The sequence below is a fragment of the Ursus maritimus genome, unplaced genomic scaffold (genome assembly GCF_017311325.1).
Source record: "Ursus maritimus isolate PB19 unplaced genomic scaffold, ASM1731132v1 scaffold_2, whole genome shotgun sequence".
NCBI classification, from domain to species: Eukaryota; Metazoa; Chordata; class Mammalia; order Carnivora; family Ursidae; genus Ursus; species Ursus maritimus.
Window position 1 is genome coordinate 10,246,025 of NW_024424452.1, and position 68,545 is coordinate 10,314,569.

The 68,545-nt window shown below is 54.2% G+C and overlaps 3 protein-coding genes and 1 long non-coding RNA gene across 10 annotated transcripts in view; 3 read left to right on the plus strand and 1 right to left on the minus strand.

Annotated features, from left to right (window-relative positions):
* EIF4H (eukaryotic translation initiation factor 4H) overlaps positions 1 to 955 on the plus strand; it is a gene marked incomplete in the record, with an annotated part of 24,016 nt that extends 23,061 nt beyond the window's left edge. Inside the window, 1 exon segment of the mRNA XM_040634953.1 lies at positions 1 to 955. This exon segment is cut by the window's left edge and continues 419 nt beyond it.
* Positions 956 to 5,531: 4,576 nt separating this feature from the next.
* Positions 5,532 to 20,961, plus strand: LAT2 (linker for activation of T cells family member 2). 7 transcript variants are annotated; one of them, XM_040634958.1, is made up of 13 exons: positions 5,533 to 6,824; positions 10,642 to 10,764; positions 11,164 to 11,203; positions 13,638 to 13,681; positions 13,832 to 13,892; positions 14,130 to 14,167; positions 14,411 to 14,446; positions 14,527 to 14,569; positions 15,077 to 15,132; positions 16,254 to 16,322; positions 16,529 to 16,687; positions 17,089 to 17,210; positions 18,642 to 18,802. In XM_040634958.1, the coding sequence occupies exons 2-12, from the start codon at positions 10,671 to 10,673 to the stop codon at positions 17,190 to 17,192; spliced, it is 744 nt and encodes a 247-aa protein (XP_040490892.1). In that variant the 5' UTR covers positions 5,533 to 6,824; positions 10,642 to 10,670; the 3' UTR covers positions 17,193 to 17,210; positions 18,642 to 18,802. The 7 variants fall into 7 exon arrangements, with proteins under 7 accessions (XP_040490893.1, XP_040490892.1, XP_040490888.1 ...); XM_040634954.1 differs by lacking the exon at positions 18,642 to 18,802 and adding an exon at positions 20,135 to 20,961 and having other exon boundaries at positions 5,534 to 6,824; XM_040634956.1 differs by lacking the exon at positions 18,642 to 18,802 and adding an exon at positions 20,135 to 20,961 and having other exon boundaries at positions 5,534 to 6,824; positions 17,089 to 17,206.
* Positions 20,962 to 22,064: 1,103 nt separating this feature from the next.
* On the minus strand, positions 22,065 to 40,519 carry RFC2 (replication factor C subunit 2). Its single transcript, XM_008698652.2, has 11 exons — positions 40,350 to 40,519; positions 37,743 to 37,812; positions 35,522 to 35,563; positions 35,138 to 35,244; positions 31,508 to 31,609; positions 30,878 to 30,978; positions 28,103 to 28,260; positions 27,813 to 27,878; positions 25,895 to 25,975; positions 24,237 to 24,350; positions 22,065 to 22,428 (listed from the first exon to the last, which is right to left on the minus strand). Exons 1-11 carry the CDS (start codon positions 40,502 to 40,504, stop codon positions 22,318 to 22,320), a joined length of 1,107 nt encoding a protein of 368 aa, XP_008696874.2. The 5' UTR covers positions 40,505 to 40,519; the 3' UTR covers positions 22,065 to 22,317.
* Positions 40,520 to 44,524: 4,005 nt separating this feature from the next.
* Positions 44,525 to 49,874, plus strand: LOC103670163. Its single transcript, XR_570507.2, has 3 exons — positions 44,525 to 44,636; positions 45,359 to 45,407; positions 49,817 to 49,874. It is a non-coding gene; the product is annotated as an uncharacterized LOC103670163 (long non-coding RNA).
* Positions 49,875 to 68,545: the final 18,671 nt, after the last annotated feature.

The window sequence follows — 68,545 nt, forward strand, 5'->3', positions numbered from 1 at the left end:
TCTGGGGAGACTGAAGGGCGGCGGGGGCAGAGCCGCGCCCGGGCTGCCCTGACTGCATGGGCGTGGCCGCTCCGGTCCCTGCTGCGTGTGGATCCCGCATCTCTCCCTTGCGTTTATCTGTCTGTTCCTCCGTGTGAGTAACAGTGCGCTGCTGTGCTTCCTACCTTCCCTGGATTTTATAATGAAAATGGGCCTACAATCTGGCACTTTACTGTTTCGCTTGATGAATTGAGGATTTTACTATGCAGAGCTGTCGAGGACCTTGCGATAGTGGCAGGTGGCTGTCGGTCACTGGGTCTCCTCTTTGGGGCAGAGTGCTTGTTGTCACACACCGTGATCTGTGCTTCCCAGGGGAGTGGGGGGTGGCTGGGCTGTTGCTTCTGAGCTGGAACACCTGTGTGTGAACAAGTTGGTTCTGCAGCACCAAGTCCCGCTCCGGGTCGCTGGGAGCAGCTCAGGGATGGCTAGCACCTAGAGCCTGGGGAGGAGAGCCTCACTCGGGGGTGGCGGGGGGCTGCGGGGTGTGGCCCAGCCTGGGTAGCACCGCATGCTGGGCCAGTGCTCGTCCCTGGCCAGCCTCCCCGGCTTCTCCCACTGTGTGTCTGTCCCAGGGTCTCAGCAATTACAGAACTCTCTCTCCTCTCCTTCCTTCCCCTGCCATCTCTGCTTCTGAAATAAGAACCATTTGTGTGACACCAATACTTAACTTAAGAAAGACATGCATTATGTGGTTGTAATCAAACTTGATGCTTTCAGATGACCTACTTACATCTTCAATGGGGAAAAGATTAAGAACAAAACAAATTCATCAAAACTTCTGGGCCATCCAGTTGACTTTTAAACGTAAGAACAGAATTCCAAACACTTCACACATTCAGCTATATGACAGAAAGGAAATCTATGGATATGGTATTTTGTGAATGATCTTTTAAATAAAAGAAAACCTTACGTAATATTTAATGCTCGTCCTTATTTTTGAGTTCTTTGTAGCTGTCCTCACGTGGAATTGCACAGTTAAAGTTGGGAAGCCGCAGCCGAATCTCGCGGAACGGCCTGCAGCTGCAGTGAGGCGAGCGTCTTGCTTCTGGAACTTACGGGACTCAGGAAGTCATTTTCAGAGCCAGTGATGGTTAGAAACAGCACGCCAGGGTCTTCCTGCCTTTTTTCTCTCATTTCCTAAAAATGTAATTTTCTGAACAGAGACCTTGTGTACACAAGTGTGTGGTCATAGTGTTCGATTGGGTTTTAAAGGCACTTTGTGTCCCAGAATGGAAGAAATCAGCTGTTTGCACAATGTGTGCCTGCTTTTAATGACTGCTTATTTGTAGCAGAAATTCCAGGTGCTCTTGGGGACAGTGGTGGGTGCTACTCCATCCATGGCAAGGAGATCAGATGTTGTTGGGAGGCGCTGCTGGGCAGTTTTGCAGCCCAGCGGACAAGTTGTAGAGCTTTGCCGTGTCTGGGAGAGGCCCTGGCTGGTGGGGAGGGTGGCGGAGGACCTGGCATGGTGCAGGATTTGCTTACTGGGAGGTGAGCCTTGACTCTGGCTTACCCTGCAGGGGGAGGGTGGGGAGGGCAGGCGCTCTTCTGGTGAGAGCACGCGTGGCTGTTCACTTGGACTGCTCCCCTGCCGAGCCTGGAGGAGAGGACTTGATGCTTGCTGGCATTTTCTTTAAGGGAGAGGGTCCCTGAGACCGAAAACCCTCTGCCCTATGTGGAGTTGGGCTGATGGCCAAAGGAAGTCCAGCTCAATGAGGCTTCTTTTCAGAGGTCCCTTGGATCCCATCTTTGAAGGGCCTGTGGGCACTTTCAGACCCCTGGAGGGGTCATCTGGGTCTCCAGAGGTTTCTCGGGATTGAAATGCAACTCTTGAGTGGCTGTCTTCCTCCCTCTCCCTGTGGCTCCGCAGTGGGTGTTCTCTGGACAAGCACCTTTTCCCTTGGCCCGTAGTGTTTGTGCAATGCTCAGTATTACAGAAAGCACCCTGATACCTGCCTCTCATCCAGAAGTACTTGAATTAAGAGAGGAGGGCACATCTTTGCCCAAATAAGCACCTAAATTAATAAATAGATTTTTATAAAAGTTTACACCCACTGAATGTTCCAGGGGTAGGTTTAGGCAAACCGTTGATCCCTTTGTTCCTGTCTCTGAATTTTGATTGATTGATTGATTGATTGTCCCTGCTGTTCTTGAACGGCCTTCAGAGAAACCAAATTTAATGGAATGCCAGGTGGGGCCCTTTTATTAAGGGGCTCAGGTTTCTGAGAATGTTCTTAACCTCAGAGCCCATCTTGTCAGGGGCCAGATGGTTTCTCCAGGAGAGAAGTTTGCACAGCCAACTTCCGGGAGCCGGGGTTTCCCATCCTGCCCGAAATGGCTCGCTTCCTCAGGGAGGTCTTAGCAGGAGGCAGAACGGAAGAGGTCAGGAGGCGTGCATTTGGGTGACGGAGGAGGGTGCTGGCATTGCCTGGCCTCCACTCTTGAGTCAGGATCTCTAAGGAATAGCCTGGCGTTCTAGTTGAAGGAGGTTACTTGGTTGAGCAACTCAAGGCCGAGAAGAGCCTGTAAAGCAGCTCTTGCTTGAGACTCGCTAGAAACAGCAGCTCTTTTTCGTGCATGTGGCCAGACGGCGCTCTGCGGCCCCTAGGGGTTCTTGCACCTGCTTGTGTCTTTATTTTTTTGGTTGGTTTGTTTGAAGCAAACTCTGCACCCACCATGGGGCTCGAACTTAACAACCCCGGGATCAAGAGTCGCACGTTCCACCCACTAGCCAGCCAGGCGCCCCCTGTTGTTTCTTTAAAGCCTTACAATTGGCTCTTTTCACCAGGAGTACTTTAAATACCCTGTTGTTTCTCTCTGTCCTCTTCTCAGATTCCACCCGCTGCTGGGGTCATGCAGGGCCACTAGCCTGTGCGAGGTCTGTTCTCCAAGTGATAACAGCTGTATGACCTGCTACAGCCCAGTGTTGTGCACGGGCCTTCTTGGTCGGGAAGGGGAGGCAGACAGGGTGTCCCATCCCGGGCTTTGTAAGCGATCCTCCGTGTGTCACAGGTTGCTCTCTTGCCCTATGCTCCCCCAGACCCAGAGTGCCCGGCGGGCAGGGCCATGACACAGCCCCCCCGGCTGCAGGGAGACCACGTGGCTGGCAGGGTGTTTGGGCAGGGCTCCTGGTGCTTGCTCGGGAGCCTCTGGCCTGGGCCTGGCCGCGTCTGCCCTTTGGGTGAGCGCTTTGCTCTTGTCTTTTGTGTGTTCTTTGGCCAATGTTGAACCGCGGTGAGATGTTCGATGCTTACATGAGGTTCCCAGGCTTCTAAATGCCCACATCTCAGAGGCTTCCCTCGGCAGTTTTTTGCCATGAACATGAACCGAAGTAATGTGCTTAACTATAACCTACTACCAATCTCTTCCCCCCTCATAACCACCCTCTAGGTGTAAAATACCAAATCTACAAATAAAAGCAAGCTCTTTGGCGTTCCGTTTGGGCCCTGCAGGGGACTGTTTCCTGTACCTGTCTGTTCACTGTCGGAGGTAAGGTAAACGTTCGTGAAGTCATCAGTGGCCCAGAACTTCCTGAACGGGCTGGAGGGAGAGACAGGAGAGAAGCTCTTCAGGTAGCCCAGGGATCCCGTAGATAACACCAGGGTCCCTCGAATTTGGTCGGGGTCTTGATCACATGCATTATTACGCTCTTGAAATTGAGAGTGCGCTCACTAGATACTTGACGTACTTTATCAAAATGTAAACAAAATGAGATGAATGATATTCCGCCGCACGAGCAGTCCTGGCTACTAAATCGAGATCACCAAGAGCAGAATTACTACCGCACGGCCGTTCGGGTGGCAGACATCACGGCCTGACAAACCTGGTTGCTAGAGAGCATGTGGGTCTCATGTCTTACAGAGGAGCGTGTAAGTGGGAACTACACTTGGGGCCTTAGCTTGCAAATGGAATGTTTCCATGTTCTACAGCCCATTGTCGCCCCCCCGCCCCCGGGGATGTGCCTCAGAGAAAACATTCACGGCAGCAAAAGCTGTATTCAGATGAGGGAATGAACCGTGAAGGCACACACGGCATCGGACGGCAACACGATAGATGGAAAGTACACCCAGGCGCTGACAGCACGGTACTTTTTAAAAACACAAAACCCTTGAGAAATCTACCTGCACGTAGAGGACAAGGCAAAAGAAGCGGGTCCTGAGGTTGGGGGAGGCAGAAGAATGATACTCTAGGACAAGCTCCTTTGGGTAGTGAGTTCACAGCCAAAAATAGATGTCAGAACTGGCTGGGGAGGGAGGAGGGGGTGGGGGGGAGGCTCATTTGCACCTTAAGACGGGTTGGGGTGGCAGATGACATAGGCGGGCTCCGGGGGGTTCTAGAATGTCCCACACACTTCTCCAGGTGATTTTCTTGAAGAAAACGCGTAGCTTCCCATCAGCCTTTAGGATGATATATGTGACCCCAGAAGAGTCTCAGCTTGGAATCGCTAAGTTGTCAGAGCTGTTGCATTGCCGCCTGGGTATCTTGATTGGGTCACCAATGTGCGCACGGCAGGTACTGAGTGAACTGGAAAGCCAGGTGTCTCTGGAGTGACGAAAAAGGTTTAGCGCTGGAGCGTGCTGATGGTCGTACGACACTGAATGTAGGGCCACTGAATCGCACACTGAAAAGTGGTTTAAATGGTCACGAGAAATGTGTAATACACAAAAACCACTGAATTATAAACAAATTTAAACCTTAAGGGCACTAGAATTAACACAACTGGACGTGAACTGTCCAGTTTTCAAAGCTTATTTTCTAAGTCAACCCAATGGTTTATAAATAAAATAGAACCTTGGAGGACTTTGAAAATTGCCTAGAAGGGGGAAGCATCCTTTTTCCACTCACGTACAGAAAAGGGTCTCCGGTTGACCAGCCCCCATTATTTAGATGGGAAATGGGCTCAGAGAGGGTCTGAGGGCTCCTAGGTCTCACTGCAGATTGACCTGGTTAGACTGCCAGTGGTTAGAGGTCACTTCTGCCATTGCCAAGGCCCAAGACAGAAGCCAGGTGTAAGACAGCTCCTTCTCATTGGACAGGAGGAGCCTCTGTCGGTTTCTGCCAGCTGGAAACCCACAGTCCAGGGACCAACAGACACCGAGGCCGGCTCGGCCAGGTCGTGTGAGTGGGGGTCAGGCAGGTGGTCCCAGCAAGGAGAGTTGCTGGCATGCACCCACCGACCTCCCTGCACTTGTGGGTGCTGGGAAGACAACAGACTGGAGACTTCAGGGTCTGGGTTCAAATGCAGCATGGCTTCCAGGGGGCTGGTTACCAAGGGAACTGAGTGCAGCATTGCTCAGCGGGGAACAAAAGAGTGTGGTGGTGCCCTCACAGGCGCAGTTCTGGGAGTCAGACACAGCTCCAGCGGGCCAAGGGGTGGGGACAAGCTCCTGGCAGCGAGGCCCACAGGATCTCCCTACATCAAGGCTCGGCTGGCGCACTACCCTTCTTTCCCACTAGGTGGCAGCTGCAGGCAGCTTCTGGCCCTGGCCTTTGGGGCTGGGCCTCCTGTCTGAGCCCTGGCCACCGGGACAGGCTGAAAGAGAAACCCAGTCCTCTGGCCCAGAGGGGTCCCTGGGGCTGAAAGAGAAACCCAGTCTCCTGCTCAGATGGGCCCCTGCGACCAGGAAACCCAGGTTCTGAAATGCCAGACTGACAGGGGTTTCCCTGGGGTCTCCTGGGAATGGAGGTGCCACCAGGAGTTTGATGGCTTTGGGCCAGTCGCTTAATGCCCAGTAACAGGAGGCCCAGAAGTACCCTGTATGTTTATGGGCCCCCCAGGAGCCGGTGACGGTGATGGCAGGAGCAGCAGCTGCAGGAGGGGGCTTCTAGGAACTGGGGTGGGGAGGAGTAGGGGGAAACCATGGCTTGTGGATCGTTCGCCGTTCTCCTGTCCTTGAGCTTGCCTCCCTGTCCTGCTTCCTCTGGCGCTATGGCTGGCCAGCTGCGGCGTTGTTCGGCCCGCCCTGGCGTGCGCCTGCCCCGCATCCCTCTGCCCCGTGTTCCGTGGGAGCAAGCGCGGGTGTCCATGTGTATGTCCGTGTGTGCATGTGTCCTGTTCTCTGGCACTCCTGCTCCCTGAGTGTCTCTCTCTTGCTCTCTCCCTCTGTGCGTCTCTGAGGATCTGTGGGTCTCTGTCATCTGTGTCTGTGTCTCCTGGTGTATCTCCGGCTCGGGCTTTGCTTGTCCCTGGAGAAGAAAGGACACTGCGTCTCTGTGTATGCCGTGTGCGTCTGTCTGTCTGTCTGTCTGTGTCTCAGCCTCTCCCTGCTTATATATTTTTCCTGTGTGTGTGTGTGTGTGTGTGTCTGGTCCTCTCCCTCTCTGGGTGTGTGTGTGTCTCCATGTCTTCCTGCTCCCTGGCTGCCTGTGTGTGTGTCCGTGTGAGCACCCCTACTTCGTTCTCTTTCTCCCCGGCCCTCTGTGTGTCTCTTCCTCTTTGTGTGACTTGGGTTACGCGTGTATATTTAGTGTGTGTGTGTGTGTGTGTGTGTGTGTGTGTGTGTGTGTCCGTGTCTTTGTCCTCTCTGAGCCTGTGTGCATGTCTGTCTCTCTCTCTCCCCTGTCTCTCAGTGTCTCTCCCTGTCTCTGCGAGTGTCTCTGCGTCCCCGTCTGTTCACAGCAGAGCCGGTCCGGCCGAGCAGCGGATGTGTGAGGGATGATTCAGGGGCTGACAGGAAGCCCGTTGCCTCGCCTGCTGCCCGCCAGTATCTGCGGTGTCGGCGTCCGCTCGGGCAGGTGTGTGGGCTCAGGATGAGGTGGCCGCAGTAGGAGCCCCCAACTCCCAGGTAAGTCTTTCTCGGGAGCGCCTGGAGCCTAGCCCGGTGCAGGGGTCCTGAGGCTGCCTCCCACCAACCCCCCCCGGGGTGGGAATGGCCTGCAGAGGGCTGTGGGGGGTGCCTGGCTGGGGGCTGTGGGAAGATGCCAGGACACCCGGCCCTCCTTCGCTTGGCCCCAGTGCTGCCCTGGCGGCCCTGGCTAGGGAGCCCTCTCTCTGGCCCCTGCGGCACTCAGAGGGCAGCCCGTTTCTGGGGCTCAGGCACTTTCCCACCCTCGCCTTCCCCAGCCCAGCCTACACAGGCCTGGGAAGCCCCCAGTGTGGTCTCATCGCTTCCAGGGACAGGCGAGGGGCCTGACCCATGGGCCTTGGTTTCTCCATCTGAAAAAAGGGACTGTAACATACCTGCCACTAAGCTATGGGAGGATGAGTTAGACCCTCCGGCCAAGTGTGCCCAGGGCCTGCCTCCCCCAAGCCAGACGGAAGCAGCCCTCCCGCCACCCCTGCCCAGCCCCCAGCCTGGCCCACCAGCTCTCTGCTGGGGAGCTCCTCGACCCTGGCCGTCACCATCCCTCACCTCTGCCCCAGGACCAGGGCTGTCCAGGCCCCCACACTGGCCACCTGAGTGGTAGGAGCCTCCATTAGAGGCCCCTGGGTCGGCCTTAGCTGAAGGCCGAGCTGACATGGGAAAACAGAGCAGGTGTCAGAGCAGAGCCCCTCCGATGAAGCCTTCCCAGGGCTCCACCGAACCTCTCGCTCAGTTCCTACCCCACAGCCCGCTCTGTGGCCCTGGGAGGCCTCCGCGTCCCCATGCACAGCCCGAGGCGGGCGGGAGATTGGGCCCTTTCCAGGCCGGAGGCTGGTACACTGAGGCTTGCCCAGCCCAGCCCCGAGGGCTTTCCCCCAGCCCGACTGTTGCAAACTTTGTTCATCTGAGAACTGCGCACTTCCCTTTGTGCTATTTTGGCCTGCAGCACCTCGGCCTGTGGCCTCCTCGCCTCCCCACCCCACCCAGCCCTGCCTGCCCCTTGGGGCCCTCATGGGGCCACTGGGCCTGCCTCTCCTGGGGGCTCAGCCTCCTCCCCCAGCCCTCTTCCGCCCGCCCTCAGAACCTGGGTGGGAAAGCCAGGCCGGAGGGCTGATTGACTCAGTCTGGGGGCAGCCGCCGGCACGTTCCCCAAAACGCTCTTATAAAAAATATTTCATGGTTCTTAAAAAGGTAATATAAGACAGGGGTCAAAGATGAGGGAGGGCCTTGGGGGTCAGCCGGCCTGAGCCTGGGGATCCTGGCTCTGTGACTGGCCAGCCGGGTGAATTTGGACCCAGTGCCCGCCTCTCTGGGCCTTGCTCTCCTCCCGGGCATCTCCCACATGACACTTGGCGTGTCTGTGACAACTGAGGGGCTTGGGCTGATCCCAGCCTGCCCTGGGGCCCAGCACAACTGCCCGAGGTGGAGGGAGGCTCTGGTAAGTTTGCTCCGCGCTGTCCGCTGCTGCCCCCCACCCCCAAAAGGCTGCCCCTTCCCCTCCCACAGGGACCGTGATGATGGCAACGCACAGTAGTCATCGAACCGTGTCTCCCCCACCTTCTGCATCACTCGATGCTGGGCCTCATGACAAACCCGAGGGATGAGTGTCATCATTTCCGCATTTCTGAGGGGCTACCAAAGGCCAGCAATGCCGGGCTTCAACAGCGGAGGCCCATTTGGCATTCTTGTGCTCCCCGCCTCCCTCCCCCAGTGCCAGGCGGATGGGGTGGACCGGGACTGGGGGCACCCCGACCGTGCTGCTTGTCCCAGGAGAGCAGGGGCGTCCAGGAAGCAAGAGGGCTCTCTGGTGGCCAGGATCCCCTGGGATGGAGGGCCGCCCTTCCCCGGGATGGCCACGAAGGTCAGCAGGCCAGATCCTGGGGCCTCAAATGCCAGGCCTTGGGAGCACGAGGGAGTTCCCCCAAACCAGCCGGCCAGAATGAAGAGCCCTAGCAGGTTTCTCTCTGGGAAGCCCAGACAATAGGCCAGACTGCTTATATAAGCCAGCAGTTCTTTGAGGAAGGCACTGGGTTGATCCCCATTTTATAGATGAGAAGGCTGAGGCCAACAGACCCCACGGCACAGGCAGGAGTCCTCCCTCTACCACCTGGTGCTCCCAACCCCTTGGGGCTTGCAGAGAGCCTGCCCCGGTGCAGCCGTGGTGGGTGGAAGGAGGAGGGTGTGCAGGCTGGAAGGGCAGTGCCCAGGCCCCCAGAGCAGGGGGCTCCCCACGGATACCCTCCTATCCCATCCCGAGGTTTGAGAATTCTTGTGTTCCCACTGACTCCCCTGGTGTTTGGGGAAGGAGAGTCAGCTTCTCCAGGACAGCCCCAATGGAGGCTCATTGTGGCTCAGAGGCTCCTTGTCATTTGTGCCGTGAGGGTTCGGGAAGCTCGGAGAGGTGATGGGGACAGCCGGGTGCAGCCGAGGCCTCAGGGGAGCCCAAAACAGGAGCTGGGCAGTACAGAGCTCAGCTTCTCCCCGAGCCTCGCCTTCCCCAGCTGTGAAGTGGGGAGAAACCCTCCTCCTGGGTGGCCGAGCCGGGAAAAATTATATGCACAGAGGGGGCGCTCAGGGATGTGGGCTCCACATGCCTGCCATGGGGCAGGGCCCCCTTGGAGACCCCACTGTGGCCCTCAGCTGTGTCCCTGGCCACGGCCAGGAGACTGAGTCTCTCTAGTTGCAAAGATCCTCCTTGGAAGCCCCTTAAAGAGGGCTGTACTTGCCCTCCCCAGGCCCTGGTGTGTGGCTGCCTGTGGCTTCGCCAAGGGCTGGCCATCATAGCATTTCTCCACCACTGGGACCAGTCACTGACCCATCAGTGACCCAGTGCCAGGTGGGGTTCAGAGCCTCCTCACCCCTCAGAGTTCCCCTCCCAGCACATCCCACCTCCACCAGCCCTGGGCAGCCCACCCAGAGGTCTCTACCCAGAGCACCCTTCTTCCCCTTATGCCCTCAGGACCCCCCTCCCTGTGTTTGAAGAATGGTAACCCCAGGATGCCTGGGTGGCTCAGTTGGTTAAGCGCCTGCCTTCGGCTCAGTTGAGAGTCTGCCTTTCGCTCAGATCATGATTCCAGGGTCCTGGGATTGAGTCCCTCGTTGGGCTCCCTGCTCAGTGGGGAGTCTGCTTCTCCCTCTGCCTGCCGCTCCCCCTGCTTGTGCTCTCTCTCTCTCTCTGACAAATAAATAAAATCTTTTTTACTAAAGAAAGAAAGAAAGTACAAAAATCCCACTCCCAGCTCTGCACCAGTTTTGGGGGGGGGGCATGGAAGGGGCAGAGAAGCACCCTGGGGTGCGTGGTGGCTGCCAGGGCTCCCGTGTGGAAGGGGCCATGGACTAAGCTCCGGGAGCAAAGCTGGGTTCATAGGAGGCAAAAGGATGCAGAGCCAGAGTTAGGGTCCGGAGGCCAGAATTTGAATCCTGTCCTTCCCCTTTGCAGCTGGGATCCCCAGCCTCACTTTCTGTATTTGTGAAATGTTGGGAGCCTCTCCCTGCCATGGGTGGTTTTGTGTATTAAGCGAGGGCACGTTTGAGGCACGTACACATGGTGCTGTCTGGTGGGTCCCCAGAACCTTCCAGCACTTACCAAGTGTTGGGGTTGGCCCTGGGGAGCCAGGGTGCCGGTCTGGGGTCAGATGGGGGAGCAGGGCTGGCTGCGGCCTGACCCGGTCCTCCGACAGGAAGGGGAAATGGTACTCCCATGGCCTGGGCTCAGCTGCTGGGCTGTCGGGACGGGGGTGACAGACAGCCGACTCGGGGAGACTCTGGAGGGCTGGTCACAGAGGGTTCTACTTTGCAGCACCACAGGACGCGTGGCCAGGAGTGGACATGAATGTGGAGAGCGAGCTGCTGTGGCCCGGAGTGGCCCTGCTGCTGCTGCTGGGGACGGTGGCCGGCCTGTGCGTGCGCTGCTCCCGCCCAGGTAAGGGCGTGCTTGGGTCCCCAGCCCTGGCTGAGGTCCAAGGGCAGTCGGAGAAGTTTCACGAGGCAGGGAGAAAGCTCCTAAACTACCCCTGAAGACAATGGGTCTGGCTCATCGTGGGGCTTTGGTTTTGCTGGGTCAAGGGGTCTGGGGCAGGGGAATGTTCTGGAAAAATGGGGGAGGGGGCCTACTGCGCTGTCTGCAGCATCCACCTTCTCCACGCTCTGCTCTCCTAATAGGTGGAGAACAAGCACCCTGTCCATGACGGGTGGCCCACAGGGTTTGGCGGTCTGGCCCACACATCCCATCTGAGGCCTGCCCAGGGCACAGAGAGGGACCTCAGATCTCAGTTCCCATCCCAGCTTGGGGACGCTCACTAATCTGGTTTTGTTCTTGCAGCTGTGAAGAAGTCCGAGAAGATCTATGAGCAGAGGAGCTCGTGAGTGCCTCGGTGTCCCCAGCCCAGGGACTTCGTGTGCCCTGGCTGTGGGCATCTACACGGGCGTCCCCTCGTGTGTCCACGCACCCCTTCCCTCACCCCCTCCCACCTCCTCCACACCGGGCTCTAATGGGTCCTGAGCATCCAGGGAGGGAGGGAGGGAGGGAGGGACCCTCGGGGCTGTCGATGCGCCTGCCCTCAACCTGGTCCGGGAGGGCTTTGGGGGGAGGAGGTGCCACTCTCCAGCATGCCCCCCTGCATCTCCAGAGATCCCCCCTCTGCCCCTCAGCCCGGGGGAGCCCACTGTGCTGGTGCTGGGGGTTGACAGAGACTCCTGCCCTCCCAGGCAGTGTGGGGAACAGAAACGGGGCACAAAGCAAAATGTGAGCTGTGTGCAAGTCTCCCCTAACAGAGCTCCGGGAGGATGTGGGCATGCCCTCGGGGGGTTGGGAAGGCCCGATGGAGGAGGTGGGGAGGATGTTAAGAGAGAAAGAAGGCAAAAGGGGACATTCCAGAGAGAGAACAGCGTGGGTGGTTGCCCCGCAGGACTGGGCTGGACATTTTCTTCGGGGGAAGAGGTGGCACGTGTGGACATATGTTGAGATGAGAAGCAGGAGCTGGATGAGGAGGGAGGAGAGCCCATGGCCTTTGTCCGAAGGGCCCAGGGAGCCACAGAGGAGCTAGGAACAGGGAAGTAGGGGTAGAGAGGAAATGCGGGGCGGGGGTGTCACTGACCCCAGGCTGGGCAGCTGGATCCGGCTGGATGGAGCTCCAGGCACCTCGGGGGCAGGCGAGCTGCTCTATGTATGAGCCCTGGGAGGGTCAGCCGTGAGGGACACTGCAGACCAAGGTGTGGCCCAAGGACAACCCAGGGAGGGAGGGGGGCGGCCCCTGGTGTCCTTGCGCTGAGCAGGAAAGTGACCGACCAAGCGCCTGGGGCCTCTGAGCCCTGCGTGCATACATGTGAAGGGGTCAGCACGCCCACTCACACCCCCCCACCCCCCCACTCCTGCTCAGGCACGCGCTCCTCTCCCCGCCCCTGTGTGTGTGTGCCTGGGGAAGGAACTCATGTACAAATGCGCGCACACACCCTCTCTCATTTCCTTTTGCAACTGAAAAACCACAATGAAATTTGAAAATAGAATGTCCCCATCCATGCCCACCCCTGGGGCCGGGGCTGGACTTTTCCAGGCTTTTCTGGCCACTTGGTCCTCTGGCTCACCAGCCCACAGCCTCCACTGGGGCTGCCCACCCCGGCCACCTCCCCTCCCCTTTCCTCGCTGTCCCTGCCCCCAGGCAGACCTCCCCAGTACCTTCCCTTCTCTCCCCTCCTCTCAGTGCCTGCCCACTCCCGGCCTCTGATTGATGTTAAAAACATAGGCTGTTTGAGCCAGAAGTGAAACTCTCTCATAGTGGGAAGTGGGAAGCTGGGCCTGGGCAGGAGGAGGTGGGAGGGGAGACTTGGGTTCTCCCCACTTCACTTGGGTTCTCCCCACTTCACTTGGGTTCAGTCCTGCCCGTGCACTTAGGGCATCCTTCCAAAATCAGGTCACCCTGACACACACACACCCCAGCCACCCTGGGAGCTCCTGGAAGGCTGGGTGAGGTATCCCTTCTGGTCCAGAGGAGGAACCCAAAAGGCTTTCATGTCTAGCTAATCTGCCCTACCATCCTTGGCGGTGGCTTCCATCCTCAAGGGAACTTCATGATCCAAAATGGCAGCTAGAGCTCCAGCCCTCACCTGTGTGTTCCAGGCAGTAGTAAGAATGAAGGACAAGGACAAAAAGGGTGCACCCCTGTTGGCAGTGCTTCCTCTAAAGGAGTTTTCCTGGAAGTCCCAACAATCTTGGCTTTCATTTCATTGACTAGAGCTTAATCACATGGCCTTACTCAGGCACAAGGGAGGCTGGAAAATACAGTCTTTTAGATGGGCCTAAATAAAAATCCACTTCAGAGGAAGAAGGGGACGCTGGGCATGGCCAGGTACCTTGCTGTGTCTGCTAAGCCTTGAAGTTACCTTGCTGGTTACTTGGAAGTAAATGGTGTGTTTGAAAATCTCAAGAAGGGTTGAAGTTACTCTGGTTGAAGTCCCTGAAGGGTCGCCCGACTCTCACCTCAGAATCTGAGGGCCACCTCCCCAGCCCTGCCCACAGACCCTCCGCACCATCTCCGGGGTTCCTGGGGAGGCCGTGGAGGCAGCTGGCTCCAGCTCGGGGCCGTGCGAGAAGGGTGGGCGGGGCTGGGGAGCAGTCCAGAAAATGGGGGCATCAGGGTGTCCTGGATCTGAGGCCCAGAGGGATAGCAGCTCCTTCTCACTCTCGCCCTGGTCTGTCCCTCCCCTCTCTCGTCCCTGTCTGTCCATCTCTTCTGTTTCTCTGTCCCTTGGGCTGTGGGAGGCTGGGCCCTGGCTCAGCACAGCTCCATGTTTTTCCAGGGAAGAGGATCAACAGAACTTTGCAGTGGCCCAGACCTATTCCTGTGAGTTCCCCGAACCGCAGGGTCCAGGGATTGGGCTTGGGGTTGGGGGTGTCCATATGGGGATGGTGACCAGGCCCAATCTGGTGAAGTGGGGGGATGGCACTGGCAGGCTGGCCTGGAGGCCCAGACAACACCCCCTTTCCTTTGCAGTGGTCAGGCAGGCCTGGCCAGGGCCCCTGGGGGACACAGATTCCAATGTGGCAGCAACAAGGTAGGAGTAAGCCCCCTGTCCCAGGCCCAGAGGGGTCACAGCCCCATAGGAGGCAATGGGAAGGAGGGCCCTGGGGTCCCCACCTGGCTGAGCTCAGGCCAAGACCTTGGACCTCAGAGCCCCAGAGCTGGATTGTAAAGGCCCCACGAGGGGGCTGTGGGGCTGTGGTTCGGAAACCCCAAGGCCTCTTCCCCACCTGGCCGCCCTCAGCCGCCCCCCCTTCCCCCTTTCCTGCAGGAAGGACAAGCTGCTGCGGTTCTCCCCCAGCCTCGAGGGTGAGTGGCCCTCAGACACAGGGGTGGGGGTAGGGGTGAGGTGGGACAGGTCTTGTGCAGGGGAGGCCTGGGGGGCCAGGGGAGCTGGGCTAGGAGGCCCTGGGGTTGGCCTAGCGGAGGAGGGGCTAGAGAGCAGGTGTAAAGGTGGGAAGGTAGGCAACACCTGGGCCCTTGAAGGCCCTTCCCTGGGGAAGGGGGTAGGGTAGGGGCGGGAGGAAGCCATGAGCCCCGCCTTTCTTCCAGATTCTGAGTCCTCCAGGTACCAGAACTTCAGCAAAGGTGGGTGGGATCTTGGAAGGTGGGGGCGCGGTGGGGCCCACAGCCCAGTGCCCAGGCCTAATCCTCGCCTCCTTCTGCAGGGAGCAGACACAGATCCAGATCCGGATCCGACGCAGCTTACATGTGAGTGGTCCTCTGCGGGCCGCACTTCCTCCCCGACCCTACCCACCCCCGCCAAGCTTCCCCCTTATGAAAGCTGCCTGCCCTAGAACCCACTGGCCCACGCAGGTAGCCTCACTTCCCCTCCGGTGGCCATGGCTTTGTGGGGACAGGGACGTGGCTCTATTCTAGAGAGAGCTTGTCTGGGGGACTCATCCTGCATCACCCAGAGATAAGTTCCATGAACCCCAGAGAGGTTGGGGCCATATTCAGGGATGTCTCTTCATCTCACAGATGGGTAAACTGAGGCCCAGGGAAGCTGGGGACTTGCCTAGAGTCACAAGTCAGGATGGCTGGAGCCAGGCTCGGTGGCTCAGGGGCCCAGGGAAGAGGAACGGAGGGACCAGGGAAGAACTGGGGGGTGGGGGGCGATGATGGCTGGAGCAGGCCTGTCATCCCTGTCCCCCACGATGCCCCCACCCCAAACCCCGGCCTTCCCAGCAACTGCTCTTGTCTGTGTTTTCTTGCCAGAGACCCCATCACCACAGACTATTACAACTGGGGACAGTTCCAGAAGCCCAGGGAAGGTGAGGTAGAAGAGGAGGAGGGGGAGGGGGAGGAGGTGCTGAGCTGCAGAAGCCGGACTCCCCAGGCCAGAGGCAGTTGGAAGGCCGTGGCGGAGAAGGAGGCTGGGCCTCGATTTGGATGGGTGGCAGAGCTGGGCGGAGGGGGGAGGCTGGCGCTGGGGGCAGGAGCCCGGGAGCAGAGTAGGGAAGAGATGTGTGGGAGGCAGAGTGGGAAGAGGGTAGTAGGCCACAGAGGTGAGGGAAGCAGAAGGGGAGCTGGGGCCAGGGGCAGCGGGCCCCTGTCAGGGCTGGGCAGCCACTGATGAGTACATGTGGGACCTCGGAGGAAGACCCTGGGCTGGGCAGCCTTGCTGACAGACCCCGAGCCCTGCAGGCTCTAAGGAGCCTGGGATCTTGGGCCCTTCACACCTTGGCTTTACAGAAGAGGAAACTGAGGACCGAGGGCGGGCAGGGCCTGCTGAGAGGTGCTCCAGTCTAAGGCTCCTGCCCGGGCCATGCTGGGCTGGGGGGGCAGGGCCCATGGTGGGCAGAGAGAGGGGTCCTCTTCTTCCCCCCTGCCCCTGCCAAATATGGGAGGGACCCTCATCTCTTGGAGCCCCTTTAGCACGGATGGCTGCTGGGTGGGGCAGCCGTTACAGCTCAGCTCGCAGGGCCGATGAGGGCGTGCCAGGCTCTGCTACGGCCATATCCAGCCTAAGGCCACCCTGCCCTGCCCGAAGGTACGGCTTTAGGACCAGCCTAGGCCTGCTTCCCATCTCTCCTCGGCCCCAGGGGCTCTCTCTGCCCCCTCGTTGCCCGATAGCAATGAGCCTCCCTCCCTCCAACTATCTACCTGCCTGGTTGCAACCCTGTCCCCTGATCTCCCCTCCCCAATGCATTTGGGGTGACCTCAGAAGGCCACGAAGGAGCCCAGGGTAGAGGCCGCTGGAGCCAGGCCAACATCCACTAAGAATCTTGTTCAGGAGAATATTCAGAGACCCCATGGGGGACCCAGAGGGCTGGGGGCTTGGCAGAACAGGTCACCTACTAAAGGAAGGCGGGAGGACGGGAGGGAGGGAGGAAGAGCCAGGTCCGCCGGGCAGGGACCCCAGCAACCGCAGCCCTAACCCCGTCCCTGGCAGATGACGATGATGATGATGCCAATTCCTACGAGAATGTGCTGATCTGCAAGCAGAAGGACCCTGCATCAGGTGAGGCCGGCAGCCCCGGACGCTGGGCGGGGGGCAAGCCTCCTTGGTCAGGCCTGCCTACACTGGTGAGATCTGAAGCCCCCACCACCCAAAGGTACCACCTGCCTCGAAGCCCAAAGGGTCACGGTTTGCCCGAGTACATGGACGAGGCCCCAGGGGCCCGGCCTTAGTGAGCATGCACGGAGAGGATCCCTTCTTTCTCTGAGGGGCCGAGCCCGGGCACCTCCTTGGCCTGAGGACGAGCCGCGGTGGCTGCCACCTGTCCCAGCCCCTTTCCTGGTATCTCCCTGCAGACGACGAGGGATCTGAGGATTACCAGAACTCAGCATCCATCCGGCAGTGGCGGGAGTCCAGGAGGGTCGTGGGTACGTGGCCGGAGAGCAGGGGCTCCCGAAGGGTCGGCTTCAGCAGGCTGGGGAGGGCCTGGCCTGGGAGGATCGGGCAGGTTGGGGCAGAGGGAGAGTCGGGGGGGCCTGGCCTGGGAGGATCAGGCAGGGAAGGCTCCCTGCAGCCCTTGCAGTTGACTTCCCAGTGAGGCTTCTGGCCCATCAGTGTGGCCTGGAACCACGCCAGGACCAGGACGCCCCTCAGAAATCTCTGGCAAACCCCAGAGATGGGACCGGCACAGTGTTCTGTGTAACATTTCCTGCAGGCTGTTTTGTGGCATCTGGGGCCTGGGCCCGAGCCTCTGGCTGGGGGAACAGGTGTGGGTGTGTCCACATGAACAGTCTGACCACCATCTGCCCATCTACCCACTGGTCCACAGAGCAAGTCCCGAGGGAAGTGCCTCTGTCCCTGGCAGGCAGCCCAGACGAGGACAGCGAGGACCCTGATTACGTGAATCAGAATGTGGCAGCCACAGAAGCCTAGGAAGGATCTGGAAGGCAGGTACACTGCTCCTCTCCAGCTGCCTTGGCCCAGGGTGGTGGATCTCACAGGCCTGAGGGGCCCCATCCCAAGGGAAAAAAAGGGTTAGAGGAGCCACGCGGGGTCCCCGGCCAAGGGGCAGCAGCCATGGGTGCTGAAATGGGTGGCTCTGTAGGGTGTTGAGACTGAGCTCCTGAGCTGTCCGTGCCCATCCTGCCCGGAACGCCCACGCCTGGCCCAGTGAGGTCACAGCTCCACGGCAGGCATAAGGGTCTCGGGCTGCTGTTGAGGGGTCAGGCTGGGGAGGCTGGGGAGTTGTGGGGTGAAGGGCTGGGCTCCGGGTGGCTCTCTGCAGCCTCGAGCGAGTAACTTAACCTTCTGGGACATTTCCTCGCTTGCAAAATGGAGCAAATGGGACTCAGCACGTGCAGGACACAGGGACAGGGGTGGGACTGGGAGGTAGAGGATGGCGCCCATGACGGTCGTGGCTGGACCGCATGCAGCACCCACCGTGCCGGCCAGCATGGGACCGAGTGCTCCCGCGCACCGGCTCGGGCTCCCCAAACGCACAGAGCGCTCAGCCTCCTACCCTGGGTCCCACTCAGAGTCAGCTGTTGGGGCCCAGGCTGTGCCACTGTGTGGGAGGCAGGACCGACCCCAGAAGGCTCTCGAAGGCAGGCGGGTGGGAGGCTCCTGGGCTGTGAGAGCTCCCCCCAGCAGGAGAGGCCTCAGAAGCGTGAGCCCACCACTCACACACTCCCCAGCATCTCCCGGGCCCCTGCTGGGGACAAGTTGGCCTTAGGTGTTGGGGACCCAGCAATAAACGAAATCCACCCATGGGTGCCTGGAGCACGTGACCCTTGATCTCAGGGTTGTGAGTTCAAGCCCCGCGTGGGGTGTAGAGATAACTTAAAAATAAAATCTTAAAAAAGAAAGAAATCTACCCAAATCCCAGACCGTTCAAGACTTCATTCTGGTGAGAGTAATGACACAAATGGCTGTGGGCTGAGAGAGAGGACAGGAAGGACAGACAGCGTGTGAGGGGGTGATAAGCCCTGTGGAGACAAACCCGTGGGGAGGAGGCCGCAGCCCGCGGGGCTGGGCTGGGCTGGCCAGGGCAGCTGGGGGTGCTCCCCCTGCCGCCAGGGGAAGGACGTGCAGGGGGGCAGAAGTGCGCCCAGAGTGTCTGACAACAGGGGAGGGGGCAGCCCTGGGGGGGCAGCCGTGCAGCGGCCCCTGGGTTTTCTGAGATGGGAGGGGGCGCGGCCTGGGAGCCTGGGAACGATCCCTGGCTGCTGAGGAGGGAAGTGAATTCAGGGGGGCAGCAGGGGCGCACAGAGACCAGTGAGAATCCAGGTGAAAGGTGACTTCTTGGCCCGGGGAGGAGGCACACATGAATGGGGTTTTGTTTTGTCTTAGATTTCTTTTTTTTTAAGTTTGTTTATTTTTAAGGAAGCTCTACGCCCAACGTGGGGCTCGAACTTCAAGACCCCGAGATCCAGAGTCGCACGCTGTCCCCACTCAGCCAGCCGCCCCCGTCGCCATGTTATTTTTGCAATTTTCTCTTTGACTGCTTCATTGACCCATTGGTTGTTATCACGTTGTCTGGCCTCCATGTGTTTGCATTTTTCCGTTTTTCTTGTGATTTCTAGCTTCATACCCTTGTGGTCGGAAAAGATGTATGGTATGATCTCAATCTTCTTACGTTTATTGAGGCTTGTTTGGTGGCCTAACATGTGGTCTGTTGGGAAGGATGTTCCATGTGCACTTGAAAAGAATGTGTATTCTGTTGTTCGGGATGGAATGTTCTGTATTTACCCGTTACGTCTGAAAGGGGAGTAGGTTTTGAAGGTGGCGCCCACAGGACTCAGCGATGCACTGCGAGTTGGGGAGGCCAGGTAGAGAGGAGCGAGGGCTGCAGGTTTTTTGGCTGAGCAACGAGAGGATGTCACTGTCCCCAACCGAGGTGTGAGAGGCTGTGGGCAGAGCAGGCCTTGTGGGAAGGCCAGCTTATTTCTGGACCTGGTCGGCTTGAGATGCCCACGCGGAGAGAAATATGAAGTGGGCAGCTAGACAGCTGAGCCCGGACTGAGGGAGAGGCCAGGCTGCAGACAGACGCAGGGTGTCATCACTGAGAGTGACAACTGTCAGCCCCAGGGGGCGTGAAGCCGAGAAGAGGGGCCGGCACTGAGCCCTGGGGGCCCCCAGGCCTGAGGCTAGGAGGCGAAACAGCAAAGGGCAGTGTCCTGAGCCCGAGGAAGACACTTGGAGAGTGTGAGCAGGCACAAGGCAGGTGGAGACGTACCAAGCACTGGTGGGCACTGGTGGGCACTGGTGAGACTTGGTGGTGGTGCGGAGAAAGCCTGCTTATATTGAGAACACAGGAGTCCCAAGGCAGGGAGTGGAGAACGTCCCAGAAGTTCCACTTCCAAAGGGAGCAGAGACATGGGGCAGGAGCCAAAGGGGTTGTGCAGGTTTTGAGCTAGAAGGTGGGGCTGCAGAAAGGGTGCCGTCGGTTCAAGCTTGGGGTCTGGCCGAGGCTGGGTGGAACCTTCGCATCCTGGCTGCTGTCCCGCTCCAGGGTCCGGACTCCACAGGCCAAGGTCCACGGTGGCCTGCTGAGGGCCGGAGTGACCCAATCCCTGGGTTCAAAGAAGCGCAGGGGCTGCCCAGTGAGGGGGAGGCGGGGCTGACCTAGAGCGGATGCTCCTGGCAGGTCCCTTCTGGGTGGGAGGGGAGCTGGTGGCCTTGGAGGTGAGCGTCAGTCACCAGTCCTGTACTGATGAACCCAGCCTCACCCAGATCAACGAGCACAGGGATTTCAGAGAGAAAGAAGGCTGCTTGGTGGTTCCCTGACCCTGACCCAGCTGTCCCAGCGCCGGGGGAAGGAAGTGCCAGTCCAGGCAACCCTTCCCCTTTAACAAACCTTTCTGGTCTTCATCAAGGAGCCGAGGGAACCGCAGGCTGAAGGGCTACTTGTTGCCTCCCCCAGGGTCACTTCTCTCTCCGGAGCTGCCCAACCTCTAGACCCCCCACGGTTTACCCAAGAGATTCACCGAGGTGTCCCGAGGACCGTCCATCAGGCCGTGGGGGACCGGCCCCTGGCCCGGCTTCTGCGGGAGCCCGAGGCCGAGGGCGGCGTGGCTCCTGCCGTGATCCGATGCCCGAGCGTCGAGGCAAGCTGCATCCCCGTCCCCACGTCTGAAAACAGTGTGTCGCTGGTATGCCCGTGCCCTCTCGCTTTGGATTCAGATTCCAAACTGCTTACTAATGTCAATGGCTGGGATCTTTTTAGGATCCATAAACCTGTACAGTTAATTTATGCAGGCAGAACCGTATTTAATACTCTACATCTCCGGGTAGAGATTCTCATCTCTCTCGTCTCCGGTAAGCATTACACGTCATTTCAGCAGTTAGGGGAGCCTGGGGCTCCATTCCTCGGGCCTCAGTTCCCTTGGAAGGGACGAGGCTACAGGGCACCCTGGTGCCCTTCAGTCGGAATGTCTGCTGTGGACAAAGCACATCATGTTTCTGGAGAAGGAGTGGCGCGGAGTGGCTGAGTGGTGCCCCTCGGTTGTCCCGGAATCCGAATCCCGCCCCCCACCCCGCCCCAGGACTGGACTCGGCTGAGCTGACTTCAGCAGGAACACAGGTGTCTCATGGGAAGCGCAGGGGCCCAAAGGGACCTTCGGAGTCGGAAAAGCCCCACTCAGAGAAACAAGGTGTTTCCTTCAACTGAAACATCTCAATAAAGCATTTTCTTTTAAGACTAGCAATTCTCATGCCTGCTTTTCCTGCTTCATGCAAAACCTTCCAAGGGGAGTGGAAGTCGAGCCTCTTGCTTAATGGAAAAGGAGCCTGAGGCCCCAAGAGAAAAAGAGAGAGAGAGCTGGGGACAGGAACCTGGTCCTGCAGTCCACTCCTCTTCCCAGGATGCCACACTGATTCTTTCCAAAAGTCAATGCCATCAGTTAGGAAATGGGATGGAAAACAGAACACAGCTGCTGGCCAGTTGTTCCTTCACACCCAGGAGTCCCGATCTCACAGGCCCAGAGACAGAGCCGGGTCAGTGGGGCTGTGGTGGGGGCTTGAGGTGGGAGAAGTCCTGCCTCTGCAGTTACGGCCTGGGCAGCAGACACACGCCTCTGGGCCCTGGTCCTCCCCTGCTGACCTCACCGCAATCATGAGGCTCCGAATGAAGACTGAGATGGAGGAAATATATTAAAATGTTTTTTAAAACCTCACTTTGCAGTTTTTGAGGACTTAATTATTTTTCTCCACCCCCCCTTTTGTAAGATTTTGAGAGGCAGGGAGAGAGTGAGTGAGCATGAGCAGGGGGAGGGGCAGAGGGAGAGAGAGAAGCAGGCTCCCCCTGAGCAAGGAGGCCGATGTGGGGCTCGATCCCCAGGACCCTGAGATCATGACCTGAACCGAAACCAAGAGCCGGACGCTGACCTGACTGAGCCACCCAGGTGGCCCTCATTCTTTCTACTTTTATGTACATTGGTATTTTTTTATAATTTAAAAAAATGGGGGAAAAAATAGTACCTTGTCGGGAAGGACCAATCACACAAAGTAAGAGAAAATTCACTGGGGAATTCTAAAGCAACATGCACACGGGTCTGCACAGAAATGGCCACTGTCCCCGGTGACTCCTGCCGGTCCTCTCTGAAGGCCTCACGGTCCCAGGCTGTTCTGAGATGTCTGTCTCCGTCCCTTACCCCATGGAACTGTCCCCAGGCTTCTAGAAGCACTGAGATTAGCTTCATCAGTCTACTGTCTCCATCACCTGTTCTACTTGTCGGATGCTGGGGACACGCAGAGACGGGATGCTGGTTTTCCTTGCGGCCTGGCGACGCCACCTCAGCACCGACGAAACCGTACAGCATTTTTATTAGTTAAGATGCCACACATGCCCAGATCGGGTGCCAAGCCCTGCGGTTCTCCCGGGCCCTTCCACCCGGTCACCGAGTCCGTGAGTCTGAGGCTGACTGCAGACATTCGTGGAGGCGGCGTGAAGGCCACGGTTGAGGGCAGCCTTCTTTCCGAAGCAGAAGGCGCTGACTCCTGTCTCTTCTGGACGAAGACTCTCAGGACCCTCGTCACCCCGAGCAACAAGTTCTCCGCCCTAACTGGCCACCGGGGCCATTGTCTTCTGACACAGCCTGGCCAGGAGCCCTGCCATCTGCAGGAGCGAGTTCACGCCTTCTGCTATTTTCATGTGCGTGTATCCAATTTCCTGAAAAACAGAGCACAAGTCATTCTGGTTAATAAGTAAGGGAGGACTTTGTTTTTTAACTTGAACTATTGGTTTACTTTATTTTTTTTTATTTTTATTTTTTTTAAAGATTTTATTTATTTATTTGACAGAGAGGGAGACAGCCAGCAAGAGAGGGAACACAAGCAGGGGGAGTGGGAGAGGAAGAAGCAGGCTCATAGCGGAGGAGCCTGATGTGGGGCTCGATCCCATAACACCCTGAGCCGAAGGCAGACGCTTAACCGCTGTGCCACCCAGGCGCCCCTATTGGTTTACTTTAAATTGATGCAATGAACTCAAACTTAACCCTTAAGTGGTCATGGGTTATGTTTAAAGTTCAGTTTATTTTTTTCTAAAAGGATGCGGCTATTTCCCTATAAGGTACTGTTAAGAAAATACAAAAAAAAAAAAAAAAAAAAAAAAAAAAAAAAAAGCCAGGCTTGGAGAAAATATTAAAATACGTAATAAAACACATCTGATAAAGGACTTGAAACCAGGGTATAAGTCTCAAAACTCAATAAGAAGAAAATGACCCAATGAAGAAATGGGTAGATCTGAACGTTCAAGATGCTTCGTGAAAGATTACGGATGGCAAATCAGCACAAGAAAGTGCTCGATGCCATTAACTGTTGGGAAATGCACGTTAAGCCAGGATGAGATGCTAAGACACACCTACTAGAGTGGCTTTAACAGAGTCAACCGAGGGGCGCCTGGGTGGCTCCGTGGGTTAAGCACCCGACTCTTGGTCTCGGCTCACGTTTGATCTCAGGATCGTGAGATTGAGCCCCGCATAGGGCTCTGCGCTCAGTGAGGAGTCCTGCTTGAGATTCTCTCTCCCTCTGCCCCTCCCCCCCCACTCTCTCTCTCTCAAAAAAAATCTGAAAAAAATAAAAATAAAAATAAACCAAACATTCCAAGTGCTGGCTAGGCTGTGGGGCAGCTGGAATGCTCTCACACTGCTGGGAGAAACGTGCAATACTACAGCCACTTCAGAAATCAGTCTGGCAGTTTCTTCTTAAGTTAAACATACCCTGACCATTAGAACAAGCAATCCCGCTTCCTAGAAAGTTGCCCGAGAAAAATAAAAACTTATATTCACATTCACACCGATTCACGTGTGCAAATGTTTATAGCGGCCTTACTGACGGTCACCAAAACCCGGACCCCCGGTGTCCTTCAGGGGTGAACACACAGACCGTGGTTTGCTGCTCGGCAATGAGAAGAAACGACCTGCCGACAGATGCAACAGCGTGAACAAACCCGAAATGCATTCAGCTAAGCAGAAGAAGCCAGACTCAAAAGGCTACCTTCTACTTGATTCTGTTGTCATTTCCATAGGACAACCTTCTGGAATATTCTGTCCCCCCAACGAGAAAACAAAGCAGTGGTTTCTGGCTGCTGGGGGAGGAGCTGACTACAAAGGGGCACATGTATTTGGGGGGCGAGGGAATTACAGAGCTGTTCAGACCTTGTTTGTGGCCTTTACGAGACTGAACACCTTTGTCACAAGAAGGCACCTGAGAGGCTGTATTTTACTCTATGTAAATTATACCTCAATTAACCTGACCTTAAGGGTAAACAAACAAACAAATCTTGAAGGAACAGAGCCACCCTAAGGAACCCTAGGCCGCTGACTGGCAGAACAGGCTTAAACCAACTCCCATCCTGGGGACCATCTGGCGTTGGGACACTTACTGAGCACCTTCCAGGGGCCAGGCCAGGGAGCCAAACGAAGAGACCACAGCATGGCCCGCATTCCCCAGGAGGGCCATTGCTATACTCTCACTGACCTTGATAAACTCCAGTTTCAAGTACTCTGCCATCTGGAAGGTTTTACACACTCGAAAGATGTTGCCGATGATGTCTTCTGGCGAATAGCCAAGATGCCACAGGTGAGCGAGAATCTAGACAGAGGAAGACAGGCTGGGTGACAAGGGTAGTGGGGGGAGGAGGCGGGGATGAGGTTGAAGCCATACCAGTCTTGGGCCTGTCACACAGCAGGAAGTGGACACATCATCCTCGGAGACCCCATCCAGCGAGGCCGCAGGGGGGCCACAGCCTTCAGCCCGCTTGGGGGTCACTGAAGTTTCCCAACAGGCAGAGATTATATTGCAAATGTTTTAATTTATTTGTTTTTTTTATTTTGCAGTAGGCTCCATGCCCAACGTGGGGCTTGAACTCAGGATCCTGAGATTAAGAGTCACATGCTCTACCAGCTGAGCCAGTCAGGCGCCCCAATATCGCAAAGGTTTTAAAATGTATTGCATGGTAGGGGCACCTGGGTGGCTCAGTCGGTTAAGCGTCCGACTCTTGGTTGTGACTTAGATCATGATCTCAGGGTTCTGAGACCAAGGACCATGTCAGGCTCCGGGCTAGTCCCTCTCCCTCTGCTCCTCCCCCTGCCCACTCATGCCCTCTCCCCCTCTCATAAATAAAAATAAAATCTTTCAACTGTATTGGATGGTCTCCTACGACACCCATGTAGTGTCCTGATCCAAGACTCCTCAACAGCTGTATTTATCATCCTGAGGGGAAAGAGCCAGAAGCATTTGTGTGCGGTGCGGCCGGGCACGAAGCGCGCCCCCTGCAGGCCTAGCCTCCACCAGCTCTCCACCCAAGCAGCCTCCTACCAGGTCTCAGCCCAGGCCCCGGTTCCAACCCCACCCAGCCCACTCAGACAGCGGGGTCTGGGGTCAGTTGTTTCGCCTTTGCCATGGCATCTCGGGGCGGATGCAGGGGGCACGGAAGCTCTGTGTTCATCAATCTGAAGGCTGCCTTCGGGCCGCGTACCTGAGTCTCTGCCTCGGTCTTCCCGCCTCACCCTCGGGTTCCAAGTTTCATCTGGCCGTGCCCTAAACCCAGTCCACTTCTGGCCTAGTTTGGTGGGAGCAGGGGGAGGGAAACCTGCTGGGATCAGGCCAATGGCCTTCAATCACACCATGGCCACCCTTGCGGACCTGAGGGTCACCCGAACCGTGATGATACCCCCTGGAACCTACACACGGGACCAGGCTCCGTAATGAGGCTGGAAGCCCTGGGTCCTGCTGCGCCTGGTGACAAGGGACCACTGGGTCCCAAATGGCATTCCCATGTTCCTCAGGGAGACGGAGGGCAAAGTCTCCCTTGGCAGACACAGACGGCAGCACAGAAACGTAAGGAGTTGGGCTGGTCTCTCCTCAGGTCCTGGGTGGACAAAGTTCCCTTGTGGAGGATAGAATTATGGGACAAAGACGGGACTCTGAATCGCAGGTTGAGTGCTTGTCAACAGTGTGACTTAGAGCAAGGAATCCGTGTCCTCCTCTGGCATGAACCCAACTCCCAGCCTCATTCTAAGAGTCGAGGGGAGCAACGCATGTGAGCGAAGTCCCCAGCACAGAGAGAGGCTTCCCTCCGCTCTGCCGAAGAGGCAAAGGCTCCCCCCGAGTCAGGGAGGGAGAGGGGCGCAAACCTTGTAGGCCTCATCGATGTTGGCGTTCACACAGTGCTGGATCATCTCCTTCACCAGCAAGGGGTGGGGCTCGTCGCAGACCTGAGCAAACCCGAAGGAGAGGCCTGTCAGGGCCTGAGGGGGCCCACCTGAGGAGGAGCCCTGACACCCCCACGTAACCAACCTCTCAGCGGGCTTTTCTCATCGAATTCTCTGGCAAACAGAACCAGGCTTGGGAACGCCCCTGTCACTCACAAACGAGTCACCAGAGTATGGTGTCAACCCTCTTCACCGGGGAGGAAGTTCTAACACTGTGGTTAAGGATTGCCCAAGCACAAGGGGCGTGAACACCGGCTGACAGGAATCTTTTGTCTTTTATTAAAAGCCGTTAGCCACACGCTTTAAGTCACTCGGAGGATCGCTTGCCCAGAGCCACTCAGAATCCACTTAAGAGCTAGGACTAGGGGCGCCTGGGTGGCACAGCGGTTAAGCGTCTGCCTTCGGCTCAGGGCGTGATCCCAGCGTTACGGGATCGAGCCCCACATCAAGGCTCCTCTGCTGTGAGCCTGCTTCTTCCTCTCCCACTCCCCCTGCTAGTGTTCCCTCTCTCGCTGGCTGTCTCTATCTCTGTCGAATAAATAAATAAAATCTTTAAAAAAAAAAAAAAAAAGAGCTAGGACTAGCCTCCCACCTGGAATAGAAACTGGCTTTGCAGGGCCAGCCCCCCCACCCAGTGTGTCAGCGTGAAGAGGAGGCTAGGGGTTGTGGCGCAGGTGTCCCCGAGCCTGGGGCTGCCCCCTGCACCCCCCCACAGGCCTGGAGTCCGCGTTCTACCCTCCACCTCAGGATCTACATTTAAAACTTCTTTTTTGGGGCGCCTGGGTGGCTCAGTCGTTAAGCGTCTGCCTTCGGCTCCGGTCATGATCCCAGGGTCCTGGGGTTGAGCCCCGCATCCGGCTCCCTGCTCAGCGGGAAGCCTGCTTCTCCCTCCCCCAGTCCCCCTGCTGGTGTTCCCTCTCTCACTTTGTCTCTCTCCGTCCAATAAATAAATTAAATCTTTAAAACAAAACCAAAACAAAACAACTTTTTTTTTTTAAGAGTCTCCATGCCCAGCACTGGGCTTGAACTCACAACTCTGAGATCAAAACCTGAGATCGAGAGCCAGCACTCTACCGACTGAGCCACGCAGGCGCCCCCCCCCCCACCGTTTACAACTTCTAAATGAGACTTCTGCTCTCTCCGCCAGCCCCACGTGCCCTAGAACCTCTCTTCCCAGCTCAGTTAACCTCCCCCAGAAATCCTGCTTTCCAGAGCCCTGGAAGGTCTGCTCCAGGATGGCTCAGAGCCTGAACTGTCGAGAGGAGACTACGCAAGTTCCCGGAGTGTCCCTGGAAACACAGTCACCACCAGGGTTGAAACAGGCTTTCAACACGGCTGTCTTTCCCCACAAACTTGCTAAGAAACAGCTATGGTCTGAACGCATGGCCAGCCCTCCCCAGTTCTTACCCCCAAATGAGGGGTAAACTAACTGGTCTCCAAAACAGCCAAGTTGTGAGGATGGGGCAGCCAGTTTTCAAAAGTATTCCCAGGAGAAAAACCCTTGGCCGGCCTGGGAGAGGGGATCTTCGTCCTTCAGCTTGCTGGGTGTGGAAGGCGGGAGGGGGTGCTGAGCACCTGCTCCCCGCCTTCCAGCCGTGGGACAATCCCGGGGGCGGCGGGAAGCCTGTGTCCTCACCACCTGACCTGAGAAACCCTGGGTGCGAGGCCCCTTGGGGTGTGCACTTCCACTTCCCCACACACGGGGGCGCTCCCGAGACCCTCATGACCGGGCAGCGGGGCACGCACGGGGGCCCCAGCACCGCGGCAGGGTCAGTGCGGGGGGGTCCCCAGCGCCAACACCGCTTTGCAGAACCACCCGGAGCCCCAGCGACGCCTGTACCTTGAACACGTTCTCGCTGTTAATAAAGCCGAACCCCGAGAAAGTCGACTGCACGTTGTTCAGCGCCTGTGGAGGAACGAGGGCGCAGCGGGGGCTATCTTCAGTCCTGGACCACCCCCCCACCCGAGTCCCAGCAGAGTCCCCTCCTCCCGGGTCTGCCCTCAGCCAGCCCAAGGCCCCAATGAGCGGGGTCCCCGGCCTCTGAGCAGTGGCCACTCCTGGCTTTCCCCCCAGAACGAGGTGCACAGGACCCAGGAGGTGGGCGCCCGAGGGGCCCCGACGACGCGCACCTGCCTCATGTCTCCCTGCGCCGTGAAGATGACGGCTTCCAGGCCGTCATCCGTGTAGGGCACCTTCTCCTGCTCCAGCACCGTCAGCAGCCGGGCGAGGACCTGGGCGTCGCTCAGTTTCGTGTAGCGGAGGACTGCGCAGCGGGACTGAATGGGCTCTGACGGGGACAGAAGGGTGAGGCTCCCCGCAGAGGCCGGCGCATCCCCGATAGCCCCTCGACGACCCCCGACAGCCCCAGGTGCTAGGAAGCCAATGCGTGGGACATGCACCAGCCACCCTGTGGCCAACGCTCTCCCTCCCCAGCCGGTGCTCTCCACTGGCTGCGGAATGGGGCTAGGTTTCAAAACATTAACCACGAAGCAGCAACCAGAGATCTCCCCAGCACTGCCCCAATGGCCTTGGCTAGCCTTGGCTTCCAGAAGGGAAAAAGAGCCTCCAGGACAGAGACACCCATATGCCACAGCCCGCAGGTGAGTCAGTGCTGGGGTCCCAGTCACTGTATGCTGCGTGTCCCCACCCGGCTGGTCCCGGGTGAGCACAGAACATGGCCGTGGTTTCTCTAAGTCTCCACAGGAGATTCTGACCACAGACAGGGCAGAGAGCCACTAGAAACACGGATGCAGATTCTGGAAGCTGCCCCTGACCCAAGCTTTAGACTGTGACAACAGCTTCTCCACGATCTCCACGCCCCCATCTAGTCTGTGTTCCATCCTCTAAGGAATGCACTTCTGGAAGCTTACGTGCATTAAAGAAACCTGGGAGTCCTAAGAGTCGGTCCATTTCAACTTATCTGAAATCAGGAATCTCCACCACAGAATCTTAATTACATATATGGCTTATCAGCACAGATAAGAGGAAGAGCGATGAGTTCGATTAGTTCATATTTAAAAGCAATTAATATTTCAGCTACACTAGAAGTTTCCTTTAGCAGATTTTTCTCTTGTGCGGAGAACCGAAAGCTGAGTTTGCAGAATTTATTATTACTATTTTTTTAAAGTAGTCTCTACACCCAACATGGGGTTCGAACTCAACGCCAAGATGGAGTCACGTGCTCTTCTGACTGAGCCAGCCTGGCGCCCCAGAGTTCAGAGGATTTAAATACACGTCAGAATAAGGCAGCAGGGCCTTCCTCAGAGCCCGTGTGTCTCTCTCTCCACTGCAGTGAGGCCAGGACCCGAACCGAGGTTCTGTGATGAAGAGTTTCAAAACCAACTCTGCAGCAGGCGCCCGGCTGGCCCAGTCGGTCAAGCCTAGGACTCCTGATCTGATCTCAGGGTTCTGAGTTTGAGCCCCACTGGGTGTGAGATGACTCAAAAATATGATCTTTAAAAAAGGAAAAAATCAACTAGCGGGGCGCCTGGGTGGCTCAGTCATTAAGCGTCTGCCTTCAGCCCAGGGTCCTGGGATCGAGCCCCACGTCGGGCTCCCTGCTCTGCTATGAGCCCACTTCTTCCTCTCCCACTCCCCCTGCTTGTGTTCCCTCTCTCGCTGGCTGTCTCTCTCTCTGTCAAATAAATAAATAAAATCTTAAAAAAAAAAAAGAAACCCAAAAAAACAAAATAATCAACTAGCAACTTGGTATTGAGCTATTTCCTCTAATACTAAGAAATACATTTCTTTAGTGATTTCATTTCCCTGTTATAGCTCCTTAGAAATTAAAAAAAAAAAAGTCAGGCTGCTGTATGGATAAGAAAAATTGATAAGGGAGGGCCAGCGCTTTCTCTGCCCACTGCTACTGGGTCCAATCACTGAACGAACTCGTGGATGCAGAGCCCTGCGCGAAATGCATCTGAGGAGGGGGTCTCTAAGTATGATGCCACTCCTGCCCTCACAGATGTCTTACTACACTGGTGGCGTCTTGACGGTCAAGAATGTTCTCATTCAGTGCCGTATGTCCCCCACCAGCACCGACAGAACAGAGTAAATGTTTGCTGAGTGATGGCTGAACAGGTTAAGGAAGAAATAATGAGCACTTGGGGCAGGTGGAAGGACACGGAGGGCTCTTGGTGCCACGGCAGGCCCGCCGAGGCTGGGAACCGGGACTGTGCGTGCAGCACAGTGTGGCTGGCCACACGCTAGTCTGCAGCTGCGAGCCGTGGCCTGGGTGCAGAAGGGCGAGTCCGGGGGCTGAGCTCACACCGGCTGGGGGTTAGCAGGGTGGACGTGACCAACAGAGGGGTGAGAAATGGTGAGAGAGAGAACCAAAGCGGGAGTGAGTCTGCCGTGGGTATCGCAAAGGGAAGAAAGTGCCACCAGCAGGAAGCTGAGATGGGAAGGGGGCAAAGGAGTGAGGAAGCAGACAGACTTCAGGGGAGGGAGGGACAGGCACCGGGTCAGAGCGGACTGATGGGTGAGCTTGCACAGGGGAGGCAGTCCCTGGTGATGACAAAGCCCCGTGCACAGACGGGGTGTGTGCCAAGTGCCCGAGCACACAGAAGGTGCAGGAGCACGTCGGGAGCAGGGCAGTGACCATGACTCTGTGCACAGGACAGCCTGCGAGGGTGCAAGATCCGACAGACGGGGTTCCAGTCCCAGCTCTTCTGCGTGCTGTGTGACTCCGGGCAAACTACTCAACCTCTCTGAGCTCCAGTTTGCTTCTCGCTAATGTGGAGCCAAGACTACCCTCACGCTGAATTACATAAGATTAAATGGAAAAGTTGATTCTGTAGTGCTCAGCCCGTGGCAGCCAATCAAAAAGCCCGTACTCTTCTGGTGTTAAAGAGCCAATGTGAGCAACACGGGTGGACCCCAGGCCACCCACAACTGACCCTCACCTATGATTTTATCTGAAGCATTACAAGCAAGAGCAAAGCGAGTCGTTTTGGAGTAGATCTCCATGGTTCTCCTCAAGGCTTGCTGGGCACCATCAGTCATGCTGAGAAGAAAAACACACGAGAGCAGTTTGCAACTGGGACCCAGGACCCACTGGACACAAACCCCTCCCTAGAGAGCCTGGGCACCCTCAAGTCCAGGTCAGGGTCCTGGGGTCCTGGGATGGAGTCCTGCATCCATGGGGTTCCCTGATCAGTGGGGAGTCTGCTTCTCCCTCTCACTCTGCCCCTCCCCGCACTCCCTCCTTCCCTCCTTCCCTCTCTCGCTAATAAATAAAATCTTTTTAAAAAAATAGCTAAAATGGTAAATTTTATGTCAGGTGTATTTCGCCACAATAAAAAGAGCTATCATTTAAATCATTCACAGGAAGCTGGAACGAACCCATTAACCGGCATCGTCCTTGACAAATGTTTTAAGTTACTTAAGAAAGATAAGGCGTAAGGCTCAGGTCCCTATTCAATGAGCCGGTCTGCTGAGAGAGTGCAGAGCGGAGAGAGCTTTCCTCCTGCTTCAATAACGCCTGATGAGGGACTGAGAAATCGAGGTCAGTGTGTACTTGGCAAAGCGTCTACCTGTCTGCTTCATCCAGAATGATGATCTTGTGACGCCCTTTGGGAAGGGTGACCTTCTGCTGGGCAAACATTTTGATTTTGTTCCTCACCACATCGATGCCCCTGGAACAACAAGGCATCACTGTACTGTCACGTTCCCACCCAGACCCACGTCCCTTCAGGGGGCTTCTAACCCCCGGAACACCACCATGCACACAGCTCCAGTGTTTCAGTTTTCAGGGCGATTCTAACTATGTGTAAGGATCAACGTCGCATTACTTTCATTCCCTCTTGGAGGTCCTCCAGAAAACAAAGAGAAAATTTACTTTTTCCTTTTGATAGCACGAGAGTCATCTTATCTTGCAGTTACCCTGCGAGTTCACTGGACCCTGTGATAATCTGAGATACAGCCTGAGGGCTCAGTGACCTTATTCTTCCTGTATCTTGAAACGAAATGGCCATGTCATCATCCTAGTGACTATTTACTTGTTCCTTATCAATTATTCCCAACTTTGCAGGAAAAAAAAGATAAAAAAAAAAGATTAAAGGCTTAAGAAAATGCAAGACTGTTGCACTTGCCTAGGATGGTGTGGTAGGAGGGAAAACTGTCCCTACTGCCCCATCCTACAATGCTTTGTGTCACTAGACGGCACTGCATTCTCTTTCTAGAAGATAAAAAAGAAGTTTAAGTACTCCATCTTTGTTGTTTTTTAAAGCATTCATCAACCACAGCTGAAAATTCAAGACTTTTTCATTTTCCAGTAACAAAAGATGAAAACAAATGAGAACATTCCATATTATTAGGCAAATCAGGAAATGACCAGACATCGGAACGCCTGGGTGGCTCAGTCGGTTAAGCAACTGCCTTCGGCTCAGGTCATGGGGAGCCTGCTTCTCCCTCTCCCTCTGCCTACCACTCACCGTGCTTGTGCTCTCTCTCTCTGCCAAATGAATAAATAAAAATCCTAAAGAAAAAAAAAGAAAGAAAGAAAAGAAAAAGGAAAAGAGAGAGGCAAAGAGCAGCACTTCGGACGCTAATGAGGACTGTGAAACCGACCACAGTCAGACTATCTCAGGCTACGGGGTCCTCCGATGCCAAAATCATGGGTGCATTTTCTCCAACTTTAGCACCACGGAGTGAACAATATATATCTAAGGATAAAAAATAGACATATTTTCATCCAGTTGGTCACTCAAAAGGAAGGACTTCATTCCCCAATACCTTCTGACAAGAATGTGGACCATCCTGTTTTGCTAAAAGGTCATGTGACAATATTCTCCCATCTTTTAAGATGCCTGCTTGCCCACCAACCTCCACAGGGTAGTTGGCAGTGATCAGAAGCTGAAGGCAGGTATTTTATACAAAGGGGACTAGCAGGAAACAGATGGAAGAAAAAACCATCGTATTGATCACTCTAATGGGTGTTCATCAATCTAAAGTTGGGACTATTTTACTGTTAGGGGCCATTCTCTCAAAATTATGAGCCACCGCAGTTTTCAAAAGTAGTGAATTTGGGGGCTCCTGGGGGGCTCAGTCGGTTGAGACTCTGACTCTTGATTTTGGCTCAGGTCATGATCTCAGGGTGGTGAGATCGAGCCCCAGGTCGGGCTCTGCACTGGGCGTGGAGCCTGCTTAAGATTCTCTCTCTCCCTCTGCCCCTCCTCTCGCCTCTTCAAAAAAAAAGGGGGGGGGGCGCCTGGGTGGCTCAGCTGCTTGAGCGTTTGAGTCTCGATTCTGGCTCGGGTCCTGATCTCGGGGTCATAAGATCGAGCTGCTCAGCCAGATCCACGCTCGGCCTGGCGTCTGCTTATCCGTCTCCCTCTGCTGCTATCTTGTGTGTTGGTCTGCGCACACGCTCGCGCTCACTCTCTCTCTCTCAAATAAACCAGGGAGTCCAATGAGTCAAGTGTGAGTAGAACAAGAAGTAACGATAAGCTAGAACCTATTTGTGTCGGACATCTGGAATCAGGCTCGTTCATGACAGCAGACGGGCAGTTTGTTGCCCACGAAGGGCACTGTTTCAGGGACGTGTGGCTCTTCAAAACCAGGAAAAGATGAAGGCACCGAGGACCACGTCCTCAAAGGCAGACCCTGCAGGCATTTTATTCGACGGTTCCTCGTTTCCTAATCCCCTAGTGGTTTTATCTGAAGAGGGACCAGCACCTCCTGCCCATCGGGATGACCCCCATCGCCAGCAAACACAGAAAACGAGTGTCAGTGCGGAAGTGGCGAAATCGCGCACTGGTGCACCCATCAAGTGACACAGCCGCCGTGGAAGACGGCGGGCGCTTCCTCAGAAAATTAAACAGAATTACCGGAAACAATCCAGCCATCCCATTCCCGAGTATGGGTCCGAGATACGTGAAGCAGGGTCTCAAAGAGCTATGTGTACAGCCCCGTTCACACGAGCATTATTCATGATTCATGGCAGCAGAAAGATGAAAGCAACGCGAGTGTCCCAAACAGATGACTAGATAAGCAAACGGTGGTGGTCTGTCCACGCGGTGGGACACGATTCAGCCTCAGAAAGGAAGGGCACTCTGACACCTGCTCCAACTCGAACAACCCTGAGGGCGTTATGCTGCCGTGAGGTAGGCCAGTTACAGAATGACAAAGACTGGATGGTTCCATTTAGGTGAGGTCCCCAGAGGAGTCAGATTCAGAGAGACAGAAAGCAGGATGGTGGTTGCCGGGGCTGGGGGACAGGGGGAAACAGAAAGTTATTGTTTCATGGATATGCAGTTTCAGTTCTGCAAATGAAGTGGGTTCTGGGGACGGTTGCACAGCAATGGGAGGGCACGTTAACAGTGCTGGGCGGTGCACTTAAAAATGCCGGAAGACGGTACATTTTATGGTATGGGTATTTGCCACAATTAAAAATAATCATTCATTCATTTATAAGATTTTATTTATTTATTTGACAGAGAGAGAGAGACAGCCAGCGAGAGAGGGAACACAAGCAGGGGGAGTGGGAGAGGAAGAAGCAGGCTCCCAGCAGAGCAGGGAGCCCAATGCCGGGCTCGATCCCAGGACCCTGGGATCAGGCCCTGAGCAAAAGGCAGACACTTTAACGACTGAGCCACCCAGGCGCCCCTAAAAATAATTTTTAAAACTTTCATTAAAGGGGGCACCTGGGTGGTACAGTCGGGTGAGTGTCCGACTCTTGGCTTCGGCTCGGGTCATGATCCCAGGATCCTGGGATCGAGCCCCGCATCAGGCTCCCTGCTCAGCGGGAAGCCTGCTTCTCCCTCTCCCACTCCCCCTACTTGTGTTCCCTCTCTCGCTGTGTCTCTCTCTGTCAAATATATAAAATCTTAAAAAAGAAAAAAGAAAAGATTCTCTCTCCCTCTGCCTCTCTCCTGCACGCACGTGTGCGCTTCTCTCTCTCTCCAAAAGAAATAAATAAATCTTAAAAAACAAACAAAAAGCTTTCACTAAAAAAAAAAAAAGTAAACCAGCAAGTCGGTGCTTACGATGCCATTCGGACAGGCAAGTGACGCCTGTTCTCGTTCATGGGGAAGGATCAAAGGAAAACACAGAGCCGGCCAGACAAACCAAGTACAACACAGAACGGCAAAAAGGCGGTTTCTATGACAACACAAACTTCAAACACTCGCCACCCTTCTCGCAGTCTGAACTTCCAGGTGTACCTGTCATTGGAGGCATTGAGCTCCAGAACAGCGTCCTTGAATGCTGGGCCCAGCAGGGCACGCGCCAAACACAGGATGCTTGTCGTCTTGCCCGTTCCTGGGGGGCCCTAGGGAGGGGACCGCAAGGGCTTGAGGCCGACAGAATGAGCTTGCCTTAGCTCCCCTTCGAACCTCCTCCCCAAGCCACAGCACACGGCGAATCAACATAGCCACCCACCCTCAGGCCTCCTGACCAACTGGGGTGGAGTGCTTCCCTCTGCCAAGGGGAACGGCAAAGGCTCTGGTGGCCGTGGGCCTCTCTGACGAGGCAGCTCTGTGCACTTCAGCTCTTAGAGGGAAAGTGAGACTCCAAGGCCTCCAGCAGGGCCAGGACCGGGTACTTACGGCAATGATAATATTGGGCACGTTCCCTTCTCTTGCAAAGACCTGAAGGAAGAAATGGGTGTCAGAACTGGTTCATCTGCAGACCCGAGGCGCCAAGCCTCCCCAGCCACACAGGCCCGTATGGTGACGTGGCCACAGCGTTCTCCATGAGAATGCCCCACAGAACTCTCACCTCCGTATATTCCCATCCGAATTCTTCATTTCCCCCTCATACCCAAGGCCCCACCCATGCTTCCCCTCAAGTGGGCCCTCAATGCTATCAACCCTACTGCCCACGCCGGGAACCTGGAGGTCACAGTCATCTTTAACTGGGCCTCCCCCACTCCCCTTGCCCCACACAGCGCCTGAATTACAGAGGCTTGGCTGTTCCTTCTTCTTCTTCTTCTTCTTTTTTTTAAGATTTTATTTATTTATTGGACAGAGAGAGACACAGCGAGAGAGGGAACACCAGCAGGGGGAGTGGGAGAGGAAGAAGCAGGCCTCCCGCTGAGCAGAGAGCCCGATGCGGGGCTCAATCCCAAGACCCCGGGATCACGACCTGAGCTCAGATGCCTCACGACTGAGCCCCCCAGGCGCCCCTTGGCTGTTCCTTCTCCTTTATCTCTGTGTCTTTCTCTTCAGCTCCGCCGCCACTTCCTTCGTCCATTATTTCTCGCCTGGATGACTTTTAACTGGCCATTAACTGGTCTCCTGGCCTCTAATCCTGCCCCACACCCATGCATTTTCCCTACTATAACCACAACCAACTTTCTAGAACACCTATCTATTAAAACATTTGCGCCTGACGAAGCCCTTGGATGACCCCTTCCTGCCCTGTGAGCCCCAGCTCTTATACACTGCCCACCTCACCAGCTCATTTCTCACACACCCCAATACACACACTGTACAGCCTTGTTACTCGGTGGGCTCCATGGACCCGCAGCATCAGCATCCCCCCGGAAATGAGTCAGAAATGCAGACTCTCTGGCCCCACTCCCTGGATCAGGATCTGCATTTTTAACAAGATTCCCGGGCAATTCATACACCCATTAATGTCTGGAAAGCTCTACTCTGTATTCCAGTCAGATGGCACCACCACCCCAACCCCCCAACAAGCTAAGCCCTCTCACCTCCGGGCCTTGGCACATGCTATTCCTGCTGCCTTCCCCCCCAAGTCTAACTAACTCCCACTTCCTTAGCTTTGCTGTCCCTTCTTCCATTTGAGAACTAAGATACTGTGAGCACGTTAACGGCCGAGCACTCATCACATTACCCGTTGACTTTGGCCCAATCCCACACTGGCAGGGGGCGTGTCTATTTTGCTCACCATTATATCAACAGCTCCTAACACCGTGCCATATCTGGCCCGCAAATATTTGTAAAATGAACTCGTTTGTAAAATAAACAAACACCGTGGTCGCTGTCAGAGTCTAAGTCCCCATTACTGCAGAGACTGCCTCCGTCATGTCTCAAATAGCCGGGCTTCTAGATTCCGCCTAAAGACCTCTAGGGCTAGGATTTCACCGCTTGCCGTACGGCGTGCACCTCTGCTGACTTCTGTCCTAGTGTCAGCTGTGCCCTGTCACTCAGTCCCCTCTAGGCAGGGGTCGGCAAACCATGGGGGAAGGGTGTTGGCGGGAAGTAGGGGGTCATCCAGCCTGAGGCCTGTTTATTTTTTTTAAGATTTATTTATTTATTTAAGAGGGGGAGAGAGTGAGCACAAGTGGGAGGGGTGGAGGGAGAGGGAGAAAATCCCAAGCAGACTTCCCACGACCCTGAGATCATGACCTGAGCCGAAACTGAGTCGGACGCTCAATCGAATGGACAACCCAGGTGCCCCGGGGCCTGGGCCTGTTTTTATAAGCCCCCTAGCTGAGAATGATTCTTATGTTTTTAAAGGATTGTTTAAAAAATTAAGCATATTGGACAAAGACATTATAGGGTCTGCAAAGGCTAAAATATCTACTCGTCGGCCTTTATGGAAAAAGTTTGCCATCCCGGCTCTAGAAGCATAGGTCGGAGAACCCCTTGTCAATAAGCCAGCGCCTCAAACATGTGGAATGAGCTACCGCGGTTTCTAGTCTTCTCCAAACCGATTGGCCCTCAATCCCTCAATTCTTCTGGATTCGTGGCTCGCCCCACCCCTCACTATCTGGGCAGTCTTCCTCCGAATGCCTCCCTCGAGCTTGTCAAAACCACAATGACGTGACCTAAGATTATCTCTTAGAAAAAACTCACTCACCTCCAGTCTGCTCACCGTGTCTTCATTCCCGACAATTTCATTCAACTTTACTGGCCTGTATTTTTCAACCCTGTTTTTAAGAAAGCACATAAAGATGGTGACGTGACTATTTGCACGCTGTCCAAGGAGCAAACCCTAAAGGGCAATCCCGAGAGCTCTGTCAGAAAATTATATACATGCAATTTAAACATAATAAATGTTGTAGGTTTGAAATTCAAAGGGGGAACCCAAGCGCCATTTGAAAAGTTAAGTGCCTAAGAATTGCACACCAAAGCTTTAAACCTGCCACAGCAGAGACGCACCTGTTGTTGCTGGAGAGGGGCCAGAGCAGGCCATCTGGAGCGCTGTGACACTGGGCGGCAGCACAGCCTGCCCGTCACAACAGAAGCTTGGTACATGAGCCACTGACATCATCTGATCTGACAGACAACGGGTGCCACCGTGCCCCCTTCTTATCCCTTACCTGCCAGTTTCTGCAGACTGGTGCCAGGTGCACAGCAGGGCTGGCTAGACAGAAGCCACAGGCCTGCCCTATGATCCTATGAGGCTATGGGAAGTGGACGGGCTAGTGGCTTACTCAGATCAATACTGCTCTCGCTCTCTTTCAAACATTTATTTTAGAGAGAGCATGCGTGCACAAACATATGAGTAGGGGGAGGGGCAGAGGGAGAGAACCTTTAAGCAGACTCCCCGCTGAGCGTAGAGCCCAACGCGGGGCTCCATCCTATGATCCTAAGAGCGCGACCTGAGCCAAAACCAAGAGTCGGACGCTCAATTGACCAGGCCACCCAAGCGCGCCAATACTTCTCTCTTTTTAAATGAATAAGCAAGCGATGCTATGAGCAAATTCTTTAGCTCTGAGAACAGAAGTGGCAATAGGTTTGCCATGATTTGACCATCAGCACTTCCTCTGCCCTTTTCTATACTCCCTGATCTACCCTCAGCTTGCACTCCCTACAGGGACCGTTCCGCTCCAGAAGCAGCCGCGTGCAAAGAAGCTTGTTTGCCACATACTACAGTAAATAAAGAGCTCTCCTCCAAGACCAGCAGATGGAGCATGTTTGGCGCTACTTGTTTCTTGTTCATACTCAGTCCTCCCCAGGTGCCGAGCACTGTATACGGAGTTCCAGATCTTAGCAGGAGGAAAGTGGAAGGTACAGAAATGAGCAAGACATGGTTCTTGCTCTGAAGGCCTTCCCTATCAGCAAGCACAGAGAGCTTAGCAAATCCTCCTACGATGCTCAACTGCTTATATAAACCAAGAGCTGTGGAATCAGCGCATAGGAATGTCAGGTGCTGACATTTGAGCTAGACTGTGAACATGGCCAACAAGCGCCTCCTTCAGGGCCTCCACAGGGGCTCCCCCTGCCTGAAAGCTTTCTACACATTGCCACTTGGCTCACTCCCTGAGTCCCCATCTTTGCTGGAATATCATCTCATCAAAGGCCTTCCCTGAACACCAGAGTCATTTACCCCACGCCACCTGTCATGATCAAATACGCTACCTATCTACTGGTTTATTCCTTATTCTCTCCCTATCAAATGGAAGCTCACAACAGCAGAGTGTGTTTTGTATAATGAAATATCCTAAGCATTTAAAGTCGTGTCACACGTAACTCACGCCACATATGTAATTTTACACTTGCTGGTGGCCACATTACAAAGTAAAAAGAGGGGCGCCTGGGTGGCTCAGTCCGTTAGGCATCTACCTTCGGCTCAGGTTATAATCTCAGGGTCCTGGGATTGAGCACCCCCCACACCGTTCATGTGCACATGCTCTGTCAAATAAATGAGTAAAAATGTTTTGAAAAAAAAAGTACAAAGAAAATAGGTGAAAGTTCATTTTACTAATAATTTATTGAACCTAATATATTTGAAAGATTATCATTAATAATGAGATTTTTTTTTACACTAAGTCCTGGAAATCCGGTGTATTTTGTACACTTACAGCCCATCTCAATTGGGACCAGCCTCATTGCCAGGGCTGTCAATGGACTCAAGTGGCTAACGGCTGGGGGACCGAACAGCGCTGCTGTGGATATTCCAGTAAGCTGTACTACGCTCCATTTAGGTATCTGTTCAGAAGGGTGGGCAGGAGGGACGAGCATGCGCGCAGGACGGAGAGTAAACCATCACCCCGCGCAGAGGGAGTGCGGCCGGAGCGGATCGCCCACACCACAGCTGTGCCCGCGGCAGGTGACTTTCCATGTCACCAGCTCCTCTCAGCTACCCAGGATGCGCCTTCTGCACACAACCCCGAGTTCTGATCCTGCATCCGACGCTTCGCGCCATCAGAGTAGCCCCAGGCACAGCGCCAGGCGCTGAGTGGGAGGCCACAGGGGGCAGCTATGATCACAATTAGCACTGCTCTGTCCAAGATCCCGCTTCCAGAGTTCAGACCCGCTACTCTTGAGCCCAGGTGGGGTCAACGACGCGCGTCCCTCGCCCTCTCCAAATACTAATCTACTGGATGCCACCCCGGGGCCTCCTGCTCCTCTAAGGACCCCCTAGAACGAGCTCCCGTCCCTAGGTTCCTCCGGGACACGGCCCGCCAACTCGCCCACCCACACGTCCAAAGCACCCATCATTCATGGTCTGGGCCCTCACCACGGCAGCTCGTAGTGGCCGGCGCTGCCCGGGACCTTGTTGGAGGAGGGGGCAGGTTCCTGGGCCCCGCGCTCGCCCGCGCCTCCGCCGCTCTCCAACACCTCCATTCTCCCGCCGCCTCTTCCCGCGCCGGAGGCCCCGGCCTGTGACGCCATCACGCAGACCCCGCCCCTAGCACCGGGGGGACGCCGGGCGTAAGCGGAAGCGGCGGGCTAGCCCCCTTTCGCGCCTGCGCACAGAGCACCGGCCGGGCCAGGGGCTGGGGGACGCCGGTGGCCGTGGAAGGGCTGGCGTCCAGCCGGCCAGCGAGAGAAAGGCGAGACCTGACCGCATCGACTTCCGAGAAGGCAGGTCGCTCCAGGAAGGGACGTTCGGCGGTTTTCGTCTTTGTGTGATTTGTGTGGGAGGCTCTCTCGGCGCGGCGGGTCTGCAGCGGCGGCGGCGCCCGGGCAGCCCTTGGACTGGGGGTAGGGGCATCCCGCCACCGCCCTGGTGCGGGGCCAACGGCGGACTCGGACAGGGACTGACGTGTGGGCGGTGACATCTGGGACCTGACCGTGCCCAGTTGTCGGGATTGCTCAGGTGTCCGGATGGAAGCGGAAGCGCCGATTCCCATGGGGTGGGCTCCTGCGCCCTGCAACTTGGTGCTTGCGGTCAGGGAGTTCTCACGATGCTGTAGAGTGGGAATTACTCCGGTTTGGCAGGGGAGGCAACTGTCCCTCTGTAAGATGTGACTTGGTTTCGTTCCAGAAAGACAGGTACTCCATATTGACAAGTGCTTTGAGCATTGTTTTGGGCGGGTTTTCTCCTTACTGACCTAATCTTTCCTTGCATAGCCCAAATGTCCTAATAATGATGAATAATAAATAAAAATAATGAACAATGACTGTCATTTACTGTGCACTAGACCTGAGGCGGACACTCATGATTATCGGCAGAAACAGGCTTGAGAATGATTGAATCATGTATCCGGTGTCATTTAGGCTGTAAGTGGTGAAGCCAAGATTCATCCCCCCCCCACCCAGGCTGCAAAGCAGTTTGCATAAAATTCTGTTGTATCGCATTTACCATAATGCATCATAATTTCGGGATAAAAACTGGTTTTCGTGTCCAAATCGAAGGTAAGAATTGGGACCCGTTAACCTCTATCCCTAATTGCTTAGCACAAGGCGCTCTGTAAATATTCCGTTTGAGTGTCTTTAATGAACAGTGAGGATCCATGTTTCCAGAACAGTTTAGGTCAGCTGTGAGGAACTGGGTTGCTTTCAGCAAAGGACTGATCAGAATCCCATTGGCTCTTTTCCTTCCTTCACCAGTTAGAATCTCTATATGTGGGGCGCCTGGGTTGCGCAGTCGTTAAGCGTCTGCCTTCGGCTCAGGGTGTGATCCCGGCGTTCTGGGATAGAGCCCCACATCAGGCTCCTCCGCTATGAGCCTGCTTCCTCCTCTCCCACTCCCCCTGCTTGTGTTCCCTCTCTCGCTGGCTGTTTCTATCTCTGTCAAATAAGAAAAGAAAAGAAAGAATCTCTATATGTTATAGATTGAAGACCTCATCTTCCAGGTGATGGATTAGTCATTCAAGGAAACATGGGTTCCAAAATCTCTTATCGCCAGTGATTGTGTTCAGTTTTTTTATCCTTACCTTTCAGTTTTCTTTCCCTGATTACGGAAATTTATTGGGGAAGACAGTATTGCTATTAATATTCATTTATCTTATGTAGAGTCTGCATCATCTTCCCAACCTGAGTGGCCAGATTCCTGGTGCCTTCCCTTGTACACAGTAGACGCAGAGTTTGTGTTTGCTAATTACTCATTGCAGCTCTGCAGCCAGGCTAGCGAGCTCGAAGGAGTGGGCACAATTGACAATTGTGTTCTGCGAGATGGACGGGAACACGTGATTTCTCATTCTGTTAAACTTGCTGCCAGTTGGGCAGTAACCCCACAAATGACTCAAATTCTGAAGCAATTTGTTCTCCTGGTGGTAATTCCTAAAGTCTCCAGGTTCGGAGGTTACTCAGTGTTTTTCTTATCCCCTTTTACAGGATCTGGGGGGGAATAATGCTTGAAGTTGACTCTCCTTCTTCCATTCTCCTTTGAACTAAGAGCTGTCTTGCATGTTTCGAAAATCACTGTTCACAGATTCTTTATTTCTCTGGAGGAGAAGATACAAATTTTCGTGAAACGTAAACTCTTCTCGAAATTTCTTTTTCGTGGTTTTCCCTTGGGATGTTTTCCACGTGGTAATAGTAATATTTTCCTTAGAGTCAGCTATCACACACACTGCTTCCACCACATACACAGCTGATACAGAAAACAGTATATTAATTCTTAACCCCCTCCTGGTTCTTTTCCCAAAATCGCACTTTGCAAGAGGTTTGTTGGCACACCCAGGACTCTGCATTCACTGATGCACTTGAAATGCCAGGAGAATCAGAGAAGGAGGTGACCTTTGGGGTAGATCTGCATAACAGGGCTTTCTTATACTGAGCCTTCTGTGACTTGTTGGACTTGGTCCCAGACAGAGCTTAGAGCTTAAAAACTCCAGCCATTCCTGTAGAACCACACAGCAGCCACATTGGGGGTAGGGGGGGGTGTTGGGGAAACCACAGGTCAAGGAATAAACCAAAGGAAAGGTCAAGGACAAGCCAGAGTGAATTCCTCCTCTTCTCTCCTAACAAATCTGCAAAATCCCCAGAAACTGAATCTGCACCTTAACTAAGCCCCCTGACTCTCACCTCACAAGGGCAATTAGTTCTATAAAATAGGAAGGACATGGAAAGGAGGGAAAACAGAAAACAAAATCCTTGGGGTGCCTGGGTGGCTTAGTCGGTTAAGCATCTGCCTTTGGCTTCAGGTTATAATCCCGGGGTCCTGGGATCGAGCCCCACATTGGGCTCCCTGTTCAGCGGGGAGTTTGTTTCTCCCTGTCCCTCTGCCTGCTGCTCCCCCTGCTTGTTCTCTCTCTGTCTCTGTCAAATAAATAAGTAAATAAATCTTAAGAAAAAAAAAAATCCTTGGAGCGCTGGATGGCTAATTTGGTTAAACCTCTGACTCTTGATTTCAGCTCAGGTTATGATCTCAGGGTCGTGAGATTGAATTCGACGTCACGTTCCACGCTGGCCATGGAAACTGCTTGAGATTCTCTCCCTCTGCCCCTCTCCCTGCTCTCTCTCTCTCCCTCTCTAAAAAAAAAAAGTCTTTTACCAAAAGCCAGAGCATTCCCATCAAATTATCTGATGGGACAGGCAACAAACCTTGGTTAGAATGACACCTTGACTTTTACCACTAGAGTGTAGCCCATTTCCCAAGTGACAGTGCAGGTTGTGGAGTTGAAAATGGGGTGGCCTCTGAGGACCGGGACTACCAGAGACACCGGCTTTCCACCCACTGGTAGCCTCCATTGGCCCAGAATATCGAACCTACTTGATGCTGTTTACCCTGCTTACACTGAATTTTTAAAACTTCATGTGTTGTTTTCCAGTGGGTTTCCTGATGAATTGTAGCATTTTTCTTAAGTGTGATACTACCACTGAAATAATTGTTTGCTCTCAGACGCTGCAGTGTTCCGTCACCCTTAGAATTTTTCTAACGTTCTCATTAGCATTTTCAATATTAAAAGGCTCGTTATGTAGTGAAAAAGCATATATCCTAAAACGTACGTACAGTATAGGGATTTGTTATTTGGGTAACACCTGTCCTCGAGAATTGCTCTGATTACATTTGTGGAATTTGGAATCTGGTAGAAATCGTTTAGCCTGACTCTGGGTTTCTGTCTTTAACAAATACTGACTGAGTGCCTGCAGCCACTGTGATACGCATGCGGGGACAGGGCGAGCTTCTGCCCTCAAGGAGCTTAAATTGTAGGAAGGGATACAGACACCAAGCAGCCAATCATATGTTTATTGAATTATAATCGTGGTTAAGTGTTAGAAAGGGCACCACCCCACCTGAGAGGTCAGGAAGGGCTTTGCTGGGGAGGGGGCATTTGACCCAAGATCTGAACCTGAATCTGAGAGCTGGGTGCCTGTTGGCTTTGCCTGGAAGGTGCCCCCCCAATGCCCTCCCTGTCTTCCATTGCTGTCTCTCTCTCTCCCAAGACCCCGTTTCTTTCTGTAGTGTGCTTACTCACAATTATCTGGATTTATTGCCTTGTTTATTGTTTGTTTCCCCACTAGAATGGCAGCTCTTTGAGAACAGGTGCTCCCTCCATCCTGGTCACCAGTGCATCCCTGGGGCCTGACAAGGCCTGACGGACCTGACGAGTACGCAGTGGCTGGAGGATTCCGGGTGAGCGTGAATCAGGATCAGAGACGAAGGAGGCCTGCGGAGGCCAGACTGTGCAGGATAAGAGAGGTTAAGTGAAAACAACAAGGCCCAGTTTTTGTTCTGTTTAAAGATTTATTTATTTTAGAGAGAGAAAGAGAGTGCGAGCAGGGGGAGGGGCAGAGGGAGAGGGAGAGAGATGCAGGCTCCCTGCTGAGCTCAGAGCCCGACATGGGGCTCGATCCCAGGACCCTGAAATCATGACCTGAGCAGAAACCAAGAGTCAAGTGCTCAACCGACTGAGCCACGGAGGCCCCCCAACAAGGCCCAGTTTATGTTTCGGGTCTCTTGTTGCCACGTGGTAAGTGGCGTGGAGGGAGGCAAGGGTTCTTGTAGAGAAAAGCGTGAGTCGCTTATCATGATGAGGACTGAGTAACGAACAGAATTGTTGAATCAATATTGTACACCTGAAACTACTAGAACACTGTATGTTCACTACATTGGAATTAAAACTAAAAACTCAATGAAAAAAAAGAAAAGTGTGTGTCGAGGGTTTGTTTTGTGATCTTTTAATGTCTAAAATTATAAAACATATGAAACATACTGAAAACAATATCAACATTCATGTATCATCCACCAAGACAGATGTTAAAATTTTGCCTCTTTTTTTAAAAGAAAACATATGGATACTGCTAACGGGCTCTACCCCATTCTTTCCTTTTCTCTCTTCTACCCCCACTTTACAGAAGAGGAACCTGGGGCAGAGAGGTCAAGCTTTGTCCCCAAGGTCTCTTGGTGAGTAGGGGGGAGTCTGGATCTGCACTATGTGATCTGAGCCTCGAGCCTGTATGTTTTAGATGCTTTTGTACTTTTTCTTTTTCTCTTTTTAGAGAGTGCATGCAAGCAGGCTGGGGTGGGGAGGGGCAGACGGAAAGGGAGAGAGGGAATCTTAAGCAGGCTGCACGTCCAGCACGGAGCTCAGTCTCACAACCCTGAGATCATGACCTGAGCAGAAATCAAGACTCAGACACTTAACAGACTAAGCCACCCAGGTGCCCCTCCATTGTGTTTCTGATATCATTTCTCTAGCTTAGATAGAAACGGAATTGCTGGGTCCCAACAAGAGCATCTTCAATTTAATAAGGGTCATTAGAATGACCTTCTGGAGAAGGTCTCCAGATAAATCCTCACAGAATGTTCGGGGTCAAGGTAGAGGGAAAAACCCAAACCCTACAGGGCCCCATACGTTTTGCCTCCACAAGGCCATCTCCCTGACCTCCCTTTCTACTACCCTCGCCCTCATACACTATTCTAGGCACAAGGGCTTCCTTGCTCTAAATGAGAAGGGCCTAGCACATCCCTACCTCAGGACCTTTGTACTTGCTATTCCCTCGGCCTAGAATGTTCTTTCCTCGGATGTCCACATGGCTTGTTCCCTTGCCTCATCCTGGACTCTTCTCCATATTATCTATTCATTGAGGCTTCCCTGTTCCCTTCCTCCCACCAGTCCCTTTCCCTACCCTGCTTTCCTTTTTCTTCTGTAACATATAACTCCAGTCGATAAATACATATTAAATATGTATTGTGTATTGTGTCCCCCATTAGAGTATATTTCGTGATGGCGAGGATTTTCTCCATCTTAGTCACTGCTGTTGTCAGTGCCTGAACAGTACCAAGCATTTAGCAGACTTTGAGATAGACAGATAGATAGATAATTTTTGGCAATAAGAATAAGTTTTCCTTTTTTTTTTTTTTTTTTTGAGTATAGTTGATGCACAATGTTCCTTTAGTTTCAGGTGTCACTGATAAATATTTTTTGAATAAATGAATAATCCCAGGGAGTTTCAGAAATACAGACATGATGAAGTAAGTCAAAAGTTTACAATAGTATTTTTCTGTACCCCTCATGTATGATCATTGTATATTTGGTATTTTAAGGATTTGAAATGCTTAAGAGAACTTGGCATACTAGTGTCTACCAAGGAAACTTTATGATTCTAATTTAAAATGTAAAGTGGAGGGGCACCTGGGTGGCTCAGTTGGTTAATCGCCTGACTCTTGGTTTTAGCTCAGGTCCAGACCTTAGGGTCATGGGATGGAGCCCTGAGTCAGGCTCCCTGCTCATCATGGAGTCTGCCTGTCCCTCTCCCTCTGCTCCACCCCCCCAGTAAATAAATAAAATCTTTAAAAATAAAGTAAAATGTAAAATTGAAATAAGTTAAACTTGTGATTTGAGGTTAAAATCTTACTAAACTTATAAATAGTATTAGAATATTTAAGGGAACTGGAGATTGGACATATTCTAAGTTTAATAGATTTATGAGATATATTTAAGAACTTAGAAGGTTTGTCTAAACTGAGATACTTAGTGGAAATCAAACATATTAAATTTATAAATGTAGTTTAAAATGTTTAAGAGATTTTCATTATACCGTATCTAAAATGACCTTTAAAAGTATCATCAAAGGGCGCCTGGCTGGCTCAGTCAGAAGAGCGTGTGACTTTTGATCTCAGGATCGTAGGTTCAAGCCCCATGTTGGGCGTAGAGATTACGTAAAAAAATAAAAATAATAAATAATAATATAAATAAATAAATACGTGTGGGGACCTCTGGGTGGCTCAGTCAGTTAAGCGTCTGCCTTCGGCTCAGGTCAAGATCTCGGGGTCCTGGGATCAAGCCCCGTGTCTATCAGGCTCTACGCTTAGTGGGGGGCCTGCTTGTCCCTCTCCCTCTGCCCCTCTTCCCGCTTGTGCTCTTTCTCTCTCAAATAAATAAAAAATCTTTAAAAGAAGAATAAAAAATAAAGTGCTACTCTGTGGTCAAGTACTGTTATTATTACAGATGAGAAAACCCCGGGCCACTGAGATTCTGCGAGGCTGGGCCACAAATGGCCAGTCAAGCATCCCAGCTCTCCACCTTGGGCCTGCTCCTTCCAGCTCGGACAGCTGCCTCTCTGCCTGCTGTCCCCACAGTGAGTGTGGGGCTGGTGACAGTCTTCAGGCCCCACTGAGGTTCAGTGATAGTAACTAGCAATTGGCTTGGGTAAAGGACATCGTTGTCATTGCAGATGTGGAAATTGGTACCCCCGGTCTTTTTTTCTTTTTTAGATTTTATTTATTTGTCAGAGAGAGCACAAGCAAGGGAGAGTGGCAGGCAGAGGGAGAAGCGGACACCCCGCTGAGCAAGGAGCCCAATGCGGGACTCGATCCCAGGACCCCGGGATCATGACCTGAGCCGGAGGCACACGCTTAACCGACTGAGCCACCCAGGCCTCCCAACCCCCGGTCTTTTGGTGAGTGGGACACGGAGCCGGGATCCAGCCTGGTGGTCTGGCCCAGAGCCAATGTTCCTCACTGCGTCTGAGCAGCTGCTCCCACGTCTGCCCCTCTGAGGACATCTTGGCCTCTCCAGGAGCTTCCTGGGGGCCTTTGTTAAGGTCAGTCTGTCCACAGAGGAGGCCACAGAGGAGGCGCACCTACCACCTGAAAGGCCCTCCCTCTGTGCCTGTCCCTGCCTCTCCTGGAGTCTCCCCCCAGCCCCCCAGGTCTGGTGTGTGCCTCTAAGTGTGTGACTTGCTCCTGTCGTTCTGGTTAACGAGGTCACGGGGTAACCCCCGGCTGGGCCTCTCTCCACAGGCATCCCAAAGAAGGCAGCCCCTTTGACAATGACAGTCCTCACCGTGGAGCCGGGACGCGACTCTCACGTGGGAAGTCCACAAGGGAGCAGCCCTGTGTGAGCACTGTTCTGACCACAGGGGTGAGGCAAAGCGAGTCTGACAGGAGCTTCGTGATCCGAGCAGCCTGGCAGGTGGACAGGTGTCCCCCAAGTTACAGGCGACACCTGGAGACCTGACGGAGTGGCCCAGGCCCCACAGGGAGATGCCCCGTGAGCTAGGCCTTCCAAGGAAGCCCAGCCCAGGCTTAAATCCACCCACAGCAAACGTGTCCAGAGACGACTCGTGATTTTTAAATGTTTCCGCCTCTCAGCAGGAAAGCTCCAGTCTGACCCCCTGGACTTTGAGGGGCGTGGACAGATATCTACACCTGACCCTGAGATGCGTCTTTTAAAAGACCGTGACTTTTCCTCCCAAGGTGGTGTTTTAGGGTGCGTAAGGCTGCTGGTTCCAAGGAGAGCCTGCCCTGCTGTAAGCAAATCCGGAGTAGCGATGCTTTCATAACCCTCTCAGAGGACAGGCTCTGAGGGAAGTACGCGTTCCAGTTAAGTGCCTTCTGTATGCAAAGTTGTTCGTTTTAACTACGTTGTTAAATTTTAACAATTGGGAAACTTTGAAAACTGCTTCACACACTTCCTTGCCTTCTTGGGGGGATAAAAAGGGACAGAATTTTTCCCAGCGCTTTGGGGCCATGGGGTCTGTGTGCTGCGTCGTGGGCCTGATCCCGAGGCTACGCGCGGCCCTGGTGGGCTGTTCGCCCCACACTATGGAGCCTGGGCCGCTAGGCTGTTTGGACTCCTTACTTCTAATTTTGTTTCGGTTGTTTATTCATCCAAGCTGGCCCTTCTTCCTGTTCTCGGTCAGCGTGTCCGCCCCGGCCTTCCTGTGGCTGCTGTTTCATCTGCGGAGGGGCAGGGGACCAGAGCACCAAGCTCGTTCAGTTCTGGCTAGTTATCCCTCCATCAGTGGCTGGTGCGAGATAGGAGTGCCGATTTCTATTTTTTAAGATTTTGTATTTTTTTTTTTAAAGATTTTATTTATTTATTCGACAGAGACAGAGACAGCCAGCGAGAGAGGGAACACAAGCAGGGGGAGTGGGAGAGGAAGAAGCAGGCTCATAGCGGAAAAGCCTGATGTGGGGCTCGATCCCAGAACACTGAGATCACGCCCTGAGCCGAAGGCAGACGCTTAACCGCTGTGCCACCCAGGCGCCCCAAGATTTTGTATTATTTTAAGTCATCTCTACGCCCATCGTGGGGCTCGAACTCACAACCCTGAGATCAAGAATTGCACACTGCACCGACTGAGCCGGCCAGGCTCCCCAAGAGTGCATATTTCTGTTTGGTTGTCAATGTGGTGTGCAAACCTATATACACATATGCACATTAGCTGCGACAGGCATAGCGTACGTGACATATAACATGTACGTATATATCATTAGTGCTTTAATTTTCACTTTATTTTATTTTATTTTATTTTATTTTATTTTATTTTATTTTATTTTAAAGATCGTATTTATTTATTTGACAGATAGGGAGCATGAGCGACGGGAGGGACAGAGGCAGAAGGAGCAGCAGGCTCCCTACTGAGCAGGCAGCCAGACACGGGGCTCGATCCCAGGACCCTGAGATCATGACCTGAGCTGAAGGCAGACGCTTCACCGACTGAGCCACCCAGGCGCCCCAAGTTTTTATTCTAATTCCAGTTAGTTAACACACGGTGTTATATTGGCTTCATAATTTTCACTTTCTTGATAAGCACATTTTAATATATGCATTGACCTTTTATATTTCTCTTCTGTGACTTATCTGTTTGCCTGTTTTTCTGTTCTGTGCAAATTGTAAAGCTCTTTGGGAAAACAGTTTGTCAGCTGGCAATGCTTTATTTTTATTTTTTTTAAGATTTATTTATTTCTCATGCAAGCAGGGGGACAGGCAGAGAGAGAGGGAGAGAGAATCTCCAGCAGACTCCTCACTGAGTGCAGAGCCCGACGTGGGGCTCAATCCCACGACCCTGAGATCGTGACCTGAGCCAAAATCAAGAGTCAGACGCTCAACTGACTGAGCCACCCAGGCGCCCCTCTAGCAATGCTTTAGAAGTATACATTCTTGGACCCAGAATTTGTTTCTGGAAACTTGTCTTACAGAAATGCTTACACACATGCACAAAGACCTATGTATGATGATACTCGCTGCAGCCGTCTAGAACAGGGAAGGCAGGAACTGATAGAGAAGTCCATCCGTCGGTGGAAGGGGGAAGTAAATTGTGCTCTATTCACACTACATGGTCACTAAAAAATGAAAAATGAAGGTCGTTCATGGATGCTGACCGGGAAAAGTCTCCGTACAAAAAAGAGTCACAGAAAAAAAAATGTAATCCAATGTCTTTTTTTTCAAGTTTACTTATTTATTTCGAGAACACAAGCAGGGAGGGGCAGAGCAAGAAGGAGAGAGAGAATCCAGCACAGAGTCCGACACGGGGCTCAATCTTAGGACCCTGAGATCGTGACCTGAGCTGAAATCAAGAGTCAGATGCTTAACCGACGGAGCCACCCAGGCGCCCCTCAGGGTTTATTTGTAAGTCATCTCTACGCCCACCACGGGGCTCGAACTCACAGCCCTGAGATCAAGAGTCACACGTTCCGTCGACTGAACCAGCAGGGCGCCCCCAAAGTAAGAACTGTCCTATCTAAAGTCTTGCTCCGTCAGGTGTGGGACAGCGACATGGGTATGAGCTGGGAGCAGGACAAAGGCAGTCAGTCTCAGGAAGCAGCGGTCAAGGTTCTCAAGCCTGGCTGCATAGAATCACCGAGAGGGTTTGACACAAATGCTGAGGCTGGGGGGGGGGCACCCCAAGGTTCTGATGTAGTAGGTCTGGGGGCCTGGACACGCNNNGGAATGAACCTCTGCCCTAAGACCCCAATAAACGGATAAACGGGGACGCAGTGTGAGTGGGGATGTGGGGACTCTCCCGGCAGAAACGTGAGTGCTAGCCCAGGCTAGCTCTGTAGGCTGCTCTGTAGGACTCTTTCCTTTCCTTTTCTTTTTTTTAAGATTTTATTTACTTATTTGACAGAGACAGAGCACAAGCAGGCGGAGCAGCAGGCAGAGGGAGAGGGAGAAGCAGGCTCCTCGCTGAGCAGGGAGCCCAATGTGGGGCTCGATCCCAGGACCCTGGGATCATGACCTGAGCCGAAGGCAGTCGCTTAACCAGCTGAGCCACACAGGCGCCCCTCTTTTTCTTTTTCTCTTTTCTTTTCTTTTCTCTTCTCTTTTTTCTTTTATTTTCTTTTCTTCTTTCCTTCCTTCCTTTTCTTTTCTTCATCCCTCCCCCCTCCTTCCCTCCCTTCATTTCTTTCTTTCTCTCTTTCTTTCTCTTTCTTTCTTTCTTTCTTTTTCTTTCTTTCTTTCTTTCTTTCTTTCTTTCTTTCTTTCTTTCTTTCTCTCACTCACTATTGGGTTCTCTGTGGCATGGAACATTTGGACAGCTAGATCAGGGAGCCCACTTTAATCTAAGAAGCCCTGTAACTGAGAAAAACTACATGTCCACACAGGAGCAATTAGGGGCTGACTTGCCGCATTTTTAAAAACCTCACCGAGGCAGTTTAACGTTCCTTTCTGTACCCATCTCCCCAGGACATTCTTTTCGGTGTGAGGTCACGCCCTCCATTTCAATACCATCTCCACTGCAAATGGGGTGCTTCTCTTGGGTCCAGTGTGACCTGCCGGTACTCCAATTTGGAGGTGCATTTTGTTTTCCCAAATCCCAGAGATAGCCAAGCATGGGTCTCGCTATCTGAAGAAGGCGTCAGGAACATTCGAAAGTTAAGCTTAGCCCAGGCATGCCCACTCATGGGCGTTTGTGCACACACAGCATTCTTCAGGAAGCCCCAAGGGCATCAGTTGCAAGAGGGTGCAATCTCACAGATTGAAATGTTTGCCTCACACCAAAGGTGGTGGGGTGCAGGGTTTAACTAGATACCCTGCAAGGTTCCACCAAGACTGTGTTTTATTATGCCCCAGGAAGTGTCCTAGGTGCGGGGGTGTAATGCACAGGCTGTGGGGGGTGGGGTGGCGGGGGACATGAGCAAGAGACAAATGGCCAGAGACACAGGTGGTAATTGGGCCATGCCTTTATCCATCCACCCATCCATGCACCTGTTCATTTATTCAACAAGTATTTATTTAGTGAACAGGACCAAAGTCAGGGCCTGTGGGAGTGTGGGATACAATGAGGAAGGGCTTCAGCTCAGCAGGGCAGATGCCATGGGTGGAGGAGGGCGTCTCTGAGCCCATACTTCGAGGAGAAGCATCTGGGACAGTTTCTTGGAGGCAGTGATGCCTGGGGCCGGCCCTGAGAACCAAGCAGGCGCCCCAGAGGTGGGGCGGCCCCAGTAGCGCAGGTGAGGGGCTGGAGAGGGGGCCAGGCACGTCTGCAAGGGCCAGAAAGCCAGTCCTAAGTCTTGAACTGAGAAAAGCGGGGTGAAGGAACGCTGATGATTAGGGGGATGGGGGGGGCACCAGAAGGTTAAGCCACACCCCGTCTCACTTGGAGGGTATTGGATTCCCAATCCGGTCTCCAATCAGGGGTACAGCCTGCACATGCCCCCCACACCCAACCTATAGAGGAGATGAGGTGGGCGGGTCCCAAGTAAGCAGCGCCCCGAGGTCCCCCGCTTAGGACAGCCCCTGCTCAAATACCACCTCTCCCCCACCACCCGCAAATATTTACATCCTGTTTATGCCGAGGCCTCCCAGGGCCTCGAATTTTCATGAATAAAATATGAGTTTCTAGGCCGAGCTAGGGAGGAAAAAAACCCCCGCCAGCTGGTAGAGACCAGAGGCAGTTTAGTGTTTTGGTTGCTGTCGCCTCCCGCGTGGTTTTTAGAGGAAATTTGAATTGGCCGATCAAGGTGACCCAGGGCGGGAGATTTGGCATTTTCTATACCTTCTGGGGGTTCTAGGGACGAAACCAGTGGCAGTGCCCATTCCCTGAACTTTATTCATAGGACTGTTTCCTGAGACACCCAGACTTGCACTCTTTTATCCTTCTGAAATGTCGTGAAAGTCCAGGCTTTTCAATAGGCAGAGGGAGACTTTTAGAGGTAATCCAGCCCAATGCCCTCCTTTAAAAGAAAAAAAAAAAAAAAGATTTTTAAATTTATTTATTAATTTGGGAGAGAGAGAGGCAGAGAGCAAGCTTGAGCAGGAGGGGCAGAGGGAGACAGAGAAGCAGACATCCCCGCCCCAGCAGGGAGCCCAATGAGGGGCTTGACCCCAGGACCCTGGGATCAGGACCTGAGCGGAAGGCAGGCCCTTAACTGACTGAGCCACTTTTTAAAGAAGAGAAAACTCAGGCTCAGAGGGCAAGGGGTTTGCCCCGGGGCCACTTAGGCTAATCAAGTGATAATCTGTCAGGGTTCCCCGTCACCTGGTCAGGTATTCTCTCCACCACATCACAATTCCTGCAAGTACAAAATTTTGGAATTCGTAGACAGTATGTTACAGAATGGTTTTGGATTTTCAGACAATTAAGCAGATAGTACGGAGAGTTCCCATGTACCCCCTCCCCTCTCACGCAGTTTCCCCTATTAGTAACATCTTAGGTGAATGTGGGACATTTATTACAATTTTTTTTAATAAATGCTTCGATTTATTTATTTTTTTAAAGTAGGTGCCACGCCCAATGCGGAGCCCAATGCGGGGCTTGAACTCATGACCCTGAGATCAAGACCTGAGCTGAGATCAAGAGTCAGATGCTTCGGGCTCCTGGGTGGCTCGGTTGGTTAAGCCTCTGCCTTTGGCTCAGGTCCTGATCTGGGAGTCCTGGGATGGAGCAGAGAGTCTGCTTCTCCCTCTCCCTTTGTCCCTTCCCCCCTGCTTGTGTGCTGTCTCTTAATCTCCTTAAAAAAATCAATGAGACGCTTACCCGACTGAGCCACCCAGGTGCCCCCATTTATTATAATTAATGAATCAGTATCAGTATATTGGTATTAATTAAAGGCCATTGTTTGCATTAAGCTTCCCCCTTTATGTTCACTTGCGTGGGTCTTGACTAATAATGTCATGTATGTTCCCCCCCATTTCAGTCTCGTACAGAATAGTTTCACCTCCCTAAAAATCACCTGCGGTTCACCTGTGTATCCCTCCACCCTCCTCCTCCCCTCTACACAGCCCCCTGCAACCACTAATCTTTGTATGTTCTCCCCGGTTTTGCCTTTTCCAGAATGTCATAGGGTTAGCATCATACAGTGTCTGGCTTCTTCAGACTGGCTTCTTTCACTCAGCAAAAGGCATTACAGATTTTTTTTCAGGGACCCATAGAAACTTCCATCACGACGAATGGAGACCTTATAGGTTGGTGGAATATTTCTCATTCTGTGTCCAATCGCACTCCTTCCAAAGATGTGGAAATTCCTGGAAAAATGACATGGATTTCTTTCTTAATTATAATTAGAGAAGGATTCAGGTTGATGCCTGGAGTTACTTCTTGGAAATTCCAAGATTTTTTTTTTCCTTAGTCCTTCTGATGCCTTCTCTTCAAACAATTTCTTCGCCAACCATTTTTCTCATGAATGTTTGCCTCGCACTTGGTCTTATTCTCTCTTCTGACCACACTGTACAGCCTCGATTGGAGAGAATGTTGGACCAGGTGGCGGGGAGCCCTGGCACATCCTCACGGGTGAGCTGAGTGGCCCTGGGTCAGGGAGAAATTCTGTTTCTTCGGACGTTGAGTGTTTTTTCTCTGCCAGGCGTGTGCTAGAAGCCATTTCCTGTGACATTTTACTTGACCTCTACAAGTCATTAGTGAAGAAATCCTTATTCCTATGCTTAATACACGAGAGCCCCTCATCGAGGCTGTGAACCATTTGCCCAAAGCCAGGCAGCTAGCAAGTGCCTGGCGGGGGCGGGGGGGAGGGGAGGTTGGGATTTGAACCCAGGTCACCAGGCCAGACCGGAGCTCTAAACCTCCACTTCTTCCTTGGGCCGGCCTTCATTTTCATTTTGATCCAAATTTTAAAAATGTCCCACATTTCCCTGGTTTTCACGCTGGCGTAACAGTGTCAGTAACCTGAAGAAGTACTTTTTATGGGAAAGAAAGCTCTGGTTTAGGAACTGCTGACCTAAAACCAAACAGGAAGTCGAGCATTCCCGGCTTAAATGGACCATCTGGGAATCTACTAGAATCAGTCCTGCCGGGGGCCTGGCAGTTTGCTTTAGCCTGGACTCAGAGGTGGGAGGAGGAGAGCTCAAGACTGACTGGAGCACAGGGCACAGGAGAGAGAGAAGCCAGGAAAGCAGGAGCTGAGGACCCAGCCACGGTGCTAACGGGGGACCAGTGCTCTGGGTGGGGGCTGACATCAGGCCCCGGGGGTGGGTGAATCAACCTGGGGGCGTTTGGACAGCCTGCCCGGTTGGGCTGGTAAGCGCTTGCAATGCACTGGAATGTTCTGCCTCAGGGAGCCCTGCCCCTTGGTTCCCAGCCTCTGGTATAAATCCCTGGCGATTCCCCACTTGGAGAGAACATAGTTACCGCTCCTACAGAGTGTTCACAGCATGCCAGGCTCCCTGTGAACTCCGAAGAAAATGCTATCTCCTTGTGCTCCCCCAGAGAGGGAAACTGAGGCCCAGAGCAGTGAAAGCCGTCCAAGCTTACAAAGACAGGAAATGGCAGCACCAGGATTCTACACCTACAGGAAGCTGATGTCCCCAGAGGCTGCAGGACCCCACCCATTGGCCTTCATCTTTAGATAGACCCCCTAGACCCCCTATATGTCTGCTTTTCCAGGAAACACCCCAGGACTTGGGTCTGGGGTGTCATCTTGTCCCCTATCTGAGGCAAAGTGGGGGAGCAGGGATGAGGGTTCTCAGATGTCTGGGGCCTCCATCTGGTTGGACTGTAGGCAGGAGTACTCTGGAGAACCATGGGAGGGGGCTTCCTGGGGAAATAGGGTTCACGGAGACTTCCCCAGCCCTGGCTCCCTGGGGTGTGGCTTCAAGGCTGAAAAGCTGAGGGGGCCCAGTGGGCAGGTGCCCTCTCCACCCCCCGACCCCCACCCCCTGGCAAGCAGCACACACAGGCAGACCAACGGCCGTACCCATGTTTTAACAGACAGCTGGAGTGTGACCCAGGTGGAAGGATGGTCTAGGCTGAGCTGGCTCTTCCCCTCGAGCAAGGCTGGGGGTCAGGTCTGCAGCCAGCCACACCCCGACAGGCGGCCCATGTCTAAGGAGCCCATCCAAGTGGAGGGGCTTCGCTTTTACCAACAACTCCCCTCCCCCCACTTCCAGGCAACTTTTTTTTTTTTTTTTAGTTTACTTATTTTTTAGTAATCTCTACCGCCAGTGTGGGGCTCGAACTCACAACCCAGACGTCAAGAGTCACATGACTGAGCCAGCCGGGAGCCACCCCAGCCACCCGCCCCGCAAGTCTTCATCTCGGTTTCTTGCCTGTCAAGATCCTCAGAAGATGAACTTCAGTCCCCGTTTCATAAAATAAGGAAATAGGGTCAAAATATTCCAAGGTCCAGAACATTCCCAAATAGTGTGATTTGGTGTTATTTATACATTTGTCCTTTAAAAGCAAGTACTAAGCTTTCCAAAGTTACTTTTCCTGAAAGCATGAATTAAAAATAAATCTGGGGGCGCCTGGCTGGCTCAGCCGGTAGAGGGCGCTACTCTGGATGTGAGTTCAGCCCCACATGGGGCGCATGGATTGCTTTTTAAAAATGTATATTTTAAATGTGTAAGCAGAGGTGGTTGTTTATCAGTATTCTGAGATTATTTTGCAAAACAAAAAAAATTATTTTATAAAGTGAATTGACTTAATTTTATTTTTAAAAAAAGTGGCCTAAGAGGAGAGGGGTCCTGGATCCTGGCCTAGTGTTGGTCCTCATTGATTTCTTTTGTCTTTACCTGTCTGGGATCTGTTGCTGTTGCAACAAAGATTCATTCGTTCATCATTCACTCATTTATTTGAAGTTTTATTTATTTAGGTAATCGCTACACCTGATGTGGGGCTCGAACTCGCAACCCCGAGATCAAGAGTCACACACTCATCTGACTCAAGATTTGATTATTTAAATACTGAACATTATGCGTTTATTTTGTTCACTATTTAAAAAATATATAACATTCAAAAATATATATATGTAACATTAATCTCCATGGCAATTAGTTTTTTTTAAGGAATATTCTATAACAGAGTACATACATGGCTTCTTTTATTTTATTTTTTTATTTTATTTTACTTTTTATTTATTTATTTATTTTTTTTAAAGATTTTATTTATTTATTCGACAGAGATAGAGACAGCCAGCGAGAGAGGGAACACAAGCAGGGGGAGTGGGAGAGGAAGAAGCAGGCTCATAGCAGAGGAGCCTGATGTGGGGCTCGATCCCATAACGCTGGGATCACGCCCTGAGCCGAAGGCAGACGCTTAACCGCTGTGCCACCCAGGTGCCCCTATTTATTTATTTTTAAAGATTTTATTTATTTATTTGACAGAGAGAGAGAGACAGCCTGAGAGAGGGAACACAAGCAGGGGGAGTGGGAGAGGAAGAAGCAGTCTCCCAGCAGAGGAGCCTGATGTGGGGCTCGATCCCAGAACGTCGGGATCACGCCCTGAGCCGAAGGCAGATGCTTAACGACTGAGCCACCCAGGCGCCCCCATGGCTTCTTTTAAACAAAGAGCCACATTGCTAAAAAGTCAACTCAACATTGCTGATTTAAACCGTGAAGAAAATTATGATGAACGTGACCGTGTTCATATTAAAAACTTCCGTCCGTTCACAGACGCGATCAACAACATTAAATGACAAGCCACAACCCAGGAGAGGTGCTGGCAATTCTTCCAACCGACCGAGGAATACCGTCTAGGCTATTTAAATAAACCTACAGGTCGTTAAGGAAGAAGACAGCCACCCGATGGAAAACGGACAAATCCTCGGAGACCTATTTCACGGAAGGGGAGACTCCTATGGCCCAGGGACTTTTAAAAGATGCCTAACCCCATCCATGATCAGGTTTTGTTTGTTTTGTTTTATCTTTGTTTTTGACAACGACCAGACCCCCCAAAATGAGAAGGTCTGCCAGTACAAAGTGTCATCGTGGATCTTGGACAAAAGAAACTTCGATTTTGCTGCCAGAAGGTAAACTGGTTCAAGCATTTTGACATTATCGTGCAAAGGGGAAGGCGCACGCTCCCCAGGACTCTGGGGTTTCCCGCCTAGATGTGCACCCGGGACCCCTGTGCGACGAGCGCCACAGGACAGGGACAAAACAGCAAAACCAGAACAAATCTAAGCAAGACCCCGAACTCAAAGCAACCCAAGGGTCCGTCAGCAGGGGAACAGGTGCGTGCATTGAGAGATGGGACGGAACGGGACGCTGTCTGGCCACCCTCATCTATATGGACAAATCCCCCCAAATCGTGTGCAGGAACACAGGAAGCCCGCGGAAGAGTATCTCCAGTATTTACACTTGGGTTCAAAGCCTGCAAAACTAACAGCATCGTCAAGGGGTTTATACATACAAAGCAAGGCAAAGCAAAGGGAAGGAGACCAAATTCAAGAAAGCCCGCCTTTGCCTTCGGGGAGTGGATGGGATGGAGATGTGCCTGTAGAAGATTCGAAGGGAAAGGGAACATTTTCTTTCTTAAGCCAGGCGGACTTAACACAGGCATTCATTCTGTTACCTTGAAGTCATGCCTATAAGTGGGCTGTGTACGCATATTTTACGGTCAAAACTGAAAACGATCTACCCCCCATACACTTCCCATCATCTTAGGAACCAAGGACCAGGATGGTGGGGGAGAAACCTGCCCAAAGTCACACAGGGAATTGGGGGTAGAGCCCAGGATTCTGCTTCCGGCCCCGCCCTCATCTAAAGACCTCCTCACACTACCACTACCCTGATCTCAAGACACCCCCCCACCCTAACCGAGAGGCTCCACTGTGACTCTGGTCTCACATGTTTCCAGGAGGCTCCAGTGAGGAGACCAGGGTCAATGCGCTGACCCCAAAGCCAGGGTGAAAAGGCCAGAGGGCAAATCAGACTCCAGCTGGTGAACCGTCCCTTCCTTGTGGTGAGTTGTCAGGCCCAGCAGTGGGAAGAGGCCACCTGGCTTTCTTCTCTGGGCCTCAGGCAGAGATCCTGGTGGACAAGAAACCTGGCTGCAGGCTGTGGGTGGGCAGGCAGGTATCCCGTGATTCAATAAGTCGGGGTCCTTTGGTAGATAATGTTGGGTGGCTTGGGGAGATAATACCCTTCAGATTTGTGGCAGCCCCTCTGACTTGCTCCGGGGCCTCTGGAAATTTCAGTTTAGCATTGGTTGGCCAGAGGGGAGGTCTGAGGTGCAGAGAGGAAGAGGGGTGTGTGGGGGAGCTGTGGGTCCCTGGCTCCTTCTTAGGATTCACCCCCCCAACCCTGCACTGGGCTGAAGCCCCCTCACGGGACCCTGTGGAGCTTGACTGAAAGAGGAAAAGGAGATGCAGTGCTGTGACAGGGAAACTGAGTCAGGGACAGCCATGTGTCTCCCATAGAGCCCCATGAAAGTTTCATGCAGAGCCTGCTTCCAGCTCCAGGCTGGGGGAGGAGAGGAAGCAGCTTGCTGATGACATTCACAGACACCCTCCTCTTGCCAAAGACAAGGAGGCTCATTTTGGCCCCTTCCCCTCTCCCTTGCCACATCCCTGATCAGAGCTGACCGCCTCAGTGCTCCATTTGTGCTCCTGCCCCTCCTAGCACCACCAACGTGAAAGGACAGGAGTGACGCCACCCTGCCGGGAGACAGCCCCTCTGTCCTACCTGGTACCTGCGTCCCCTTACTTAGCCCCATGGTGGAGAGTCAGCCCCGAGCACTGGGGCTGTGTGTCCAGCAGAGCGCTCACGACCTTGGGCCAAGTCTGTCTGTCTGTGGGGAGGAGGAGCTAGTCATTCCCATTTTGCAGACCAGGAGACTGAGGCTGAGCCATGTGTCTCTTGTCCAGGGTCACGCAGCTGGTGGGTTGCCTGCAGGTCAAGGTCCCTCGGGTCCTACGGATTCCCAGGCTTGGCCCTCTGTCCTCCACCGCATACCCCGCCCTAGGGCTGCCTCTCAAAGTCAAGGGTGTACTGGGGATACACAGCCAGGTGCTCCCCACCCTGATCGCTCTGATCGGGACATCCCAGAAGTATCCCCGTTTGGGGGACCACTTTTCTTTGGGTGCAGCCCCCGGTCCTGAGGGCTACAGGGAGCTCTGTCCACAGACAGTGGGATCCTAACACGGCCTCCCTCCAGGAGTTGGGGAGAATGCGGATTGTCACGATGGGGCAGCAGGCTTGGAAAAACAAGTGTGGCCTTGTCCCTTCCCGGCCAGGCTGGCCCCATTACTGCCCAGGCCCCTGGGAGCTTTCTTAGGTGGGCAGCGGGGGCCCACCCTGCACCCCAGCTGCAGGGACCAAACCCTCCCCTGCTCAGAGGCGCAGGGGGCTGGGATGCCTCCTCTGTCAGGGAGGAGTGGGGAGCCCAGAGTTGGGGGGGATCCCGGCCTCGACGATGTGCTTTCTCAGCGCAGGCCCGGCCAGGAGTTAAGTGCCTCTGTCCAGCCAGCCACACGGCCCCAGCCCCTTGGCCCTGACCTTCCTGCTCCTTCTGCCCGTCCGTCTGTCGCTGCGCTGGCCCCGCATAGCCTAGGGAGCCAGGCTTCAGGTCTAAAATTCATGTCCCTCTCCTGCTTAGAACCCTGCAGGGCTCCCTGTTGTCCTTAGAATAAAGCCCACCTGGGGGGCGCCTGGGTGGTCCAGTCGGTGAAGCGTCTGCCTTCGGCTCAGGTCCCGATCCTGGGGTCTTGGGATCGAGTCCCACATCAGGTTCCCTGCTCAGAGGAGAGTCTGCTTCTCCCTCTGCCCCTCCCCCTGGCTCGTGCTCTCCCCCCCCCCCACCTCTGTCAAATAAATAAAATCTTGAAAAAGAAAAAGCCCCCTTGGCAGCCCTGACATGTGAGGCCCAGGCTGACCAGGCCAGCCGCCCCTCTGCCCTCATCTAAGTAAGCCCTTATGCTCCTTATGTTCCTGCCGCCTGAGCTCAAGATTCCTCCCAACGTGCCCTTCAGGCTGCCCCCTCTGCCTGCCACACACTTACCCTTCAAGACACATGGGGCTGTCACCTCCTCCAGGAAGCTGCCGTTGAGCATTAGACGTGCCCCAAACTACCCTGCCCGTACGCCCATCAGAGCCCTTCTTGCTTTATATTGGGGACACCTGTGTGTGTGTCTGCAAAGCAATTTTGTAGCTACGCACTGGGCAGAGAAGGGGGGCTGAAGGCTTTAAAGCAGTAAAAGGGGTTTTGTGGCTGGGACAACAGCAGTTTGAGTATGAGCTCTGGCTATTGGATATTGTGTGCACATGGAGCATGTCTGTGGGATGCAGGGATGGTTTATGAAAGATGAAGCCCCAGGGTCCCAGGGTAAGTTGTAGAGAAAGAGGCTGCTGTTTTTAAGAGGGCTGAGAGCTTTCCTGATGGTGCTAGGCCTCATGGCACTTTCCCTTCGCTGCTAAAAAGCAACAGGGGTTGGACAAATGGCCTCCTCGCTTCTTCCCAAACATCTGGCTCACAGACCCTGGGGGCGTCATGACATCCAAGGCTCCGAGGGCCCCAGAAGGCAGTGGGGAATGGAAGGATGTGTGAGCCGGTCCCAGAAAAGCCAGACTGGGCAATGTCATTCAGTTAGGAAACCAAGGTGGCTTAGAACACCAGGATTGGGGGCGGGGGCACCAGGAAAGTCACCGCCCTGGGCCTCGAAGCCAGAGTGAGCATCCGCAGGACACTGGTCCCAAATGTTCCCGGAACAGCTGCCAACTTTGACCAAGTGTTCCTCCATCTGCAGCAAAACAAGAGCTTTCCAGAAAGATCCATGGGCTTGATTAAAGGGCTGTCCTTGATTCCAAAGGGTGTCTGTACCTATTCCTGGTGCGGAAATATCCCTTCTTGTAGGAAACGGTGCGGTTGTTTTTCAGTGACTTTTCCCGGTAAAATAACAGACTGGGAACCTTTCTGCCAGTCTCTACTTGTGTGTTTTTGGTGGGGGTGAAGGGTGATGGGTGTGACTTCTCCGAAGGACTCCAAGGACTCAAAGAGATGTCCCCGTGCACCCGGGCCACCTGGGAGGGGGTGGGCAGCCCCGGGGAAGCAAAGGCCAGTGGGCAGTGTCCAGGGAGAAAGGCGCTGGCGGTCTCCCCGGGCAAGAGGCTCGCAGACTCACAGAAAAAACACGCTCCCCAGGGCGTGTCTCCACTCCGGCCCGAGTGATGCAATGCACAGATGTGCAAACTTGGGGACAGGGAGAGGGGAATGAGGACTAGCAGCTGTGAAGGTCAGAAACCAAGGAACAGCCTGGGGGATGGGGGGGTGCTGCAGCCAGCACCTTCTAGAGACTTCCCTTGGCAAGAAGAGACCAGGTGTCTGGCCTAGCTCGGCACCTAAGGAGGAAGAAACTCCAGGAAGGGGCTGGGCGGGGGCATGAGCACCTAAGGCCTCTTCCCAGAGAGGGACATCTCTGCCTCAGCAGCAACGACCCCGGCAGCAAAGCCCCTAGACAGGAGCCCCAGCTGCCCCTTCACAGTCTCTACTTGGTCCGAGGGGCAGGAAGTGGAGGCACTAACACACCAACTCTGGCCCCCAGAGAGGGGGGCGCTGGGTTCCCCACTCCCTCCCTGCCCTCTGAACCTGTGTCAAACCCTCACCCATAAATGGGGCCAGAAACACCCAGCTCCCGGGGCGTCCCAAGAATCACATTAGTTTATAGACACTCAGTTGCTTAGAACCATGCCCGGCATACAGTGAAGAATAATGCGGCACACAGTAGGCGCTCAACAGGTGCACGTGGGACCGGCGGCACATGGCACGCAGAGGGTCCCTCAGTGTGGCTCTGGCGGTCATCCTGCGGAGGGAGCGGGTTTCCCAGTGTTACCTGCTCCGAGTCCCGAAGCTGGAAGGTGGCGGAGCTCAGATTGGAGTTCAAGGTGGCGTCTCCCTGGGGCGCGTGGGTGGCTCAGTTGTTAAGCGTCTGCCTTTGGCTCAGGGCGTGATCCCGGAGTCCTGGGATCAAGCCCCATATCAGGCTCTCTCACTGGGAGCCTGCTTCTTCCTCTCCCACTCCCCCTGCTTGTGTTCCCTCTCTCGCTGGCTGTCTCTCTCTCTCTGTCAAATAAATATATAAAATCTAAAAGAAAAAACAAAAAGGTGGCGTCTCCCTGCTCTCTCTATGCCCAGCACCGAAGCCCGGAAGCCTGGCTAACAGCCCTGACCTCATGAGCTGTGTGACCTTGGGCACGTCCCACAACGTCTCCATGATTCCGTTTCCTCCACTCTGAAATACCAGGGCCAGACCACACGTTAAAAAGAACGGACCCACAGTCCGCAGCCTGCCATCCAGGAAGACTAGTGATAACCCCCGTGGCCATCAGCCCCAGACGGCCAGGGCTCCAGCGGTTACCGCCAGCTTCCCTAATTTTTGCCTTCACTTCCAACTCAGGACTAACCGGGAAATACCCGAGTATGTTCCCCGGCCCCATCACAGAGGTGATCTACGTCCTGATTCCAGTTATCCCACCCGCGGCTTCCCCGCGCCAACAGCCTCCCTCCAGACCTACCTACACACCTTCCCTTTTGCCCACTCTGAGGCTCTCCTGCTCCCTGGCCAGCCTGGAGTCTCTACAAACACAAGCGATGGGGCTCACTCCCTTGCTCCAGAGCCAGCTCTGGCTGAGCTCCCTTTGCTTCTTCTCATCTAAGTGGCCTTCCTTTACTTCTGCAACCTATACACAGGTCTTAGCTCAAAACCTACCCTGTAGTAAGTACTCGGCAATGCCAGCTTTCAGTTCGCTTGGCCAGCCTCAGTTTACCATCTGTCTTTAGGAAATTGGGGAGCCCGGGCGACAAAGCCCCCAGGACCTTGAAAACCCCCGATAGAGAGAAGCAGTAGCAGTGAACTTCCTTCACTGCTGGGGCTCATGATGCTGTGGGCTGGAGGTGCCTCCGTCCTCCTCCCATCCTCGTCCTCAGATCTGATCCGGAGGGGAAGGCGAAGTCCACGTGTTTGCAAGAAGGGTGTGGCCTTCAGAGTGATGGCCTCCGCTGCTATCTCCATGGTGATGTCACTCCCAGCCCGAGCCTGCAACCACAGCCAAACAATCATTTTTTTGTGTTTTGAACAGAAACACAACATCCGAACAATCATCTTAACAGAAACGGGTTTGGGTTTAAATTTCTTTTGTTAGTTAAGTAACACAAATGTTGATTGTGGAAAAATGCAGAAAAGGGGAGAGAAAAACTGCGAGGATTCCCTCCACCCAAAGCCCACCACCATTACCAGGTTTTTCCCCTCTGTAGTTTACACGGTTGGGAGTCTACCAGGCCCGCAGTTTGAGGATGTGGACTTCTTTAAATTGAAGTATAATTAACATAACAGTGTTATGGGGCGCCTGGGTGGCACAGCGGTTAAGTGTCTGCCTTCGGCTCAGGGCGTGATCCCGGCGTTATGGGATCGAGCCCCACATCAGGCTCCTCCGCTATGAGCCTGCTTCTTCCTCTCCCACTCCCCCTGCTTGTGTTCCCCCTCTTGCTGGCTGTCTCTATCTCTGTCAGATAAATAAATAAAATCTTTTTTAAAAAAAACATAACAGTGTTATGTTAGTTTCAGGTGTATGTGATTTTTCAATTGACATAAATACAGGACTGTTTCCCCGTTTTTAAAAAAGATTTTATTTATTTATTTGAGAGAAAGAGAGCACAAGCTGGGGGGAGTGGCAGGCAGAGGAAGAGGGACAAACAGACTCCCCCATGAGCAGGGAGCCTGACGAGGAACTCCATCCCAGGACCCTGAGATTGTGACCTGAGCGGATGGGAGACGCTTAACTGACTGAGCCACCCAGGCCCCCATTTCCCCATGTTATTACAAATTTCTTGTAAGAAGCAATTCAGGGGCTGTAAAATATTCCATCATGCCGATGTCCTGTTGGTCCTAAAAAATAAAACACAACAATAAAAAGTATACCAGAGAGGCAGGAACCTGCCGGGGAGCCAGGCCTCTCCTGTGGTTGCCCCCTCCCCAGGCCTCCAAGAGCTCTGCCCGGCCCCCCTGTAATTCCCAACATGCTCTTCCCATGAAAGCCCCCCCCCCTTTTCCTGTGGGGCTGCCAGTCAGGGCCAGTGTCAGCAAGAAAATGGCCAAATCAGCGCTTTCGGGAGAGACAAAGCCCTGGGTGAGAGGTCAGCTGGGAGGACTTTCCTCCCCTGGTCCTCACCCCCCCCCCACCCGCCCCCCCCCCCGCCCGCCTCGGAGCCTGGCAGGTGAGCCGTCCCCCTTTGCAGCTCCACCCATGGACTCCAGCCCGCTGTCAGTGTGAATAACACTGGGGGAGGTCAGTGAGGGAGGGGGCTGCTGGGGGGGTCAGGGGTGGGTGGAAGGCAGGAGGGGGGGGTGGCTGAACCCGGAGAGGCCCAGGTGCGCTCAGATGCATTACAGCAGGCAAGACCCCGGGCCCTGGATAAATCCCTGCCTCTCTTTGGACCTCAGTTTACCCACCTGTGGAAGGAGGGGTCAGGACAAAACCATGCTTTAGTTTCCAACAGGGAAACTTCTTAGTCTGTTTCTGATGGTCTGATGTCCTGGGAACTTTGGCCATTTTCCTGGTTCCAGAAGCCTTAGGTGTCAGAGAAAGGAGAAGTACCCCCAGGACCCAGGTGCCATTCGATCTGGGTCAGAAACCCACACATTTGGGCAAATCATATACTCTCTGCTACACCCTGTCTCCCCCAAGGTGCCTACCCCCAGCTTTTCTGAGCTCTCTGCCCCAGAACCTGGATGTACAGACCAGGTGGGGCTTCAAGGCACTGACTGTTCTTAGCGCTTCCCGTAGATTAATGTACTTGGCCTTGACAACAACCCTAGCAGGCAGTCTATCACTAGCTCCACTTTAGAGATGGGGAAACTGAGGCCCAGAGAGGCTTGCCCTTCAGCTGGTAGGTGATGCAGCTGGATTCTTACCACTGCACTGGGCCTTGTGTCTTATCTCTTCATTTCCAGACCTTCCCTCCTGGCCACATGGACACAATTTAGCTCTCTGGGTCCTGAGCATAGCCTTTTCCACCTGGAACCCCATCCCCTCCCCCAGGTTGACACCACCTCCAAACTTCTCTTCTCTGGGCCCACTCTACACCCTCCTCTCCTGCCAGTCTCCAGGTCTGGCTCCACCACCCACCTGGGGACCTCCTGCTCAGGGCTGGCCAGTGCCCAGCCTCCCTCCTCCTACCATTACCCCTTTAGCTGAAGTGAACCCCCAATGTGTAGGTGGGGAAACTGAGTTCAAGAGGTTAACTCCTTTCTCAAAGATTATGGGTACCGGAGCAATGGAGGGATAGTGGTGGGAACTAAGCCAATTCATTCATTCTAGTGTCATTGAGTGTCTACCCTTGGCCAGGCACTGGGCTGGGTGCCTTGGGGGATATGAACAAGACTGTCTCGTGCCTGTCCTCCTTGGTGTCATTTTCACTGGGCAGACCACCACCTCCCCCAATACACCCACTTTCCCATATTCAGGGGGAATGGAGATGAATTTGAGCTTGGAGGGGGGGGGGGCTGGCAGCAGTGATAACTCCTCCAATATCACAGGAAACAGATCTTAGGGGAGGAGAGTGCAACATTCATCCGGATCTTGGGTACCACTTTTGCCAAAGAAGTGTTGGGAACATTATCATCAAGACACCCGTGCCCCCCACCCCCGCCCCCGCCCTCTTTGGCCTCAGGGCAGCTCAGTAAGAGCTGAAGTTCTCGGCTCAGCTACACCATCTCCTCCGCATCCCTTCCTGTCCAGTCCAAACGTCACCTCCTCTGTGGAGCCTTCCCGGAAACTCCAGGAGCCTCCCCATCCCCGCCCCCAGCATCCCGAGCTGCCACCTCTCCCAGCGGTCTGGGACATCCTCGTGCGCAGAGCAAGGCTGAAGGAGGCTCTTTCAGCGCCAATAGGCGACCAGCGCCGAGGCGGGTGTGGGCGCACCCCGGACGCCCCACGACTGGCGGCTGCGGGGCGGGGGAGGAGGCGAGGCGGAGTTTTCCGCCCGCCCGCCCACTTGCGGCGCGGCGCGGCGGCCCGAGAAACGCGAGGCCACGTGAGCGCGCGCCTGACCCCCGCCGCGCCAGGCCCCGCCCTCCCGCGCCTGCCCCAGCGCCGGCCCCTTTTGTTCCCTCCCGGAGCCGGGCCGCTCGCTCCGCTCCCGCTCAGCTCGGCTCGGCTCGGCTCGGCCGCGGTGCGCGCAGGCGGCGGCCGGGGCTGCTCGGTCCGCGCCTCCCGCCTTCCCGCCGACCGCCCGGACGCGAGGCCCGGGCCCGGAGCGCGAGCGCGGAGCGCGGAGCCCGGGCGCCGGGAGGGGCTGCGGCCGGTGGGCAGCGGCGCGCGGGGAGGGGCCGCAGCATCCTCTCCCCCCGCGGCGCCCCGGCCAGGAGCGGAGGAGGCCGGGCTCTCAGCCGCCCGCCGCGCAGCCCGCCACAGGAGGGGCGCAGGTAGGAGCCGCCGAGGGCCCCCGGGGGAGGGGGCTCGCTGGGCAACAAAGGAGCGAGAGATGCGGGAGGCGGCGGCGGCCCGGCCTGGGCTGCAGCGGGGCGGCCGCCCGCAGGCATTGTCGGGGCGTGGGGGAGGCCGGAGGGTCGGGGGCCGGCGGGTGGGCGTGAGCGGGAGCCGCTCCCGCTGCACCCCCAACTTCCCCGTCGCCCGCAGGCGAGGAGGGGACGCTGCCGGCGTTGGGGGGCTTCCCGGGCTGCGGGTCCCCTCGGTGAAGTCATCGTCGGCACCCTCGGCGCCAACATCCGCAGACCGGGGTTCGGCACATCTGGTGGGGGGGGGCCGCCCGTCCCGGCTCTCAAGGGCAGCGCGGGGCGGCCGGACGCGCCGCAGGGCTCTCTGGGCTCCCAGGCGGTGGGGGTGGGGAGGGGGGCCCAGCCTGGTGGGCGCGGCCACACAGCCCCCTTCTCCAGACCCGGGGTCTTGGAGAACACGGAGCCACCGCCCCGCCGGCTGGGGTCGCCCGGCCGATTGCCTTTGCAAAACTTGGTTGAAGTGCATAGTGGAAGGGGTGAGGGGGAGACTGGGGCAGGGCGGCTTCCCGCGGGGTTGCCCCCCCAGGCTGGCGCTGGTAGCTGGTGAGGCAGCAGATTTTCTGCCCTCCCCACAGGGAGGGGCCTTAGGCGCCGAGATGCTTCGCGGGGCCTCCAGGGCGCGCCCG

Excerpts from the sequence above, each read along its gene's own strand:
- LAT2 (XM_040634958.1), top strand. The coding sequence starts at position 10,671 with ATGAATGTGGAGAGCGAGCTGCTGTGGCCCGGAGTGGCCCTGCTGCTG. Across the intron at positions 11,204-13,637 it reads ATCTATGAGCAGAGGAGCTC|GGAAGAGGATCAACAGAACT; the intron begins GTGAGTGCCTCG and ends ATGTTTTTCCAG. Across the intron at positions 15,133-16,253 it reads GTTCCAGAAGCCCAGGGAAG|ATGACGATGATGATGATGCC; the intron begins GTGAGGTAGAAG and ends CGTCCCTGGCAG.
- RFC2 (XM_008698652.2), bottom strand. The coding sequence starts at position 40,504 with ATGGCGTCACAGGCCGGGGCCTCCGGCGCGGGAAGAGGCGGCGGGAGA. Across the intron at positions 37,813-40,349 it reads GGCCACTACGAGCTGCCGTG|GGTTGAAAAATACAGGCCAG; the intron begins GTGAGGGCCCAG and ends TCTTAAAAACAG. Across the intron at positions 27,879-28,102 it reads CGCAGGGAGACATGAGGCAG|GCGCTGAACAACGTGCAGTC; the intron begins GTGCGCGTCGTC and ends GTTCCTCCACAG.